Source organism: Haliotis rufescens, unplaced genomic scaffold, assembly GCF_023055435.1.
Source record: "Haliotis rufescens isolate VD_foot unplaced genomic scaffold, xgHalRufe1.0.p SCAF_13, whole genome shotgun sequence".
NCBI classification, from domain to species: domain Eukaryota; kingdom Metazoa; phylum Mollusca; class Gastropoda; order Lepetellida; family Haliotidae; genus Haliotis; species Haliotis rufescens.
The window spans coordinates 24,428,236-24,500,324 of record NW_025963813.1 but is presented as its reverse complement, the minus strand read 5'-3'; the positions used below and the strand labels follow the sequence as shown (position 1 = coordinate 24,500,324).

General features: G+C 40.7%; 2 protein-coding genes and 1 long non-coding RNA gene across 6 annotated transcripts; 2 read left to right on the top strand and 1 right to left on the bottom strand.

The window, feature by feature from the left end:
• Positions 1–25,586: 25,586 nt before the first annotated feature.
• Positions 25,587–54,783, top strand: LOC124117416. 4 transcript variants are annotated; one of them, XM_046479309.2, is made up of 9 exons: positions 25,587–25,729; positions 35,811–36,517; positions 36,890–37,187; positions 38,146–38,313; positions 40,387–40,560; positions 45,486–45,635; positions 46,166–46,271; positions 46,575–46,696; positions 54,391–54,783. In XM_046479309.2, exons 2-9 carry the CDS (start codon positions 35,916–35,918, stop codon positions 54,679–54,681), a joined length of 1,911 nt encoding a protein of 636 aa, XP_046335265.1. In that variant the 5' UTR covers positions 25,587–25,729; positions 35,811–35,915; the 3' UTR covers positions 54,682–54,783. The 4 variants fall into 4 exon arrangements, with proteins under 4 accessions (XP_046335265.1, XP_046335263.1, XP_046335266.1 ...); XM_046479307.2 differs by having other exon boundaries at positions 40,387–40,617; XM_046479308.2 differs by lacking the exon at positions 25,587–25,729 and adding an exon at positions 25,838–25,967 and having other exon boundaries at positions 40,387–40,617.
• On the bottom strand, positions 54,783–56,664 carry LOC125378618. Its single transcript, XR_007220396.1, has 2 exons — positions 56,577–56,664; positions 54,783–56,203 (listed from the first exon to the last, which is right to left on the bottom strand). It is a non-coding gene; the product is annotated as an uncharacterized LOC125378618 (long non-coding RNA).
• Positions 56,665–60,327: 3,663 nt separating this feature from the next.
• On the top strand, positions 60,328–64,598 carry LOC125378710. Its single transcript, XM_048394651.1, has 3 exons — positions 60,328–60,369; positions 61,685–61,972; positions 62,178–64,598. The coding sequence occupies exons 1-3, from the start codon at positions 60,328–60,330 to the stop codon at positions 64,596–64,598; spliced, it is 2,751 nt and encodes a 916-aa protein (XP_048250608.1).
• The last annotated feature ends 7,491 nt before the right edge of the window (positions 64,599–72,089 follow it).

Sequence of the window (72,089 nt, the reverse complement as noted above, 5' to 3'; positions counted from 1 at the left end):
GTGCCAAAATGGTTCCACACGTCTCTCCTGTCGCCGGACAGTCCTTCCTGCAGCAACTCCAATGTAGGGTGGTGTTTCTTCTGTTCTTAATTCGGAATCTGTGTCCGTTGAAAACTAAGTTCTGTCCACCTTGGGAGTTAGCAACAAATCGAACATTAACTTGAGCATTAGCCCTTTTGTTATGGCAGTATGCTTACTTAACTTACTTACTTTGGAGATTTAACGTGCGCTTTCCGACTGATGCGTATTTCGCACACGGGCCCGGCCAGGCCATTTAATGTGTTTCCAAAGGCGAAAAGTGGTCTGTGCAACCCAAGAGGGGGGTTTAGGGGTTGCTTATATAGAATTTGGGAATTTTGAGATTTGGAATAGATGCCGATGGGGTTGGGGAGGAGAACTAAGGGAGCTGGGTATGGTAGATGTTTGTTTGTTTATGTGATTTTGATTTGGTAGGTTATTGTGTTTTTAGATGCGTTTTATTAGTTCCGTTTTTATTAAGAATACGCCTGAGGCCTTGAAGTTTTCTAGTTTATTTTGTGGGTTTAGTATTGCTTCTAGAGTTAGAGCCTTGTTTAGATTGAGGGTGGTTTGTAATGCGGTTCGACGTGTTAGGTAGTGTGTGCAGTGGATGAGTGCGTGTTCTGGGGTTTCTGGTTGTTTGCAGTGTGGGCAGTTACCTGTAATGTGTTTTTAAAAAACATTTAGGTGATTATTTAGGTTGGTGTGTCCTGTTTGGAGTTTAGTGATTACTCTGTCGATTTTTTTGGATGGATGGAGAATTTTTGGTTTGGTTAGTGGTTTGCTGAGCACTTTTTTGATTTGGCTATTTGAGTTTAGATATAGGTTATGCCATTTTTTTGTGATTTTTTGCTTGTTTACACTTTTAATTTCTGATTTTGAGATGGGTAAGTTTAAGCTTATTTCTGGGATTTTGAGGGATAGTTTAGCTGCTTTATCGGCGTTTTCATTACCGTATATTCCTACGTGGGCGAGTATCCAGAAGAAGGTTATTTGTTTGCCTGCCTTAGTTAGGTCGTTGGGGCTTTTAAGTATTTGATTTATTAATTTAGGTCGGTTTTTGGTATTTTTGTTTTGGAGGGCTTGCAGTCCACTTAGGGAGTCGGAAAGTATTAGGATTGTTTTGTGTTTTTTGGATTCTTGATTATGGAGGGCTGAGGCAATGCCCATTAGTTCTGCCGTGAATATTGATTGGTTGTTTGGGAGTCGGAAGGATTGTGTGGTTTTAGTTGGTTGTGTGGTATGGACTCCGAAACCTGTGTGTTTGGAGGTCGGATCTGAGGATCCGTCCGTGTAAATGTGACACCAATTTGGCCAATTTTCGTGTATGTATGCTAGTGTGGTAGTTTTAGCTATGTTTGGGTCGGTTTGTTTATTTATTTGGCTAGCTAGTGTTGTGTCTATTTTGGGTATTTTAAGTTTAGGCGTGAAGATATTTGATTGTTTGCAGTTTTGTTTAAGATTTTTAATTTGGTGTTCATTTAGGTAGTTTGTTATTCTTTGGGATATTGGGGTAAGTAAGGGGTGTTTACGAGCTAGAGCTTGGTTTTTGGGGCTGATGTTTTGGTTTATTTAGTTTTGGATGAGAGGGTTTGATTGGGACGCGGCCCAGAAATTTAAGCTTAGCTGTTCCCTGCGTAGACTTAGTGGCATTTCTCCTGTTAAGGCCTGAAGTGAGGTGTAGGAGGTGCCATGTTGGGTGCGTGTAATTAGTTTGAGAGCCTGATATTGTATTGAGTCAAGTTTTTTAGATAGAGAGTTGTTTAGGTTGTTGTATATGGCGCAGCCGTAGTCTAGTTTTGATCTAATTAGTGATATGTAGAGAGAGAGGAGGGTATCTTTGGATGCTCCCCAGTTAGAGCCAGTTAGGCATTCTAGGGTGTTTAGGTCTTTACTGCATTTAGTTGTTAGGTTTTGGATGTGAGCATCCCAGGTGAGATGTTCATCGAAAATTAAGTCCTAAGAATTTGGTTTGTTTTTGAAATTTGATTGTTTGATTGTTTAGCTGGAGGATTGGGGAGGCGGGTTTCATGTTTTTATGTTTGAATACTATTCCTGTTGTTTTTTCTGAGTTAATGGAGAAGCCCCATTTGTCAGCCTATTGTTGTATTTTATTAAGAGATTTAAGAGTAAATTTTGGACCATGTTCATGCTTTTAGTGCGGATCCAGCTGGCTCCATCATCCGCGAATTTTGATGTGTTTACTTTAGGGGATATGCCCTCGAATAGATCGTTTATCATTATATTGAAGAGTGTGGGGCTGAGGATACTGCCCTGTGGAGTACCATTTTCTAGGGGACAATGGTCCGATAGAGTTTGGTCTATAGCCACGGTTATTTTACGATTGTTTAGGAAGTCCTGGATGTAGTTTATTATCTGACCTTTGAGTCCTATTTTTTTAAGTTTTTGTATTAGCCCATCGTGCCATATCATGTCGAAAGCTTTAGAGAAGTCTAAGAAGATGCCTGTGGTATATTGTTTATTTAGTTGTCCTGTCTTAATATCTTGTTCTAGTCGGGCGAGGTTATCTAGGGTTGAGCGGCCAGGAGTGAAACCGCTTTGATCTGGGTTTATGATGTTATTTTGGGTTAAGTAATGTTGTAATCTATTTTTAGCCATTGATTCCATTACTTTACATAAGTTTGAAGTTAGGGATATTGGTCTATATGAGTTAGCTTGATTAGCTGGTTTATTAGGTTTAGGGATTGGTATGACTAGGGCCTGTTTCCAGGGAGTAGGAACCTGTCCGTTTAGGTAGATGAGATTGTATAGTTTGAGTAGTGCCTGGAGTAGTTTTAGGGGGAGTTTTTTAATTTTTGGTAAGAAGCTAGGTCTAATCCTGGGGCTGTGCCCTTTTTCCTGTTTTGGATTACGTAGAGGAGCTTGTATGGCAGTATGACTTGCAAATGCCATTTTATACACCTCAAGATTGACATCAATCACTCATATATATTTTAATCATCCCTCTGCATTTAATCATGTACATGAGAAAACTGTTCACCTATTATCATCAAATAACAGTTAGACACTAACTGAACCGAGTTCACCCTCAGAATAGGGTTCACTTTAATGACACCAAGCGATTAAGTGATCTGTGTCTCTTAATCCCCTATAATCCACTATAACAACATTTGGGGTGAGGGCACAGTGAGGTTAAACCGTTGGCTGACAGTCAATATACAATGAAATGTTGGTGAGGATTAACAACGGGGATCAGCGCCTAATACGTAATGACAATTAAGTTATGGAAACATGCACGTCATGGCTACAGGGTAATTAGCCTTTGGAATCAAATGTGCTTCAGACAATGGTTGTCGTAAATCAGTCGCTATGACACAATCTTCAAGGTGCGGGACGTGATTAAACAATAAGAGGCACAGGTTGCATATCTACGGAGGGTGACGAACTATTAACGAACAAGTCGGGTAGTGCTGCTAAATTTGTAGAAACTTCAGCAAAACCTTCACTCTCACTAAATTATGTTCCCGAATTTCAAACATATCAGAAACAACAGGAGGAGAAACAGGTGAACTATACGTCTGATAATGGTAAAGATTAAAATAAAGTGTTTTCATTACATGGTCTCAATACTGCACGTGGACAGGCTCATGGTAATATTTGCTGTCAGCTCCTGAAACATTTGCCTGAATCATGTCTTGAGACAGTGAACTTCGGGATACTTTCCTCATTCCAGCCATAACGCCATTGTTCCTATACCGAAGCATGGACGGGATTATACTGATCCATCTAATTATCGATCTATCTCATTTACAAGCTATGTTTGTAAAAGCATGGAAGGCATGGTAAATAATAGGTTTGTTTGTTAATATAAACCAATAATCTAATCAGTAACATTCTGTAAAAAACTAATACCATTGATCATCTGGTACGTTTAGCATCTTTTGTTCAAACGCCATTGTAAGGAAACAACAGGCAATATCAACCTTTTTCGATTAGATAAAATAATAAGATATCACTTGGAAGCATGTTTTTTTAACAGATCTTCATATCTTCGGTTTAAAAGGCCGTTTGCCTCAGTTCATATCTTCATTTTTAACAGACAGAGAATTTCCACCTGTGTGATAACTATGATCAGGATCAGGGCGTCCCCCAAATCAATATCTTGTCCGTCAGTTACAGCTATGCCTAAATTAAATTCAGAATGGATCACTTGACTTTAGATTTTCTAAAGAAATTTTGTGTAGAAAATACAGATCTTATTGATTAAGCCAACCCTTAAAAATAGGCCTTTTTAAGGAATAACCCCTCCCCACAGTAGAACAAAGCACAACCACATTTTTCTTCACAATATGTCATTTATGTTTTCGAAAATGCAAGTTTTGGTGATTTCTATTGGTGGCAGACATTTTTTTTATGGTAATATGCACATTTGTGTGTCAAAAGGAAGTAAATCAAATAAATGGCTCTTAAGCAAATTTTCTTATTGCAATGCTCAATTTATAAATAAAATCAGTGTGGTGACTTGGGAAACATACAATAGAATTAAGAAACAATTAGCAAAATTGTTTAAGTCGAGTTATGGGCCAAAATGTGTAAAAAAACAAGAACATATCACTCAATTTGCATTTTCAAATTACTACAGAACTAAAGATAATATTACCTCCATATTGACGATCATGTCATGTGATATCTCAAAATCTGTCTGAATGCTTTATGAGCTTATAAAATGTTCCACAATTAATGTAGGTATAATGTAATGTATGAAAATTTAGTAAATGTGATCCCATCCCACATCCTGTTAAAAAGCAACAAATATATAATTATATATTTAAAATATTACAAAAACATTCTTGTACACCAAATTGTTTTATTTGAACACATGAATCGTTTAAGTATCTTACATGAGAAATTTGATATATCCAATATGTCGGATACAATGTCCTCCAAGATGGCCGCCAATACAGGAAAATGACAATATTTCGTCTTTACTTCAGAATGTACGAGAATTTTAAAAGTCAAAATTTAGATTTTGACCAGGAACTCCATCTACCGTGTCACTGTCACATAAAAGAAAAATATCGCCTATTAAGTACTATATGTTATGTACTATAAATGCTGATCATATTGACTTATAATGCTTATATACAATTGCTTCAATATTGTCAGTAAATCATTAACAAATCTCCGATACTGTAAGATACATTTAGTCACTGCCGCCACTGCTGCTGTCACTAAAGCCTTCAGATTCAACGTCATGTGCAGTGTTTTGGAAAACAGAGCAGGTGCAGTGTTCAGTACGTGGCAGTCCAGAAACCTGTGATTGTGGGTGCGGATCCTGGTTCGCCCCAATTATGTTTCTATATCAGCACCTTACCCGTGCTCGTGGGTTTCTCCGAAGTGGCAAACATCTGAGACCTGCATCACTTCGGGCTTTCCTTCCACATTAAGCTGACACGCCGTGATATAACTGGAATACTGTTTAAAGCGGCTTTAAACCCAACTCACTCACTCTACAGTTGGCCGGCACTCCAAAGTCATCATTTACACTGAACGACCATACGTCGACTTAAGGATTAACTGTGTATTTTGTTCGGTTCATTGAGGTATAATTTCATACTATAAAGTTTACACTTTTTTCATACTGATTGGCTGAAGGGGTAGTCACGTGATCTGATATTTGGAGTTTACACACCTGTGAACGGACAGTAATGTTCACACCATGTGAACATTTTTTGTGAAATTGATCGTCTGAACTTTTGCCGGAACAACTTTCCGGGATTTCCCCGAATTCTCGATCGGTGTTTATGATGAACTCGGTTTTCTATTTTCTTTTTAATCCCTGCATTTATCAGCAATATAATTAATTTAGCATGTTGGACTGGTCTTGTAACATTTCATCTGACTTATAAATAAATAAATGCTTTGGTCCTAGTGTTTGATGTCGTCTAGCTGCTACATGAAACAAAATGGATTGTCCTTACGGTTATTTGGATATGGAATGGCTATCGATCAATACAGTAAACTACGGTTATAACGAACTCAAATGGACCATTAACTTTAGTTCGTTATAACCGTAGTTCGTTATAAGCATATATACAACATCTATATAGCAAATGGCCGGGACCAAAAATAAAGTTCGTTATATCCGTCAGATCGTTATAAGCGTGTTCGTTATAAACGTATTTAACTGTACAAATAACGCAAGTGAAGAGAATGAATTCTGTAAAATTACTGTGGTGAACGAAATTGATTTATTGAGCTATATTGGCTTTCGTGCCTTGTTTTGGGAAATGACAGGAATCTAGCACCAAGACAATTGCGAATGAATGCGGGACACAACAGTGAAAGTTACTCGAAGGTCGCGCCATTTTAGACTCGCTCTTCCTGGTCGGTCGCGAGCCGGGTCGTTTTGGATTCAGTAGTCGGAGTTATGCTTAAATATTGAGAGATGTGGCCGCCGACACAGATCAAAGCGACTGCCCCTGATCACGGACCTATATAACCGTTATACAAGTCCGTGCCCTGATCAATCCCAAACTAAAACCCGATTGACTATCGTATCGGGAAAAAAAACCTCCAAGATTTTCAGAAACCAAGACACAGCCAATCTAAAATGAAAAACACTAAATTAATAGGCTCTGAAAATGTTCAATTGCAAGACACATATAATTAATCTAGCTTTTAAAATAATAAGAATGTTTTACCGATTGGTCATCGGGGACGAGAAAATACCCGTAGACGGAATGGGTGCAGGCTAAAACGGCACCTCAGCAAAACGTCACCGCATTTGGCGAAAACGGCACCTCTATATTTAATAATGATAAGAACGATTTTTGTAGTCATATATATGGTTTTTATTTACATGGTATTTGAAGTATTTACATTTTATTGGATGTATTTGATGTATTTACATGGTATTTCCTGTTTTCACAGATAAGTACATATGTTCATATATAGAGTTCTTCAGTTCTTCTAATCGTCGGCATGCCCATCGTCATCTTCATTATGTTCACAATATTGGCCCATGTACGATCGAACATTTAGAGAGTTCTTGGCTCAGGGAGAGGTCTCCATCTTTGTATCGTCGCCATATGTCAAAAATCTCCTCTTGACGAGATGTGGATGATTTGCGCACATACGCCCTGAGTCTGTAAATCCCCAGGGACTGCTGACCCACCTTGTTATTGATACGTCTGTGTCAACCTAAAACGTGAGAAAACAGAAATTTTAATGTATAATAAAAACATTTTTATTGTTTATTATAGTTTATTTTTATTGTGTATATTTGTATTTGAACTATTTGTATTATTATTACTTTCCACAAAGTTTTTCGTCCTGACAGCTATGTTGAACACAGACCAGGATCTGGGAGAGAAGGTGGGATGAGCGATCCACTGGGCTTGAAAGTAAATGATCAGATCACGCAGTTTGCCATTGGCCGGGACAAGCTCTATTATTCTCAAGACAATCCTCGTGATGTCGGCTGCTGGTAGGAAGGGGAGTGCCATGATTTTCCCTGTCTCAACCAAAGTGTAGACGTTTTCTGGTATTATTATTGTTGTTGTTGTTGTTGTTGCAAATACTTTGAAATAAAATAGTTACTTGTTACGGTCATCTTCGTCTTCTAAGAGTACACCTAAAGCCGTAATGTGGATTTCCGATAGGTTTGCGGCGGCACATGAGGAAGGACGGGGCACAGAAATGAAGCTGGCATCAGGTCATACAGTAGGTCATCTCAGGAGACAAGAAACACCAGCTAAGTAAAGTATTACAGCACACACGGCAAATCACAAACTCCAAATAGAACACACTCTGACACAAAACACACAAGTTTCAGAGCACTCCGTTCAATCCCCACCAGTCTATTCCACATCGTCCGAAATGGTTTGCGATTAACCAAACACAAGCAACACATTCATAAATCAGTGATATTCCCAATTTGCTAGTGCCATGGGAGGGTCCATGCGTCGTTGTATTTTCCATAACTGTTCCATGAACTTAATTTTCAACAGCAGTAAGTATAAATTTCATCCTCATGCTCCTGTTCGACTCGAAATGCACATCTTTACAAACTTATGTGAGGTCAGGAAGAGAATATATGGATGTCAACTTCTTTATTACGAGGAACACAACGTATATATGCTTACTCCTTCATCAGGTGAATGAATGCCATGAGGCAGAGAGCATATATATATGTACATGTAAGGACAACAACATGTATGTGACGTCATATATAAATCCACACTTGATGGTTGACCTCCAAACAATCATCGATAGGGGGACGAGTCTTCTTGCAGGTTACGGAAAGGGACGAGTGGTGACGAATGGGTTGACCTCGCCTTGGTGCCTCGAGTCATATGTTTATATTTTTGTTCACTTTCCTGTTACTTATTAATACCCAGGATGGTTACAGTTTAATGAAAAAGTATGCCAGCAGTAAAAGCGTTTTCGGATTGCGTCGATAATACGATTACTACTCCCTTGTTGTCATCCACGTTTTCTGGTACAACCCTACACTTGTGTATTTGTCGTCATTCTCTTGATGCTCAGTTAATGACTTACTTACTTACTTTGGAGATTTAACGTGCGCTTTCCGACTGATGCGTATTTCGCACACGGGCCCGGCCAGGCCATTTAATGTGTTTCCGAAAGGGGCGAAAGTGGTCTGTGCAACCCAAGAGGGGGGTTTTAGGGGTTGCTTATATAGAATTTGGGAATTTTGAGATTTGGAATAGATGCCGATGGGATTGGGGAGGAGAACAAAGGGAGCTGGGTATGGTGGATGGTTGTTTGTTTATGTGATTTTGATTTGGTAGGTTATTGTGTTTTTAGATGCGTTTTATTAGTTCCGTTTTTATTAAGAATACGCCTAAGGCCTTGAAGTTTTCTAGTTTATTTTGTGGGTTTAGTATTGCTTCTAGAGTTAGAGCCTTGTTTAGATTGAGGGTGGTTTGTAATGCGGTTCGATGTGTTAGGTAGTGTGTGCAGTGGATGAGTGCGTGTTCTGGGGTTTCTGGTTGTTTGCAGTGTGGGCAGTTACCTGTAGTGTGTTTTTTTTTTTTAAATTTAGGTGGTTATTTAGGTTGGTGTGTCCTGTTTGGAGTTTAGTGATTACTCTGTCGATTTTTTTGGATGGATGGAGAATTTTTGGTTTGGTTAGTGGTTTGCTGAGCACTTTTTTGATTTGGCTATTTGAGTTTAGATATAGGTTATACCATTTTTTGTGATTTTTTGCTTGTTTACACTTTTAATTTCTGATTTTGAAATGGGTAAGTTTAAGCTTATTTCTGGGATTTTGAGGGATAGTTTAGCTGCTTTATCGGCGTTTTCATTACCGTATATTCCTACGTGGGCGGGTATCCACAAGAAGGTTATTTGTTTGCCTGCCTTAGTAAGGTCGTTGGAGCTTTTTAGTATTTGATTTATTAATTTAGGTCGGTTTTTGGTATTTTTGTTTTGGAGGGCTTGCAGTCCACTTAGGGAGTCGGAAAGTATTAGGATTTTTTTGTGTTTTTTGGATTCTTGATTATGGAGGGCTGAGGCAATGCCCATTAGTTCTGCCGTGAATATTGATTGGTTGTTTGGGAGTCGGAAGGATTGTGTGGTTTTAGTTGGTTGTGTGGTATGGACTCCGAAACCTGTGTGTTTGGAGGTCGGATCTGAGGATCCGTCTGTGTAAATGTGACACCAATTTGGCCAATTTTCGTGTATGTATGCTAGTGTGGTAGTTTTAGCTGTGTTTGGGTCGGTTTGTTTATTTATTTGGCTAGCTAGTGTTGTGTCTATTTTGGGTATTTTAAGTTTAGGGGTGAAGATATTTGATTGTTTGCAGTTTTGTTTAAGATTTTTAATTTGGTGTTCATTTAGGTAGTTTGTTATTCTTTGGGATATTGGGGTAAGTAAGGGGTGTTTACGAGCTAGAGCTTGGTTTTTGGGGCTGATGTTTTGGTTTATTAAGTTTTGGATGAGAGGGTTTGATTGGGACGCGGCCCAGAAATTTAAGCTTAGCTGTTCCCTGCGTAGACTTAGTGGCATTTCTCCTGTTAAGGCCTGAAGTGAGGTGTAGGAGGTGCCATGTTGGGTGCGTGTAATTAGTTTGAGAGCCTGATATTGTATTGAGTCAAGTTTTTTAGATAGAGAGTTGTTTAGGGTGTTGTATATGGCGCAGCCGTAGTCTAGTTTTGATCTAATTAGTGATATGTAGAGAGAGAGGAGGGTATCTTTGGATGCTCCCCAGTTAGAGCCAGTTAGGCATCTTAGGGTGTTTAGGTCTTTACTGCATTTAGTTGTTAGGTTTTGGATGTGAGCATCCCAGGTGAGATGTTCATCGAAAATAAGTCCTAAGAATTTGGTTTGTTTTTGAAATTTGATTGTTTGATTGTTTAGCTGGAGGATTGGGGAGGCGGGTTTCATGTTTTTATGATTGAATACTATTCCTGTTGTTTTTTCTGAGTTAATGGAGAAGCCCCATTTGTCAGCCCATTGTTGTATTTTATTAAGAGATTTTGGAGTAAATTTTGGACCATGTTCATGCTTTTAGTGCGGATCCAGCTGGCTCCATCATCCGCGAATTTTGATGTGTTTACTTTAGGGGATAGGCCATCGAATAGATCGTTTATCATTATATTGAAGAGGGTGGGGCTGAGGATACTGCCCTGTGGAGTACCATTTTCTAGGGGAAATTGGTCCGATAGAGTTTGGTCTATAGCCACGGTTATTTTACGATTGTTTAGGAAGTCCTGGATGTAGTTTATTATCTGACCTTTGAGTCCTATTTTTTAAGTTTTTGTATTAGCCCATCGTGCCATACCATGTTGAAAGCTTTAGAGAAGTCTAAGAAGATGCCTGTGGTATATTGTTTATTTAGTTGTCCTGTCTTAATATCTTGTTCTAGTCGGGCGAGGTTATCTAGGGTTGAGCGGCCAGGAGTGAAACCGCTTTGATCTGGGTTTATGATGTTATTTTGGGTTAAGTAATGTTGTAATCTATTTTTAGCCATTGATTCCATTACTTTACATAAGTTTGAAGTTAGGGATATTGGTCTATATGAGTTAGCTTGATTAGCTGGTTTATTAGGTTTAGGGATTGGTATGACTAGGGTCTGTTTCCAGGGAGTAGGAACCTGTCCGTTTAGGTAGATGAGATTGTATAGTTTGAGTAGTGCCTGGAGTAGTTTTAGGGGGAGTTTTTTAATTATTTGGTAAGAAGTTAGGTCTAATCCTGGGGCTGTGCCCTTTTTCCTGTTTTGGATTACGTAGAGGAGCTCCTCCATTGTGTAGGGTTGATTTATTTCTAGATTGTTATTGTTTGGTTCTTTTGTGGGTTTGTTTTCTGTTTTAAGTTTATCTTGGAATTTTTTACTGAAGTTGGTGTTACTGCTAACGGCCGAAAAGTGGTTGGCGAGATTATTTCCTTTTTGGGCGGGGTTGGTTGAGTTGTCAATGTTAGGGTTTTTTTTATGTCGTTTTAAGCCTGGCATCTGTACGGTTATTTATACCTTCGCAGAATATTTTCCAGTCTCTACTTTTGGCTATTTGGACTAGTTTTTGAACCTGGTGGTTTAGTTCGTGGGCCATGTTTAAATATTTGTAGTCGCGTTTTGCTTTATTGAAGGCTGATTTACGTTTTCGTCTAGTCTGTTCTATTTCCTCATTCCACCATGGTACCGTCGGTTTGCCTGTCTTAGATGTTTTGAAGGGAATGGAGGTTTTGGCTGCGTTTATTATATAGACTGTTAGGTTTTTACAATAGGTTTCTGGATCATTATTTTCTATTTCGTTTAAGTTAGCTTCGTTGCAGATATCTTGGAATTGGTCCCAGTTAGCTTTATTGTAATGGAATTTTGGTTCTTGGTTTTCTGTTTGGATTGGTACGTTTGTATTTCCTATGGTTATGTTTATTGGGAAGTGGTCACTACCTAGCGGGACGTCGTGCACTTCCCATTGAGTACTTTGGGCTAGATCTGCGGTGCATATGGTTAGGTCGATAGCCGACATTTTTTGGTTTATCTTATCGTACCTCGTGGGTTGGTTGCTATTAAGGAGTACAAGGTCGTTTGTTTCTATCCATTCGGAGATTAATTTGCCATGATTATCTATTTTATCATCTATGCTCCATGTAGGATGGTGAGCGTTAAAGTCTCCTAGGAATATAGTAGATTTATCGCTTATTTGGAGTAGTTTGTTTAGATCCTCAGGTTGGACTTTTTGTTCCGCCCAGTGGTAAATATTTATGATGTTTATGTTTCGGTTATTTAATGTGATTTTAATGCCGTTGGCTTCTAGGTTTGGCGTGTCTATTTTTATTTCTTCGTAATTTATATCTTCCCTGATAAATATGATTAGTGCTCCTGCGGCTCTTCTTGTTTTCGGTTTAGCTCTGTCAGTTCTAACTGAGTTGTAGTTAGGTAGTGTGAATTTGGATTTTTTTTAGAATTTGGTTTCCTGTATACAAGCAATGTGAGGGCCTTTATTTAGTTTAAATTTAGTTTTTAGTTCATGGCCGTGGGAGGTGAGTCCGTTGGCGTTCCACTGAAAAATATTTAGTCCTTCGAATATTAGGTTCGGGTGATTGGTGATTTAGTTTTTAGTTTTTATTTTATTCGGTGAGTTCTTTTAGATGGAGGTTAAAGAGGAAGAAGGGAAGATCGGTTAATTTTAGATTGAAAGCTACTTTGTAGAAGACTTTCATGCTAGCTTTTGGTGAGTTTTGACTATGCATGTATGCTAGGAGTAAAGTGAGGTTATTTAAGTTTTGGGTGTTGGCTGGTTGGGGAGTTTGGTTTGTTTTAGTTGGAGTAGTGTCTATTGTTTCCTCAGTAGTGGAGAAATCTTCGTCATCGGTTAGATTAGGTTTAGCTGATTGAGTTTCCATGGGGGAGGCATGTGATGTGGAGGATTGTGAAGGTGTTTGTGGGATGGGAGTAGCTGATGATTTCTTAGTGTTTGTGTTTTGTTGTTGTGCTTGCTTGTGGGAGAGTGTTGTTACCATATGGGCTGTAGGGTGCTTGGATGAGGGTCGTGTTGTGGTGGTCATTTTGAGGTTTGTTTTGCATGCGGGGGTTGATGTTTTGGCTATGTGAGATGTGGGAGGGTTCGTGGTTGGTTGAGTGGCTGCTTGTGTGTGTGAGGTGGGTGCGGTTTCTCGGTAGGGGGCCCAGACAGAGCTGTCGGTTATGGGTGTGGTGTTTGTTTGTTGGATGGTGTAGGGAGGAGTGGTTTAGATGCAGGTGTAGCAAATTTTCGTGTTTGGAATTTAGCCGTGTCTATGTTTATGTGTTTGTTGGCCTGCTGGGTGAGTGTGTGTCTGTATGGGCATTGGTTTGAGAGTGAAGTGTGTTGGGTGGATTTGCAGTGGATGCACCAGGGTGTGCATGTGCCTGGGCAGCCTGTTTGTGCGCATTTTTTACATTTAGTTTTACGGTATGTGCATTGGGAGGCAGTGTGGTTGTATTTGAGGCACTTTGTACATTGCTTAACCTGCTTTATATAGGGTTTGACTTTTAAGTTGGTGTGGGCTCCGAAGGATATGTGTTTGGGGGCTTCAGGGAATTTAGCGGTCTTTTTGAAGTTGATTATGACAATGGAGGTTGGGACCGTTTTTCCGTTTCTAGTTGAGGTTATTCTACGCGTGCTGGTGATTAGGGGTTGAGGGTTTTGGTCTTGGTTTATGTTAGCTTCTAGAGAGTATAATTGTAAGTCCTCAGTTGTTTCCCTTGGGTTAACCCTAATTACGCCTCGTGTATATTGTTGCCAATAAGGTGTTTGTTTGATTACTGTGACGTGGAATATTTGAGTTATTTTATTTGCTGCGTTGTAAGATTCTCGGTTAGGGAAGATTATCTGGTATCCTTTGTTGGCTTTTTTAATATTGTTGTAATTTATTTTTTCTCTTTTAAACCAAAGTCCTATTTTATCTGCCGAAAGTTCTAGTGAGAGAGTGGTGCCTGAGCCTGCTGAGAAGAAGTAGAGGGCGAAGGTGGCGAGGAAGGCGGCCGGGGAGGGTGTGGGCGATGGAGGTGGAGTGGATGTGTCGAGTTTGCGTTTTTTTGGTGTTTTGAGGTGGCGAGTTAGCTGGTTTGGTGGGGGTGGTGTGTGTCGTGTTTTCGCCATACTCGGTCGGGACGATGTTTTCGAGTGACCTCCCGGAAGTGTTGTGCGCTTCCGCAGGCGTGGGTGAGTAAGGAGCTGGAATGTCTGCGAGTGTGGCGTTGCGGGTGTCAGTCATGTTGTTTGGGTGTTGTGTTGGAGAGTTGGAGAGCGTGTGTTGTGGTGAGCGGTGGTGGAGTGGGAGTGGTGTTTTTGGGAGGTGAGTTGGTTTGTTGTTTTTACTTGGTGAGTTATGTTTAGGAGGCGGGGGAGGTTGCGGTGGTTATTTGTTGATGGTTTTAGTAGGGGGGTTTGTGAAATGGATTAATTATTAAAGATTTATTTTGTTGCTGGAAGGCTGGGATTAGGTGAGACAAGTGGAAAGCGGGGATTAGGAGATATTTAGTCGAAGGAGTGGAGGTATGTGAGTGGTGGGCGTGGGTGGTGAGTAGGAAAGAGCGTGCGTTGTGTTAAGGAGAAGGGGGGATTAGGAGTTGGGTCAAGGGGTGTGTTTGAGTGGTGGGCGTGGGTAGTGAGTAGAAATGAGTGCGAGCTGTGTTAGGGAGATGGGGGAGGATAAGGTGTTGGTTATTTATAAGAGTTGAGTGTTGTTGTTTTTAAGGATTTAGGGGTTTTGTGATTAATTCGGTGAGTGATGTAGGTGAATAAGGATGAAAGGATAACGTGATAATTACCGATGATGGAGTTTCCTTGGCTGGCTATCAGGCAATGCTCTGTGCTGGCTTGGGAAGTGTTGCTCGCTTGGCCAAGACTCGATTATTTACAGACCGCTGTCCTATAGCTGGAATATTGCTAGGTTCGGCGTTAAACAACAAACAAACAAACGATGAGAGTGATTTTAAGAGTATGTGAATAAGGCTGAAAGGATAACGTGATAATTACCGATGATGGATTTCTCCTTGGCTGGCTATCAGGCAATGCTCTGTGCTGGCTTGGGAGGTGTTGCTCGCTTGGAGTACAATTTATTACAGGTATAAAAAGTGGTACTGCCACTCAGATTACCTGACAAACGTTCCCATTTGGCATTTATTGTGTCTGGGGTAATTAGTCGATCTAAATCCAGGTTTGAAGTGAGGTGAAATGTGTGTTATGTAATAGCAACAAGAGATCAATGATCAGTTGATTTACTGTTTTTGTAAATCAACGGATCGTTCCTAGTCATCAAAGGATTAACAGAAAATACGTTGATTGATTAATCACTGTTATCTTGCACAGTGGATATGTCAAAAGTGAGTGTTTACATGTCTAGGTTTACTAAAACAAAGGGAATACACTCATATCATGGCGTCAAGTGCCGATGTAAAAACAACATACTTTGTTCAAAGGGTTAACCGATAATACGTTGATTGATTGCTCATTGTTATCTTACTCAATGGATTTTTTTAGGAACTATGGACGTTATGAAAATAGTTGCCAGCGGGCTTTCTCAGCCGACTTTTGAGACTTGACACCTATGTGAAACACCTGAAACAATCTAAGTGATCAGTTGAGAAACGGACACGGGTTATAATATCCCGAAACGATGTATATATTTTAAAATATTTGATTGTTACAGACATCGAATAAGTTTCTTTGTAAAGCTTCAGACGTGTGGGATATTGTTTCTTTGTGTGGATATTCACGGATACATTCCTCGAACAAGAAAGCTGCCTAAAATTATACACATAAATTTGGTAGATCGGGGATAAAAACTAACAGTTTTAGTCCACTAGTCCTTATCATGTTAGCATATAGCAAAACCCTTAAAAATGGCAAATTTCTACTAGTCCTTATGGGCTGTTGGGCTGTTTGGCAAGGACCATAGGACTAGTGCCAATTTCTAACGCTGTAGGTTGTAATTATGATATTTGCATTTCGTTTTCCTTCATTTGCTGTAGCATTGAACAAATTCATTCTTGTTCCTCTACGTGTTGGTTGGAACATTCTTCGATGCGCGATAGACGTTGTTTTCACAAGTCTTTTCCTTTGTAAGCGTGTATATACCACAGTCAATTTGTAAAATTGAAGAGTTACCCGCCCCTGACTGCAAGACGTGGCAAGCAGAGCTCTCTCAGGCTTTGTTCAAATTTGAACAAATTTGTGCTGAAAATCACGCTACAATCCCAACTATATGAAGTGTAGGGATAAGAAAAGTACCCTGCGTTAACCCAGGAGATTTGAAAATACAAAATAAGGAGAAAACCACACAACCTTGCTTAACACGTGCCGAGGCGAGATGGACGAGACGACCGAAGCAATGGCGTACGTCAATTCGGTGATGACTGCACCTAAACCGACACGGGCGGAAGATTCGACCAACGCTACAAATTGTAGACCAACAGCAGCTAAAAAGCAGAAATTGAGTGAACAAGCGACACACTCTGCAGGAAACCGCATGGATGGACATTGCGCGGTGAGTTCACAAAGTACAAATTACCCCATACAAACTGATAATGTGCAGATGTGTCGAACGGAGAAATTTTATTTGCAATACGACAAATGCATGAAAGTTTTAGTAAACGTTTTGAGGATTTGGAAGAGAGGGTGACTCTTAAATTTGCAGATAACTTGAGACGTGAAAGCTCTGCAATCAAAGCTGAATTTGACACTAAAATCGAGTTGCTCAATGATGATATCCTGAGATTAAGACACGACCAGGTTGAAGCAGATCAGAGTGTGACAGCTAGACTTACGTAAAACATGTGATTTAATTAATAAAAGTATTTCTGAGTCAGAGAAGGACCTGCAGCTGGTGATGAAGAACCTCCCATACGACGATCACGAAAAAGACGACACACACTTCGTCACTGAGATAGTAAACAAGGTGATTCGAGATGGGATGAAATTGACAGGGATCCGTGAAGCACGTGCGACGCGGGCGAGACGACGGGCGGACAACAAACCAGGCATTGTGCTGTTCTCTGTGGAAAAATGTGAATATAAACAAACCCTTTTGGACAATAAGAGGTTATTACGTAGCTCAAGTGACTATAGTCGTGTTTATATCGAAAAACCCTTAACACAGTCGGAACTGATCAACAGTGAGTAACATGAACACTTTGATTAAGGAATTTGGTAAACAGAACCAAATCCGATTTCGCGGGCGTAAACTGGTTACAATGCATGAATAGGACAGGTTGCAGCTCGGGTTCTGGAATGCTGGTGGATGGCCCAAGGGTAATAACGCAAACAGTACATTCAAAACTTCTGTGATATCAAAATTTGATCTCGATGTAGTCGGTGTGTGTGAGACTTTCCTTAGGAATGATGAGAAGCTGACTGTAGACGGGTATACATGGATCGGCAGAAATAGGAAGAATTTGCACAGGAAAGCCAGGAGAGGTTCTGGTGGAGTGGGTGCCTTTTTTAGAAATGAACTTTTATCCAGATTTTATGTAAACGTTTTAGATGATGACGATGATGATATAATTTGGTTTAAACTAAGAACTAAATTTAGTGATTTTAATATCGTGATTTGTGTATGTTACTTACCTCCAGTCTGTTCCAGCAGAATTAACGATGGTGAACAATTCTTTACTTCCCTTAGTGAGAAGCTGTACATGTACCAGAACGAAGGTCTGATCTGTATATGCGGGGACTTTAACTCGCGATTAGGGGACGAGCAAGATCTGATTGCAGGTGTAGATGATGTACCAGAAAGGGAGATAATCGATTTTGTAAACAACAGTTATGGTGATCTATTCTTACACTTTCTTACTGGAAGTAATTTATGTGTACTCAATGGTCGCGTTGGCCACCAGGATTTTACATATGTGAAGAATGGTGCTTCAGTTGTTGATTATGTTGTTACCGCTCAAGAAAATCTTAGTAGCTATTTAGATTTTAACGTCGTTAGGATGTCAGATATGGCAGACGGTACAAACATGCCAGACACTATCCCTGATCATTCATTTTTGAAATGGGCAATTGCTCTCCCGCACTCTGGCGCCCCAGATAACGTTGCTCAAGGCCCTATCTTAAAAAGTGGTAAAACGTTTCGTCAAGATAAGATAGGATCAGATTTCTTAACTAACGATGACTCATTCAATAGGGTTAATGCAACTATTCATAAAATAGAGAATATGCTACAGACTGCTGAGAATATTGATGATGCTTATCAAGAGTTTGTGACACTCCTGCACGACGAAATGGAGAGGACAGTTGGATCATCGTCAGGACCACCGAGGAGACCAAAGAAATCACTGTACAAGCCCTACTGGAGTGAACAGTTGTGGGAAGTCTCTAACACTGCTGAGAAGAACTGGTCCAAATGTAAGTCCACTGTTCGTAAACGTGAACTTAGACATGTTTTCGTTAGTGCTAGGAAAACATTTGATCGAACTCTACGTAGGTACAAGAGACAATATCAATTAGCGAGTCAAAAGAAACTACTGGAAAAGTATGAACATACCAATAGTAAAGAGTTTTGGAAGGTCATAGGAAAGATTGAGAGGTCAAGTCAAATCCCATGGGAAGTGGTGAAGGGCAATGGCACAGTAACAGATAAGAGGCTAGTGCTTGAGACATGGCAGGAATCTTTTGAAGATATATATGCTGCAAATGGAAACTTTGATGATCAACATATTCAACACATACGTCAACAGCTGTACAATGGTAATATCGAACCTGATTATAACGTTGACATAACAAGCTTGAATTGCCCAATTACTCTAGCTGAAGTCGAGCAAGCAGTTACCAGAGCAAAGCATGGCAAATCGGTAGGAGTAGATTTGATCCCAGCTGAAGCACTCAAAAATGCATCCTGTATAGACATCTTGTTTAGAATGTTTACACATTGCTTTGAGAATAAAATCTGTCCAGAGACATGGAAGAGAGCAATCATTCACCCATTGAAGAAAGCCAACGCTGACCCAAAAGATCCATATGGTTACCGAGGAATATCACTACTTTCTATTCCATGCAAGATATATGCTGATATATTGAATACCAGGTTCAGTAACTGGTTAGAAAGCAATAACGTTTTAGTAGAGGAACAGAACGGTTTCAGAAAACATAGGAGCACACAAGAACACATATACACCTTATTCTCGTTAATTCATGGTAGAAACCAGAGTAAACAATCAACTTTTGTTTGTTTCATAGATGCGATGAAGGCATTTGATAGGGTGAACAGAAGCTGTCTGTGGTACAAATTACAGAAGCTTGGAGTGTCTGGAAAATTCTACGACGCTGTGGTATCCATGTATGAGAATACAACGAGTCAAGTTAGAGTAAATGGTTTCCTGACTGACCCGTTTGATGTGTCCAATGGAGTCCGTCAAGGCTGTATCTTATCACCGTCTATGTTCTCCGTTTTTGTAAACGATTTAGCAATTGAAATCAATAATCTGCAGTGTGGAATCAAGGTCAATGACAGTATGTTGAGTATACTCTTATATGCAGATGATATTGCACTTATTGCTCCAGATGAAAGAAGTTTACAGCGTATGTTGGACACAGTCAGCGCCTGGTGTTCAAGTAAACATCAACAAGACTAATGTTGTCCATTTCAGATGCAAAGGGAAAGACAAATCTGACTTTAGTTTCTCAATCTCGGGACAGGATGTGCACTATACAAAGGCATACAAGTACCTTGGTCTGTGGTTCGAAGAAAACTTGGACATGAATTTCGCTATGAAAGAACTAGCTAAGTCAGCTAACAGAGCTCTATCAGTTATAATCAGTAAATTCAAACAAACTGGTGGCATGGCGTTTGATGTTTATAATACACTCTACAACAATTTAGTTGTACCGATCCTAACGTATGGAGCTGGAGTGTGGGGAACAAGGGAGTTTAGATGCATAAATAATGTTCACTACCGCGCTTGCAGATTTTTCCTTGGAGTTGGCGCGAAAACCCCTAACCTAGCTGTGAGAGGCGAACTGGGATGGTACTCATGCCTCACCCTACAACAGATTGAAGTAATCAGACTTTGGAAAAGGATCAATCGTCTTGACCCAAATAGAACGCCTAGAGTACTAGTAGTCCTAGCTTGGTCTCTTCGATACAGGAAAGGATGGGCAAACACAGTGATTACTCTGCTTCAAAGACTGAACTTGAATATTCAGGATATACACAACATGAACGAATTTGAATTCAACTGTGTCAAATCAAAGCTGTTAGAACTTGACAAAGAAAAGTGGCTTACAAGTCTCCACGATGATAGTGGACAGAGTAATGGAAACAAGTTACGGACGTATAGGATTTTCAAGACATACCTGACAACAGAAACCTATGTAAACAAGATAATGCCAAGATCACACAGAAGTATCCTAGCTAAGTTTCGCTGTGGAACTCTCCCTCTAGAAATAGAGACCGGTAGAATATGTAGGCCATCTGTACCGCTGCAAAATAGAGTCTGTAAATTCTGTCACCATTCATGTGTCGAGGACGAAATGCACTTCCTTTTAAAATGCCCCTTTTATTCTGATTTTAGAACCTTACTGCTCAAAAAAGCAAATCTGGCCAACGCGACCGTACATGATGTAGATAAACTTAAGCTCTTGATGAATAACCCACATATACAAAGTGTTTTAGCTACAACAATTGTAAAAATGTCTCGCAGGAGGACGCAGACTAAAGACGAGCTTGTCTGAGATGTAAAGTCACTTTCCCTGAAAAGTAACGGTCTTCATATTATTAGATACCTACACATCGACAACAGTCTAAAACTATGTCTTTTGAAATTAACATCTGGTATTCTTATTAGAAGATATTCCTTAACATTTAAAACTTGCATGTAGGTGCTAATTAAATGGTTTAATCATACTGGTGTTAACATACACATAAATAGGTGTTTTGATGGTTATTTTTCCTATTATTTTGTACTAAAAATAGTCAGCCATTTGGTAACTTACGATCTTAATAAGCACATAGAACGTTAAAATATGGTGTCCAACAAAATTGACAGTTCCTTGGCTGCTGGGATAAGAAAGGATGATGTTACAATGCTTTACTTAGATACTTTTATACATGTTTTAATGTACATACGATGTCTCATAAGCCTGTAAAGGCTAGATGCAATAATGTTGATAATTGTTTAAACTGTATATGTTATTTGCACGTGACATCTTAATGAAATATTTTCTCTCTCTCTCTCTCTCTGTAAAATGTGATTGTCTCAGGCAATTTATAAAATGTGTAAATATTTAAGTAATTTTGACTGAAAAATCTGTCCATTTCTTTAACAGATTGATTAAAATTGATTAAGACGATCAAAAGGGCCTAAAAACACCACAATAGATTATTATGTAGGATTCTACCATGAAACTGACGAATGCTTGATTCTGATAGGTTAAAAAGGTTTCCTTTTTGCTTAATATATTAAGCCTTTTCACAAAAAAACGTGCGTATGAATACAATTGGTTGATTGCATGGTTTGTTGTTAACGCCGCACTCAGCAATATTCCAGCTATATAACGGCGGTCTGTAAATAATCGAGTCTGGACCAGACAATCCAGTGATTAATATCATGAGCATCGATCCACGCAATTGGGATCGACGACATGCATCAACCAAGTCAGCGAGCCTGACCACCCGATCCCGTTAGTCGCCTTTTACGACAAGCATAGTCGCCTTTTACGGCAAGCATGGGTTGCTGAAGACCTATTCCACCCCGAATCTTCACGGGTCGTATGAATACAAAGATAGCCTACATATCGAGAAAATGGCTGCCGATCGATCACCCCATATGAACTGTAAAACGTATCTATATTTCCTCTAATACACGCTGGGCTCTCGCGAATTTAACAGACGGCATAGCGTCAAATTAGAGGAAATACGGTAGTTCGATATCGGATGTTTTCAGCGTTGTCTAGGCCGCAACCCTGACTGCTTCGATGATGTCATTAAAAGATTTAACGAAGGCATATCTTTTGCATACAGATGAAATGTTTAAGAAACTGTTAGGGAAATGTTCTATGGTGACCAGAATCGGAACAATTTAAGCAATTTCCACATTGAAACAACCGACAATGAAAGTAAAATATAACATTATAAAAATTGTTTGATAAAAATTTATTAATCACAACCTGTTGTTTACAAACCTTTTTGTGATCGATATTCGTCGCTATCTCCGCCAACCACCATCGTAAGGATTTGGCAGAAGAGGATTTGAAATTCCATCACTCAGAAAACACTTGTCCATTCGAAAATCCACGAAAACAATGTCCCTACATCATTGAAGTCAAACTTGATGAAATTCAATTCAGAACACGCACAATTAAGAAAATCATACACGACCCACTATGTCTGGGCCACGAATGTCTCATTCCATTCACATTAATTAATGTTGAACCACATCATAGATCGGTGTTGTCATCTTGCTTACGGAGCAACGGAGAATGTAAACACTAGATTGTCAGCCATTGACAGCTGCGAGGTGTGAGTAACCATGATGTAGGTCAAGTTCTGCCACATCCAAGTTCGGGGTGGAGGCATTTATTTTGATGTTATTAATGTTTACTGGGGGTAATTGCTAACGTACTAATAACACTTACACATGTTAAATGTACAATAGAATGTTAATTCAAAAAGTTTGTTGTAGAAATAGATACGTTTAGCATTTTAAAACCTTTTTCTACAATCTGTCACTCCTACAATAGAAAGGATGGCATGTTCGATTTCCAAGAAATGACCTCTCTCGCAACTTCCAAGAATGAGTGTGTACAGTGTACAACAAGTTGGTAGAAATTAAAATAAGTTTGGAGTGTTATTTGTCAACTTCTTTTGAAAAACTATGTGTTTTGAACACTTATTTTGAACTACTCATGACTATGGTGTTGTTAATCTTGAACTTTAGTGATAATTGTTGCATATATAACTATACCTGTGACCACTTTTCGGAATGTTCTAAGATTGTGGACCTATGTGCCTGTGTTGTTATGTACGAAAGCCTATTAGGGCCAAATTCTTTGATCGTACTAATAGGCTTTCGTAGTTACGCGTTGCAAGAGAGCGCCGTTTTCTAAGCGTTGTTGCGTCATGGTAGAATGGAGATAAACCTACTGTGTTTTGAAATTTGATGTAGTCCCACTGTAGAATAGATACCTCTTTATTTTAATTTTGAACCGAGCGCTAAAATAAAAAGGTATCTATATAGTGGGACTACGTCAAATTTCAAAACACGGTAGGTATCTCCTAATTAGAAGACAAACAATATAGAAATGTACTTTTCATCATAACATTTTCAGTCTCTTGGTGATGATATTAAACATAAAATGTTTGGAATTCGTTGTCATAATAATACAGATGGACATATTTTTCACTCAGTTTGTAAAATAACTGATTATTTAGGCGTTCCCAAGTGAAAATTTGGCACATTTTGACCGTAAAAATGTAATCAAGATAAAATATGCAATGCTCAGGAGAAATATTTACTTTGTGATGCGAGTAAATGTAGTGTAAACGAAAATCGCACAATTACCATGCAAGTGACTTATCTAAACATCGTCACCATTACCGATGCTACCCACAAAGATACCTACATTCCCTTATCATTTCCTGTAGGGGCGGTCGGGTAGCCTAGTGGTTAAAGCGTTCGCTCGTCACGCCAAAGACCCGGGTTCGATTCCTGACATGGTGTCCCCCGACGTGATATTGCTGGAATATTGCTAAAAGAGACGTAAAACCATACTCACTCACTCCAAAACTGTATTTCATTTTGTTGATCAGTGTGACCATACGCCCTTACACTATCAATAAACGTGACAAATGCGCTTACGAATTGCGCAGCACAGGTCGCGAACTAGTCTAGATTTCTGTTATATCATCCTGGTACTCACGGGAAAAAACAATAACAAAGGCAACAACCAGTCCCGGGGTCAAATATACTGAACCAAATTAAAAACTTCACAATCCTACAATTTTAACATTTTGACCAGTTATCATTGTGGGCCCTTATTATGTATTTAAACAGTAATGGCCACGTATTGTCTTCAGATAACATCCGTTTTTGTGCAGGTGAATCGATCAAAATCATGTGCACAGCACTATAGTGGCAAAAGTGTTTTTTCACGTGCAACTGGTCACGTGGCCATAATACCGCGCGTGTTTTCAGCCATACTTGTTAGCAGTCATTAACAAAAAAAGAAAAACACAAGAAAACAAAAGTCTTTACGGCTATTTGTCATGCCACGCCTTTCAAATGTGCAACGTGAACGTGCCATTGGCATGTTGCAGACGGGAACGTCCGAAGCTGAAGTCGCAAGGACGATGGGTTGTAGTCGACTGTTTATGATTTACAGACGCGTCTACAGCAAACGGGTACCACCGCTGATCGCCCTCGGCCAGGTCGACCACGTGTGACGTCACATGCAGAGGATCGTCAGATTGTCTTACGTCACCTCCGTAACCGATTTTTGACGGCTACATCAACCAGAAATGAACTGTTTAGGGGTAGAGTGAGTGCGCAAACTGTTCGAAACCGTCTGAGAACTGCTCACCTTCAAGCACGACGGCCATACTGCGGGCCGATTCTGACTCAATTACACAGACGTCAACGTCAATTGTGGGCACAGCGACACTGACGATGGACTCAGAGGAATTGGAATCAAGTCGTCTTCAGTGATGAATCCCGATTTAATCATCGATTTGCTGATGGTAGGGCGAGGGTGTGAAGGCGCCTTCATGAACGTTACGCCCAGTGTTGTGTACAGCTAGGAGGTTGACAGATTTCGAGGCGGAATTAAGTGTCATGTCGTGGGGTGCTTTCTGTGGCAATGCACGTTCCAGGCTTCTTGTCATCCGTGGCAACCTCAACGCTGCTGCTTACCGCGACCAGGTACTGGCACCAGAACTTCTGCCTTTTATGGCAGCACATGGACCCATTGACAGCGGGAGTCAATGCATGGACTGGCCGTCAAGGTCTCCCGACCTCAATCCCATCGAACACGTCTGGGGTGCTCTTGGCAGAAGTCTTCGCACTCTCCAGAACCAACCACAGAATTTGCAAGATCTTGGCACCATTTTGCAGCAACAATGGCGTCGTCTTCCAAATCATGTGTTCACAAGCATCAAAAGGTCCATGCGGAGGCGTTGTGTGGAAGTTGTCAACGCACATGGTGGCCATACACGCTACTGAACTTGTGTGCCATCAGATTCTCGTGCTTGGGACTTATGATTTAAACTGTTGATGTTATTACCGAATACCGTAGGTGCTTGGAACAAATTATGGTTACCATCGTTAATTAAAATCCTTCTTTGGACATTAATGATTAAAAATTACCTTCTCTGATACATTTGTCCGTTGTTTATCATATATGGGATTACTTTTAAAAATGAGAAGTTTTTAATTTGAATTAGTATACATTAAATGGCCTGGCGGGCCCGTGTGCGACATACGCTTGCAGTCGGAAAGCGCACGTAAAATCCCCAACCTCAGTCAGTCAAGTCAGTCCCGGGGTATTGCTTTAGATCAGTGCCCCTTTAAAAGCGCTGGTTAAACTTTCGTGTGAACCTCCTCACACAGTTTTAACTAGGGCATTTAAATCATCTATGTTGGGTATAATATTAAAGTTGGATTTTCCCGGTTTTCTGATCCGGCTTTTGTTTTGGTCCCGGTTGGTAAAATGATCATGAATTTGTTGTCACTGGACTCAAGTCGACTTGAGTAAGTTCAGTGCGGCGATAAAGCTTGTAGGGGCGCAATGGGCCAAGCAAATTTGTGAGTATTGTGTTATAATGGATATTTTCATTGATGTGGGTTCATTTATGGTTATTAACCATGGACGTTAAGCTTCCACGTTTTCATCGCCTGTTTGGAGTATCGGTTGTGGCCGTTTTGACATTTTTCTGTGGCCGTTTTGACTTTATATTAGGGGCCTAACCGTTGAGGCCGTGTTGACCTGCTCCTGGTTCGTGTACCATGTTTTCGTGGTATTTAGAGTAAATTTGAAACTAATGTAAGTGAGCAACCAAGATATTCATTAAGTATTTATAGGTCTTCACTTGGATCTAAATTTACTGTATATTTTATAAAACAGCTTGAACCGTGGCAAGAAGTAGGGCTGGGACGGGGTACTCGGGTCCTGAGTAGGACCCTGGTACAACTGGCATGCGTTCAATTGGCCGAGGCGTTGCATGCCACAGATATAATTCTCTACGGTGTTTATCCCAGTTCTGTTCGCTACAGGCGCTTTCTGAGCGTTTACTTAGCTCTCTTCGCGGACGTTCGGATGCAATCGAACGATGTGTTAACTGCCGCCGGCAGAGGGCGCGGTTTTCAAAATGGCGTCAAAGACTGATTTTAGCAATATTTTTTAACATTGTGTATGTGAAGATTTATTGTTTAGAATAAAGATACAATAATCTTACCGTTAGTTAGACGGTCACCGATTAGACAACACAACTTTATTTTATGGCATTATCGTCATATACGTCGGACCGAACTCATGTAATCCTACCGACTTATACATATGAAAATCAAAATATAGACTGTGATTGCGTTGATTCGCCGCTGATTGCATTCAGCCAATTGTCAGTGACACTTGACACCGAGTGAGATTTCTCAGTTCGCTGTACAAGTCACTAATTAGTGGCAGATAGGCTTTTCAAGATATCAGTTCGCTATATCCGTTAGTTCGCTGTACAGAGTTCGTTATGTACGTAAATGTTATATGATAAAATAGAGGAGATAAACAGTTCGTTGTATCCGTTTGAATGCATGTTGTTAGATTCAAATAAATGAATCGGTGACTTGGTGGACAGTGTTTCATTGTACCCCATTCGTGACCACATGCCCCTTTCCGTAACCTGCTTGTCCCGGAAGAACACGAGTTGGTCACGAATGCGCCGACGGCATGGGACGTTGTCCAAATCAACCACTGGTAAAGTTGTCAGGGACAAATTCGATTATTTACAGCCCGCTCTGATATTGCTGGAATATTGTAGACTGCAGTAAAAAGGAACAAATCGCAATTTTTTAGATTTATTTTAGAGACGACAGACACCTATGAAAATATCTTAATTTACGTTTTCTTTGAGTTTCAACAAGTAAAGGTTTATATCGCATAATAATATATGTCAATTGTTTACAAAAAGAAATCATATGAGTGTTATTGGGACAAAACTGCAACTTCATACCAAATTTTATTATACATGTATCTTGTTCTCAAACAGACGCATGAAAATGATTTTTCTGTACTGAAATTAGCATGGGTTGCAAGGAAAAATGCTCTGTGCTGCGAGGGGCTTCAAAATGCAGCTAAAACAATTGGGTTTTCCTGGTTTAAGCAAGTGACAAGTCTTCCAATAAATGTAATCAAGTGGTATCAAACTTCACCACTGAGTGCGTGTATGTCTAACAAGTTGTTCGATGTTGAAAATGTAATGTTCACAGGCCCGCATTTGTCCATCTTTGTCCCTCGGCGTGCCTCCTCCTCAGTATGCGCAGAGGCGCTAGAAAGTGCTCTCAGCGTGCCTTTCGTTCATTAGGAAATATTCGGAGGAGCTCGCTGGTGCCTCAGCACCAAACGGCTTATTGAATGCACCTCAGGACTGCCTCGTACCCGTGGTTAGTCATGTGATATATTGTTTAGTGATAAAAACTCACTGTAGCTCAGTGGTTACACTACATGTAGCTAATGTTCGCATTTCTTTCTGAAGATGCACACATTCCTTTGATGTGCATATGTTTTAGTAAAGAAAAAAACTTCAGTCAACTTCCGTGTGTATGCATGATCTGATCGTTTGATACATGCATCTAAATAGTTTTGGCCAGGGCTTCGGTAAAACGATTCCCAATCAGACATTTTGTTCCCAACTCTTGAGATCTGCTGTCAGTACCTGGGTAGGGTCGGGTAATAGTGGGTCGGATACCCAGGTAGTAAATTTGGACTAGCAAGTAGTGTTAAACTCAATCAAATCCACTGCAGCATTTTCTGAAGTCACAAGTTCTGTGAATGGACCTGCGTGGCCAGTACAGTATAGAAATAATATAACGAGTTCAAGATAAAGCCCAGCTTATGTTTTGTATTATTATGATTTAGCATTATTTAGCTAAATCGGTTTATGGTCAGCTCCGCATAACCAATACTAGTAACTATTCCCATTTATCATTTTCCACCATTTGTTTACAAACATTCTCCTCTCACAAGACCCGCAAAAATACTCCCCATGGCAACATACGTCATTTCTCCCATGACGTCACTACACGTGGTCTCGTGACGTCACTACTTTTACTCCCCAACTGTCAAGTCATTCTAACAACACAACACAACGCGTCCGGCGGTTTGCATTTCACCTCTTACGGTTTCACCTCTAAAGCTTTTTCACCTCACCTCATTACCTCGTTTGGTGTATGTGGGATGCCTCCTAAAAGGAAAGCGGCGCTGACCCACCGACTGGTGAAGGGTCCGAAAGCCAGTAGGACGGGGGTTAGCAGAAATGTGGATGGAATAGACTTGGAGGCGCCAATTGGCTCACGACTGATCAGCGGAGTACCACAAAACACAGCAGGTACGTTGGATAGTGATTTTGTTTGTATTAATTCGAGCAATATTTTGCATAATGCAAACTCGGCTACCACAGTGCTTCCTACAAATACGGCAATGCTTGCAAACAGCACGCTCACAAACGGGGACACGCAGATGCCGACTGGGGATAGGTCTTCAAACAATGAAGGGCACATAAACATTAGTACATTAGCACGCGAAAACGCACATAACACGCATCCGTCCCAACAACAAACACAAACACTCAATCCTTTCGCAACTATGAATTTAAACGATCCAACCATGTTTGGCATACCCGCGACGAATACACCCTGTCTACAGTTAAACGTCAGAGCGGAACACATCGGATCACATGTTTCCCAACAACTACGGGAAAAAATACACAACGGCGAATTCATTGAGCTAAAACAACTAATAGCGGCCCAAAATCAGACACCCCAAGAGATGTCGGCATTTACATTGGCGCTCGACGCCACAGGTCAGATTATTTTTAAACCCAAACAACAACAAACGCGTCCATTAGGCATTGGCGCATGGACATCGGCGTTTAACGTCTACATGAGCGTATACATAGAAAAACACCCGGATAAGATACAGGATCTGCTTACCTACATCGAAACAATCAGGGGAGCTGCTATTAGGTTCGGCGGAGATTCATGGTTGCAATATGACCGTAGTTTCAGACAAAGGATGCAACGCGACCCGTCTCGCTCCTGGTGGGCAATAGATGGCCATTTATGGTTACAACATATGCTTCCAAATCAACAAGCGGCACACGCGCGCGTCACAAACAACACCACTACCACCAACCGCAGCAATCTCAACGCGGGTAGCGAAAATACCGGTAGCATCCCAAAGTTTTGCTGGGATTTTAACAAATTCGGATGTACAAGGTCTTTCTGCCGATATGCACACAAATGCATCACATGTGACAGCACTGCACACGGCGCACACACATGCTTTCGTCAAAAAGGGGGCGTTACAACCCCCCGTACTCAAACAAAACCCAACGCAAACAATACCAACTCAAGGCCTAGCACCAACACCCATTAGTATGCGTGTATTGTCACATTGGCTCAGTATTTACACCCCCTTCTACGCATCAGATGCTATGTTTTTATCGGAAGGTTTTTCTCAAGGTTTTCCACTACAGTACACGGGTCCACCGGGTCCTAGAATGGCTTACAATTTAAAATCCGCCCAACAACATCCAAACATGGTGGCAACAATGCTACAAAAAGAAGTTGATCTAGGTAGAATTGCAGGTCCATTTACAGCACCACCATTTCAAGATATGATAGTTTCTCCAATCGGTCTCGTTCCGAAGAAGTCAAATCACAATAATCAACAAGTTCAGCAAACGTTCAGACTTATTCACCATCTGTCATACCCTGAGGGAGAGTCTGTAAACGACTACATATCTCACGAGGTGTCAACAGTCAAGTACACTAGCTTTGACCAGGTGCTATCCGCGATACAAGGATTAGGCAAGGGTGCATACATGGCAAAATTTGATATTAAGTCTGCATTTCGCCTCATACCTATACGACCAGATGACTTTAAATTTCTGGGAATACAATTCAAACATAATTTCTACTTTGACAAATGTCTTCCATTTGGCTGTTCCATATCATGTGCAACATTTGAAAAATTTAGCACATTTTTGCAGTGGGTACTCAGGAAATACACCAAAAATGATAACATACAACATTATTTGGATGATTTTGCATTGGCAGCACTAGCCTCTAATAAGTGTCAACAAACTCTCGAGTCCTCCCTGGAGTTATTACAAAACATGGGCGTTCCCGTCGCAAAGGACAAAACGGTTATACCTACAACAAACATGACGTTCCTGGGTATCACAATAGACACAGTCAAAGCGCAAATTAGCATACCGATGGATAAGGTAGTGCCGCTTACTCAGGAAATAGATACTCTTTTATCACCTTTTAAGAAGAAAACAACATTACACTACTTGCAGTCCTTGGTGGGGAAACTTAACTTTGTATGTAGGGCAATTCCGATTGGTCGCGCCTTTTAAAGACGCCTCATTGACGCACAGCGCGGAGGGTCAAAACCTCACCACAGAATAAGGATAACACAAGGCATACGCGAGGACCTCAATTTATGGCGGCAATTTCTTCAAAACCACAATGGCACTACTGCATTTATAGATTCAGAGTGGATCAATTCATCGGATACACATTTGTTTACCGACGCGTCAGGTAACCATGGTTTCGGAGCCTTTTTCATGGGTAGATGGGCCAATGGCAGATGGCCTAACGAGTGGGTGCAGAATGGATGGACTAAGGACATCACTATGCTAGAGCTTTTTCCAATTGTATTGGCAGTAAGACTGTGGGGTAGACATCTACGAAACAAGCGAGTGTTGTTTGTTTGTGACAACCAAGCAGTGGTAGCAATTATCAATAAACAAACAGCAAAACCACCACGAGTTATGTCGTTGCTTAGGCGCCTGATACTCCTCTGTTTACAACATAATATCTTGTTCAAAGCATCGTATATTCCTACGCATGCAAACGTTATAGCTGATGCACTTTCGAGATTTCAGTGGTCCAGGTTCAAAGAAGCAGCACCGCGGGCAGACGAGATACCAGCACACATACCACTGGACATATGGCAGATCTGACGACAGAGGTGCAACGTCTAGTGCAGTCTTCTCTAGCACTCAACACATGGAACCTGTATGAGTCTGCACAAAAGGCATTTAATGTTTTCCGCATCTCTTTCAGCCTGCCACACATTTGGCCCGCCCCGGTTGATCACCTTATGCATTTTATCGCTCATCTCTCCTTAACAGGAAAATCTCCTCGCACGGCAAAGTCGTATATATCAGCATTAACAACATGGCAAAAGTTACATGGTATGCATGACCTAACATCCCATTTTCTTATTCAGAAAGCCTTGATTGGATTTGTCAGACAGAAACAGAAGGCTGACACTCGACTCCCAATTACAGTTGACTTATTGTCTGTTATTGTGACAGCATTACCGGTAGTTTGTGCTTCAACTTACGAAACGTCTCTTTTCACAGCTGCATACCTGCTTGCATTTTTTGGATTTTTTAGAATCAGTGAGCTGGTGGCAGGGTCAGCCAAGGATTTCTCGCATAGGGCGTGTCTTTTGTCTGATATTCATGTGGCAGCAGATATAAGTCACATAACGATATGTTTACGCTCATCCAAAACGGATCAGGGCGGCAGAGGTGTGCAAATAAAAATAACAGCTATCCCTCACTCTAGACTGTGTCCTGTCAGAGCAATGCAACAGTTTCTATTCATCAGACCACCAGTGCACGGTCATATGTTCGTCCATTTTGATGGACGTCCTTTAACTAGATTCCAATTTCAGTCAATGTTAAGAAAGGCCCTGTCATTTTCCTTACCACACCTCAATCTTCATTTGTTTTCGTCACACTCTTTTCGCATTGGAGCGGCTACCACAGCAGCAATTAATGGGGTTAGTTCCAAGCAGATTCAGGAATATGGGCGTTGGAAATCAAACTGTTACAGCAAATATATCCGCATTACTCAACTCACCACTTAACAGTATACCTAGCAGAAACAAACACAGACTCACCACCCGTTCCTGCCTGTTGCGTTTCCACGGGGGTAACGGGATAATACGTACTTTTTCACTAACTCTAATAATATAAATAAATAAATGAATAAATGAATGAATGAATGAATGAATGAATAAATAAAATAAATACCATCAATAAATTAATTAATTAATTAAGCAGATGTTATTATAACAAAGATGCTGCTAGTGTGTTTTAAGTTTCAGATGTATGGTGTATCGGGTCCAGTTATATGGTCCGATTCCACGACCATCTGGCCACTACATCGGACTCCCTACTGACGGGTATCCGCTGGCATGCAAAGGGCGGAATGAAGTGGGGGGAATTCCGCAAGGCAGTGGATACACTTGTTGCCCCCCATCCCCAGCCGAAGTTTCTGGTTATCCACCTTGGATCAAACAATCTGTGTACAAAGGGGACAAAGGAACTTTACGACAACATGTATCTGGACATAACATACGCTCAGCTTAAACTCCCGAATACCAAATTGGTATGGTCTGACATGTTGCCTCGACAAACCTGGCGAGGGGCCAGCCATGTTAAAAGGATTGAACTGAAAAGAAAATCGCTTAATAGGCGGATTGCGGGAGTGATCAGGGAAGAGGGGGGGTCTAAGGTGTACCCACCCTCAGATCAAACATGATGCTCCATTTTATACTCCTCGGGGAGTTCATTTAAACCGGTCGGGCATGGCCCATTTTAAATCAAATGTACGCAGGACATTGTTTAGTGATGAGTAAAGGTACCGTTCGGGTAAGTATGTATAACTTCACTTTGGGGGGAGGCGCATCATTTTCTTTTCCTTCCCAGTCCCTTATCCACTCCCCATCTCCCTTCCACATCATAATTTAATCCAAATTTAATATAATGTGTGGATGTCAGCGGTGTGCATAGTGTATTTATACATTTTGCACCCCGCTGTTTGGCATGGTGCAGTCGGGGGATTTGGTTTAACACCATGCTGGTGGGTGTATGATACTCTGGCTGCCTGCTAATTACAGCGGGAGCCCAAATTCTTCTGCCCGCTGTTTCCGCGGGGGGAGTGACAGTATCTTTGCTGTGGGTCCTGTCTGCCAAGCACGGTGGAGGGACAACTTGACCCGCGATAGGGTCTGTATGCGATTTCTAGTCCGCGGTAGGACCTTGCTTATCGCCCCCGACTGCATCATCCACACTCTGCCCATTATATCCCACAAAACATCATTGTTTGTTAATCTTTTCATCTGAGGTAGTCTGAACATAATATGATTTAGCATTATTTAGCTAAATCGGTTTATGGTCAGCTCCGCATAACCAATACTAGTAACTATTCCCATTTATCATTTTCCACCATTTGTTTACAAACATTCTCCTCTCACAAGACCCGCAAAAATACTCCCCATGGCAACATACGTCAATTCTCCCATGACGTCACTACACGTGGTCTCGTGACGTCACTACTTTTACTCCCCAACTGTCAAGTCATTCTAACAACACAACACAACGCGTCCGGCGGTTTGCATTTCACCTCTTTCCCCACCCTCCACCCCCAAACCACCCCAATTGTCAGGTTGCGCCTTCTTTCCACAGTGAACAACATTGTACAAAGTCTTATCAAGTTTATAAATGTATCGTTCTTATTGTTGTTATTCTATTTCAATAAATTTGGTACAGTGGGCATGGTGCAGTCGGGGGATTTGGTTTAACACCATGCTGGTGGGTGTATGATACTCTGGCTGCCTGCTAATTACAGCGGGAGCCCAAATTCTTCTGCCCGCTGTTTCCGCGGGGGGAGTGACAGTATCTTTGCTGTGGGTCCTGTCTGCCAAGCACGGTGGAGGGACAACTTGACCCGCGATAGGGTCTGTATGCGATTTCTAGTCCGCGGTAGGACCTTACTTATCGCCCCCGACTGCATCATCCACACTCTGCCCATTATATCCCACAAAACATCATTGTTTGTTAATCTTTTCATCTGAGGTAGTCTGAACATAAACAATCTACACTGGACGATCATACATCGACACACAGTTTGATATAAACACCAACATATACTCAACAACAAAAGTTCCTGTGACACCAATATTTTAGTGTATTTTTCAAACAAGTAAAATTTGATTTTCAATCTTGTAGTACATGTATGGAATCAAGTCACAAAAACACAACTGCTACAGAAAAGCAAGCATTCCATGCAAAAGTTGACTTTTATGCAAGCCCCATGCATTTCACTACCCAAGAATGGGTATAAAAACGTGCGTTAACGGGATTCCATATGCATTGTTTAGCATCGTGCTGACAACAACCACTCAGAAAAACAACAAAATTACACAATTAATCAACATTACGAAATGCCACGCCTGTCTGAAAATGAATGTCTGCGAGCCATTGGTATGCTTGAAGCAGGATTGAGTCAACATGATGTTGCAAGACAATTTACCATCCACAGAAACACCATATCGTGTTTATGGCAACGTTGGCAACAGACGAATGCAGTCAGAGCTAGCATCCTCGGAGTGGCAGGCCACGCGTAACCAATAATCGAACGGACAACTGGATTCGAACAACACACCTACGAAATCGATTCCAAACAGCAACAGTGACTGCAAAGAAGCATCCCTAGCCTTTGACGAATATCTTCACAAACCGTACGTCGTCGCCTCAGATGTGGAGGGATTGTCGCCAGAAGACCCGCCAGACGTCCCATTTTGACAGGAAACCACCATCAAGCACGTCTACAGTGGTGAAGACAGCGTCTACACTGGACGGCCATGCAGTGGGGACAAGTTCTATTTACTGACGAATTTCGTTTTCACCTCAGCCACAGCGATGGACGGATTTGAGTGTACCGACGTCGAGGTGAACCATTGTGTCATGGAAGAAGATCGGTTCGGGGGTGGCAGCTTTATGGTATGGGGTTGGATTACAGCAAGACAGAGGACCCATTTGATAGTGGTAGAGGGAAATTTCAATGGACAGGGCTACCATGACGAGATCATTGGCCCTGTTGTTCTAACGTTTTTGCGTTGTCATGGCCCAGGTATTACCTTTCAACATGACAACGCCCGGCCTCATATTGCCCGACTTGTTCAGGATTCTCTTCAACAAAACAACGTGAATGTCATCCCCTGGCCGGCTCACTCCCCTGATCTCTCACCAATCGAGCACATGTGGGATGAGATAGATCGGTGCCTTCGATGTCAACCACGTGTTCCACAGACACTCCAGCAGATATGTGTGACGCCTGGTCCATTCCATGAGATGAAATGTGTTGCTTTCATCGCAACCAGAGGTGGACACACACGCTATTGATTTGTAAATTGACATTTTGGCATGTTGCTTTTTATGAAATCATGCATTTTCTGAAGTCAGTATGGCAAATTAAACCATTTGAACACTTACAGGAGTCTTTTATCTGTTGCAAACCGAAATTGTTTCAGATTTTGTAAAAAACATAACTTTGAATTAAGTTTTTTTCAATGTCACAGGAACTTTTGTTGTTCAGTATATGTACTGGGCAATCATGTCGGCGTTATTTTTGTCTTGTATACATACAACTCTAAACACAGAGAAATCAGATCTTATAAATACATAACCCTGCAACAAAACAACTTTTGGGAAGATTTGTATGACACTCTTTGAAATCTTCGTAGGAAAGAGCATGCCTGATTGTACCTTAGATATGATAAATCATGTGACCTATCTTGTTTTTCCAGATATGTGACAGCTGATATACAGCTAATCTAAGATCAGCCAGTACAGTTTTGTTATCAGTAACAAATGTGACAAACTACAGGTGCCAGTATATTCTATGCTTCAATATGGCCAGGTGCAGTGCGTTTACGCTTGTGCTTCTTGTCTTATTGCACTTATACGACAGGAGCACTTCAGCGAACAGTCTTGAGGATATGGCAGGCATAACCACTCAACTGCTAAAACTTGTGGAAAAGCTGCAAGTGAAAACCTCAACAAGATTTATACCGTTTGTAGAAATGCAGAAAGACAAAGGATTGTATGGGAGTGATGTCAAACTGAACTTTCATGGACCCCCTGATCTCGCCATGGTCAGGCAAGACATGAAACTTTTTGACAACAATATGTTTGTCACCTCGTGGGTGACCATGTGTTTGTTAGAGGCTTTTAAATATGGCAGAACCCATGCACCATCTTCTCAACAGCTACAAATGGCGCTCTCAGCTATAAATGAATACAGAAATAAAAACATTCCCTATACAAACTCTCTCATGGTATTTTGGCCGCAAGTGTATAATGACAGTGTGCAAACATATCAAAGTACTCCTCGAAACCTGATCAGTATGTACAAGCTGATGGAACATCTCCCGTTGGGTGGATTAGAGAAACTGCTGAAATGGCTTGGACTTGCAAATCTGGAACATATCGTAGAAGACATAATGAACATGGAGTAAGTATCACTGTGTACAGGCTTCCTTCTTTGGAGTACAGCAGGCTTGTTTGGATATGACTAAACTCAAAGTAGATATTCCTGCACTAAGGCAGTACCTAGACTTGTCAGCACAGGATATTCCATCGTTGCCTTGTAACCACAAAAAAATCACAAGATGGCTGCACCCATGGCTTGTGTCATGGGATGGTCTCGCCCACATTTTAAAGTTCACTTTGGGAGGTACATGTATGTATGATTTAAGGCTTTGGTCAGGAATTTCAAAGTAGATCATTTGTAGTGGCAAATTGATATTTCAACCATGTTTCTATTACTAGGAGATGGGTGATAAATTTCTGTACTTATTTATGTAAATTTGCTTTTTTATTTCAGAGGGGTTTTTCTTAACGCCTTCAGGATACCCCCAGATTTTGATGACACATTTGTAAACCTTGGTTTGGGATCTCTTTTAACAGACCTTAAGTCCGTATTTCCAAATGAGCAAGCTCAATGGTCACATGATAATACCAACCTCTCCTCAATCTTTGATGCGCTAAAGCACTATGCTTATAGGCCATTTTCCAATGAGAGTAGAGTGAATACCATTGATCCGAGAACATATTTCTATCTGAGAAAATTCTTGGAAAAAGCCAGCTCATCTGGGCAGGATGTCGCCCTTGTGCCAACTTGGGTAAGTGTTATCTACTGCAATTGTGTATGAAAAATAGAACTGACAAAATTGACGCTTACAATGTTTTCTCAAAAACTAGTAATAATTTACTCTGTGCCGATGTAAATGATTTATCTGTGTTTCATACAAGATAACCTTGTTCAAATGACAAATGTTTCATATATGTCTCTCTGGCCTCTGGGGACATGGCTTATATTCTTCCCCAGCAATGTTGCTTGTAGTAAGTGACGAGTACGTTGGGATCAAGTGGTTTGGCTCGAAGACTTGATTGACTGTCATCGTACCCACCGCCATGGGATGTTGCTCATTCCTTCAGTCACAGGTTTGCCATAACCTGACACAAGTATTTACTGCAGGCAGTAGCTGGAATATTGCTGACTGTGGCATAAAATAAAAGCAGTTACACAAACGTATTGGGTCTCTTTTAAAGCTGTATAACATGTTCTGTACTATTATGATTAAATAGTTACTGTTATCATGGTTATACAGAACCGAATTAGGGGCAGGGGTGTCCCAGTCATCTAAAGTGCTGCAATTCTCTGTGCAGAGTTGCATCCCTTGGGCACACCAGAAACCTATGATTGTGGGTCTGAATCCCAGTTCGCCCTGATTATGTTTCTAGGTTTGTGAACACCATACACGTGCTTGTGGGTTTCACCAAATTGGTAAAAGTCTCAGACCTGCATCACTTCGGGCTTTCCTCCCACATTAAGCTGACACACCATGATGTAACTGGAATACTGTTTAAAGTGGCACTAACTCACTCACTACCTAGAACCAAATTTGTAAATAATTGTTTATTCTGTTCATTGTGTTGAACTTCATTGTTTGCAACACTTCTATGATATGTATTATAGGCCTTGAAAAAAGATTGATTGATATTTAGATAGTGGATTTATATGGCTGAAGTATACATGTGTTAATGTTTGTCATTGTTATCACTTTTTGTTTGACACAGATACAAGATATAGATGAGACACGATACATGTACGCACGTGGTGACGTCATGCCATTTAACATCAACAACGTCGACGTAACTGTGTCAGCGAATACAATATATGGAATTACATCAGCAATCTTGACTGGACTGCTTCATCCCCAGATCCTAGATGACCAGGATGTGCAGGTAGAGAACGATTGTATTGTCCTGCCTTATTAGATGTACATGAGTATGTGTTCATGGATATATAGTCCTGCCTTGTATGTTGTCCATGAGTATGTGTTCATGCATATACAGTCCTGCATTGTCAGTTGTCCATGAGTATGTGTTCATGGATATACAGTCCTGCATTGTCAGTTGTCCATGAGTATGTGTTCATGGATATATAGTCCTGCCTTGTATGTTGTCCATGAGTATGTGTTCATGGATATACAGTCCTGCATTGTCAGTTGTCCATGAGTATGTATTCATGGATATACAGTCCTGCATTGTCAGTTGTCCATGAGTATGTGTTCATGGATATATAGTCCTGCATTGTCAGTTGTCCATGAGTATGTGTTCATGGATATACAGTCCTGCATTGTCAGTTGTCCATGAGTATGTGTTCATGGATATATCGTCCTGCCTTGTATGTTGTCCATGAGTATGTGTTCATGGATATACAGTCCTGCATTGTCAGTTGTCCATGAGTATGTGTTCATGGATATATAGTCCTGCATTGTCAGTTGTCCATGAGTATATGTTCATGGATATACAGTCCTGCATTGTCAGTTGTCCATGAGTATGTGTTCATGGATATATCGTCCTGCCTTGTATGTTGTCCATGAGTATGTGTTCATGGATATATAGTCCTGCATTGTCAGTTGTCCATGAGTATGTGTTCATAGATATATTGTCCTGCCTTATTAGTTTTCCATGAGTATGTGTTCATGGATACATAGTCCTGCCTTATTAGTTGTCCAAGACTATGTGTTCATGGATATATAATCCTGCATTGTCAGTTGTCCATGAGTATGTGTTCATGGATATATAGTCCTGCCTTGTATGTTGTCCATGAGTATGTGTTCATGGATATAAAGTCCTGCATTGTCAGTTGTCCATGAGTATGTGTTCATGGATATATAGTCCTGCCTTATTAGTTGTCCATGAGTATGTGTTCATCGATATATAGTTCTGCATTGTCAGTTGTCCATGAGTATGTGTTCATGGATATACAGTCCTGCATTGTCAGTTGTCCATGAGTATGTGTTCATGGATATATCGTCCTGCCTTGTCAGTTGTCCATGAGTATGTGTTCATGGATATATGGTCCTGCCTTATTAGTTGTCCATGAGTATGTGTTCATCGATATATAGTTCTGCATTGTCAGTTGTCCATGAGTATGTGTTCATGGATATATAGTCCTGCATTGTCAGTTGTCCATGAGTATGTGTTCATGGATATATAGTCCTGCATTGTCAGTTGTCCAAGACTATGTGTTCATGGATATATAGTCCTGCATTGTCAGTTGTCAAAGACTATGTGTTCATGGATATATAGTCCTGCATTGTCAGTTGTCCATGAGTATGTGTTCATGGATATATAGTCCTGCATTGTCAGCTGTCCAAGACCATGTGTTCATGAATAAATAGTCCTGCATTGTCAGTTGTCCAAGACTATGTGTTCATGGATATATAGTCTTGCATTGTCAGTTGTCCAAGACTATGTGTTCAGGAATATATAGTCCTGCATTGTCAGTTGTCCAAGAGTATGTGTTCATGGATATATAGTCCTGCATTGTCAGTTGTCCTAGACTATGTGTTCATGAATATATAGTCCTGCATTATCAGTTGTCAAAGACTATGTGTTCATGAATATATAGTCCTGCATTGTCAGTTGTCCAAGACTATGTGTTCATGGATATATAGTCCTGCATTGTCATTTGTCCATGAGTATGTGGTCATGGATATATAGTCCTGCATTGTCAGTTGTCCAAGAGTATGTGTTCATGGATATATTGTCCTGCATTGTCAGTTGTCCAAGACTATGTGTTCATGGATATATAGTCCTGCATTGTCAGTTGTCCATGAGTATGTGGTCATGGTTATATGGTCCTGCCTTATAAGGTGTCCATGAGTATGTGTTCATGGATATATGGTCCTGCCTTATAAGGTGTCCATGAGTATGTGTTCATGGATATATAGTCCTGCATTGTCAGTTGTCCATGAGTATGTGGTCATGGACATTTACATGTCTGTTTGCTTTATTTTCTAATTGTAGAAGATATATCTGAACACAACTTCAATGTTGATCCATGAGATCAACACCAACATGACAGACAGACGGGATCTGGCACTCACATACTATCCGTCCTTATTTGAGTTCTACTGGTTCGTAGCACGGACTGTATGCTTGATCAACACAAAGACACGCACAGGGCCACTGCCACATGAGGTTACACCAAGTCTATCTACATACTTTGGGATCAACCCTTTCATGTTCTCGTTAGTGGTGTGGGAAATTGTCTGGGATTTTCTTTTTTAAAAAAAAAAAGCAACTGAAAGAAGTAATTGACACTGGAAAATATAGATGTTAATGTGCACAACTAATATTTGAACTGTTACTGGTCCAGGCCGCTCTGGACATACAAGTAAGAAACTATTTTTTAACTTACCTCTCCACAACAGTATGCAATATTCCTTCTTGCTTTGATCATATAATAGTGTAGAACATTGTGAAAACAATCCACCAGAACACACCCTCCGACCCCCTCGCTCCCAGCATGCTTGTTCACTACTGATCACTTTTTCCATGATCGCCCGTAGTGAACGGATGTGTTTACGGTTGGATTTGTTTGTCATTTTGGTTTGAGGTGTATATATCTCCCTATATACACTTATGTACAGGTTCCAAGCCGTTCCTTATCAATAAATATCAAATAAACGGCTACTTTCCTCTCGCACACGTTTCTTTCCCCGTGATTACTAACATGACTTTTGACACATAAATGCTTCGTTTTGGTTTCCCTTCTTGTATTTTTTCTACCTCCCTTCGTTTGTTTAATGTTCATCCATATTATACTCTCTTTTTCTGTTGTAGATTCAAAGATATTATGGATGATGTGATCATTTTGGAGATGTTGTTGGGGGTTGACGACGACCTTCGCCATCTTCGAAAGTGCATGGACTGCCATGGCAAGAAATTGACAGCCATGAATGATTCTGACAGTCTTTGCCCTGACTGGACCAGCCATGCTCTGAATCCCTGTACCCACTTATCCTCCGACCTTTTCAACGCTTACCTGGCTAAATTTTGGTAAAGGGATCACCAATAACTACAGTGCCAGTCTTTGAACCCCCCTCGTAAGGCTGCGACTGTCACCTCCACCGCCTCTGGCCTCACCATCAGCTGATTCTGTCCTTGAGGCTACCTCGCCTGGTACATCGCCTCTTTCACTGTTGTCCCCCATTGTATCTGTTTGCTCAGGAGCTTGTCCCACAGGTACTTTGATAGCTCATGCTATTACTACTATTGCCTCTTCGGCTGTAACATCAACCTGCCTTCTTTCATCTGCCACTGATGCATATTGGCAAGCCCTGCCTTGCATTCCCATCATGTCAGTTGATGTGGAGCCTTCAGGTGCCTCATCAGACTCACGCACCTCATCAAGGGCAACACCACTTCAAGTGCAGGCACCCCCTCGGACGTATCTCCAGGCTCCTGGCGCATCCTCATGTGGAGCAGGTGCAATTGTTTCTCCATGTGCCTCACCAGACAATGTATTCTCAGGCAAAGCTACTGGGTTATCAGCCTTGGATGTTGGGTTGTCACCCTTCTTGTCCACAGCCCTTCCAGATGCCTTCCACCTGGCCTGCCCCGTTTTACTCACGGCAAGCGCAGGCTCCTCCGCCACCATTGCCTCCTCAGGCGCCGCCTGTTCACATGTCTTCTCAGGTGCATCTGCTTCGGGTCAGTTCGCTACTGGTAACCTCTCCTCAGACTCATATTGACAGTTCGGCAGTTCGGTACTACCATCCTTGTCTCCTTGGTATTTCCCCCCCCCCCCTTCATTCGTCACCTGTTCAGGCTTCTCAGGCTGCTTGTGCTTCAGGCTCTCCTCCTCGGCAATCCAGATCCCATTCGTTGTCTCCTGACAGGGTTTCCATGTGTGTGCGTTTTTTGGCAAGGGCCTCCTCTTGCTTTTCGACGCCTAGTGTTGCTACCTCTTAAGACTGAGGAGCAGCCGCTCTACACCTTAAATGATTGGATCCTGTGGATCATGGATGTCCTTAAACCAGAGGAACCTCTTCCTCTGCCTTCTGCGTAATGCTCCTTCGATCCAAAGATTACTGCACCATCCTGCACTCATCATTTGGTCAACAGTATACCTGCGCTGTTGCAGCAGGCTTTGGGTAAGGTAGCCCTTAAGAGTTCACTTCCTAAACCTGCAATTACATTGTTCCGCTTTAAATTGCATGGGATTTCCTTTCCAACTTTGTCACCTCCCCTTGATGTAGAAGATGCTAAAACTTTGGGTCGTTCCACATCTTCGCACCTCAAGATAGGTGATAGATCCCTTATATCTGCTGATTCTTTTGATTCTGTTGATATTCTTTTGTCCCTCCTTCCATTGTCACTTATTACTACCTTTGTTCAGGCTTTGGTTATGCGGATTGGCCTGACAAAAACAGATTTTTTGAGAGAATTGCTCTCAGCGCTGGATGAAATCGCTTGTCTCTTAGAGTACTTGGCACAACTCCTTATCCCCGCCACGGGCTCCCTCCTCCTTATGCTTATATGAAGGCTCTTTCCACTGCTCAGGCCGAAGCCACTGTTCAGGCACTACAGATGTGTATTACCCGCCTGGGGGCCTACCTTTAGAATCAGAATACAGTAGCACAAACTTTTCAAACACGTGACTGTACCCTATGAAGTAATTTGTAGTATTTTGTTGCCAGTCACACCGGCGAAACAATGCCCTGTGACGTCAGGGGTCATCGAGTGTGCATAAGCTCCTTCCAGTGATCTATCATCTATCTCTACACGCTATGTCACTGAATATGCCCAGCAATGTTGAGAATTTTGAATATTTGTCTACTAAATATAGCCTGCGGCGGTGATTTTTATAGCAAGCACTAGTTTATAAAAGCACATTTTTTATACATTTTTTAATTTTCGTTTGTGGCTAAAATGATGATAAATGGGAACTAAAAATACACATATTACTTTTTCTATTCATTAATTTTCATTATTATGCACAGGAATGCAGTTTTATTAGATATGTTATATTGATGCTGAACACATCCAAATGTCACAGGTGTTAGGGTAGGTTACTCCAAACTCTATCCTTTGCCCTTGGATCACCTTTACAACCAATCTCCCCTTTACAATCATTAGGGTTAGTTTCCCGTTTAGTGGCTATTATTGATTCTTTAGCTGCTTCTAATATTCTTCTCACAAAAAACATTGAGAAAAAATTGATAAAATGGTTTAGTATCAAATATTGTGGCTATTGGAAACTGTCCTGGAACATTCACACAAGCCACTTTCATCTGCTACATTTTTTCAGTACTGATTCAAAAGCTAACTCACCCTTGTGTTGTCACTAGCCATTCTTATGCCTCCCTCGTTCCTTACAATTTTCAACATTACCCTTTTAGTGTTCCCTACCACACTTTTCTGTCACAAAAATCACCCGACATATTATTAAATCCCATGTCGGTATCTTGTAGATAACAGAATGGGTCGAGTGTGCCAAATGGCATCAGGATAACTCATAAGTGTACGTAGACTAAAGTCACGAGACACCCGTAACCTTCGTAAGTGTCCGTCACCTATTGACCCTTTTCGTTCAGTTCCGTAACCGCGTAGGCATGACTAGTTAAATTTGCACTTAGTTTCACAGTGTGGACGTAGCTCAGTCAGTTAGCTGTCGGGCTAACAATATTCTCACAATATTCTAGACAGATTCTCACAAAAACTGGTTGCCTGTCTTTGAAACATGTGACCTACGGCAGAGATCGTCCTCATGAGAAGTTGTGGTATTCTAAAGGGGCTCCCGCCCGGGTACCCAGTACACCCTTACCACCCCATATCAACCAAAGGCTAAACTGGGTACAATGTGTGAAGCCCATTTCTGGTGTCCCCCGCCGTGATGTTGCTGGAATATTGCTAAAAGCGGCGTAAAACCATACTCACTCACTCACTCAAAGGCTAAACACCTCATTCATGCTCAACCTTACTCTAAGCCTGCGTCATAGGCCGCATTTTGCCAGTCATCTAAGGCCAGGTCCACAAGGGGTTACAGTCAGCCTGCTTCCTCGGGAGCTGGGTATGAGGGTGCTTCCCATGTTGGTCATCCCTCCTCACAGCTCTCCTGTCGGCGATTTTGGGATCAGCTCTTCTTGGACCGCTGGGTTAATCAGACTCTTCATTATGCCCGCCTCTCACTGTCTTGCCCCTTCAAATACCTTACCGGAACATCCAGATTCTTTTGGTAGCACCTTATTGGCCCAGTCTACTCGCTGGAGAGCCAGTCTTAAAACTACACATATTTCCTAGTCTGCTCAGAAACACACACAATCGTCAACCACACCCACAATTTAATCGTGGTGCGTATCATGAGGGCAACTACAGTTCGTGATCTTTTTAGCAGCTCCAGTTGCAACGTAATTTCAGACCCAGCCTTACCTGTAACCAGACATGGTCGATGTATTACGGGACTAATGAAGTTGAACACACCTATTGGTTGAAGAGAAAGTGGCAGCCTAGTCGTGTAGTCCATGCTCTGGCCACACCACTCAATTGCAAATGGGGATATGCAGTTGATCCTACTGTGGGAAAATTGCACACTGTTGTGGAGGGATAACTTAAACAATATAGGGAATCAGAGTATTCTCTGTACCTATATACTTATCCTGACCCAACAGGTCCTGACCGCCCACTGTCCATCCCCTGAATAGTGGCTCCACTTCAAGTGATGAGTAGCGCAGGATCATGCTGGGTCGGAGGGGGTCGGAGGGTGAGGATTGTTTTCATGATGTTCTACACTGTTATGTGATCGAAGCAAGAAGGAATATTGCATACTGTTGTGTCAGGATGAGTGTATAAATACAGGGAATACTATGATTCCCTATGATTATGTAACGTAAATGAAGTTACAAATAGACATGAGCTCGAAACAGGCACAATGTTGGAAATCAGTTATGAAATAACTACTTTAACCCAGTTATAAAAAACATCATTCTTGAGTCACACTTAATATACGGTATAAGGATGTAGATTGAAGTAATGTGTCGTGGTTAAACCTACAGATACATTGTCGATCCGGGCCCCACATCTTTAACGTACAATATGACCATCTATTTAACTATTTTCAGCTGCTGTACACTGTCGGAGCTCACCTGACTAGCTCCCTCCGTGGGGCCATGACACAGGCCATCTTGTTGGCAGGGAAGTCACAGGGAAACACCACCTATTTTGATGACTTTCTTGGAGACAGAGACATGACAAAAGATAACAAGACTCAAGTAAGCATCATATGTAAGCACCCTTGGGGCCTGGGGTAGAATGGCAGCCTATTGTCGCAAGAGGTGCCTAAGATGGATCGGTGTGATCAGGGTTTGTGACTTGGTTGATTGCGTGTCATCAGCTTATGGCTTTGCTCATAATAATAACCTCTAGTTTGTCTGTGGTTTGATTATGAACCGGTTATTGTGAAACAGCTGGGAAATGATGACTGCAGAGTAACGCTTCTATTATGTGTACTTTTGTAATTAATCCTGACTGGAGGAGTCAAGGCAGCTTGGAAGCAATGTGATTGGGACATCATAACAATTCTCCACATGAGCATGTGGCCATCACATGGCCAAATAATCATATTAATATGGTATGTATTGTGGACGTAAGTATTTTATAATGGATAGATAATATATTCTTCGTGTTGTAAAAAAATGACCAAAACAAATATAACAGAGATATGGTTCAGTAATACAACTGAAGCATACGATCACAGTGTATAGGATGGTGTGAAGTGTAACTGTACATTCTTGTGTGAAAGATCAATGGTGAGGACCGCATATTTACAACGGCAATGGCAACCAATGCTCTCATCCAAACGTGGGCGGTTTTCGACGAGACACAGGGGAAGCTATTCTGGATAAAAGGTAAACACGACTGGCAGAAACGTCAGGGTGCGCGCAACTGCAGCGACCATTTATTGTTCTTGACCAGCATTCCTTGTTCACTTCCTCTAGCCTACACATCTATATATGAATTATCTTGTTTAAAGCAGACCGACTATCTTTAGCACCCCGGACTGAAATATGGGTGCAAACTTTCCTTATTATAATTGGTACCTTGGTATTTTCACAGATCATCTCAGATCTCGCTTTTTTTTTAGATGCAAAGTCATCAAGAAACGGTACGATATATTACCCACCGACTACTATATATTTTGTATATTACAGAAACACCGACATCTGTTAGGGAGACTGTGGGGAAATCTGTTCAATGGCTGATCAACAATGTACTAACAGGACAGTACAAGCCTTGGAACGCCTTCTTCTCGGGGTCATCGAAAGGTCACGAGGTACACATCGACCTAACTTCTAGAATGTGATCTATGTTGTTTTCAATACTTAAGCTATGTTATCTGTATTTACAGTCTTGATAGTATACCTAAAACCCATATCACTACATTGATGTAGCTATGTATGCATCTAAAGTTTGTTTTCATTAATTGTTGTAGAAAGTAGTTATCATTCTTTGTTTTTAAAAAGTATCGAGAAATTCTTTTGAAAAACTTATCAATGAACATAATTTGAACGGTTTCCTATCATGTTCAGCGAGTTTAGATTCTGTATTTTGTCTGTTGTGTTCAAGTAATATTGGGTTTGTTTTTTCCAGTGTTGTGTTCACATAGTATTGGGTCAGTGTTACATCTGTTGTGTTCACATAGTATAGGGTAAATGTTACATCTGTTGTGTTCACATAGTATAGGGTCAGTGTTACATCTGTTGTGTTCACACGGTATTGGGCCAGTGTTACATCTGTTGTGGTCACATAGTACAGGGTCAGTTTTACATCTGTTGTGTTCACATAGTACAGGGTAAGTGTTACATCTGTTGTGTTCACACAGTATAGGGTAAGTGTTACATCTGTTGTGTTCACATAGTATAGGGTAAATGTTACATCTGTTGTGTTCACACGGTATAGGGTAAATGTTACATCTGTTATGTTCACACAGTAAAGGGTAAATGTAACATCTGTTTTGTTAACATACTATAGGGCCAGTGTTACATCTGTTGTGTTCACATAGTACAGGGTAAGTGTTACATCTGTTGTGTTCACACAGTATAGGGTAAGTGTTACATCTGTTGTGTTCACATAGTATAGGGTAAATGTTACATCTGTTGTGTTCACACAGTATAGGGTAAATGTTACATCTGTTGTGTTCACATAGTATAGGGTAAATGTAACATCTGTTTTGTTAACATACTATAGGGCCAGTGTTACATCTGTTGTGTTCACATAGTACAGGGTAAGTGTTACATCTGTTGTGTTCACATGGTATTGGGTAAGTGTTACATCTGTTGTGTTCACATAGTACAGGATCAGTGTTTCATCTGTTGTGTTCACATAGTATAGGGTAAGTGTTACATCTGTTGTGTTCACATAGTATAGAGTAAGTGTTACATCTGTTGTGTTCACATACTGTAGGGTAAATGTTACATATGTTGCGTTCACATAGTATAGGGTCAGTGCTACATCTGTTGTGTTCACATAGTACAGGGTCAGTGTTACATCTGTTGTGTTCACATAGTATAGGGTAAGTGTAACATCTGTTGTGTTCACATAGTATAGGGTAAATGTAACATCTGTTTTGTTAACATACTATAGGGCCAGTGTTACATCTGTTGTGTTCACATAGTACAGGGTAAGTGTTACATCTGTTGTGTTCACATGGTATTGGGTAAGTGTTACATATGTTGTGTTCACATAGTACAGGATCAGTGTTTCATCTGTTGTGTTCACATAGTATAGGGTAAGTGTTACATCTGTTGTGTTCACATAGTATAGAGTAAGTGTTACATCTGTTGTGTTCACATACTGTAGGGTAAATGTTACATATGTTGCGTTCACATAGTATAGGGTCAGTGCTACATCTGTTGTGTTCACATAGTACAGGGTCAGTGTTACAACTGTTGTGTTCACATAGTATAGGGTAAGTGTAACATCTGTTGTGTTCACATAGTATAGGATCTATGTCATCTATGTCTAGAGTAATTATTACGTCCATTGTGGTCACCGCGTGTAACCTCTGTATTGTGTTACATCTATTGTCTATTATTACGTCCATTGTGGTCACCAAGTATGGGTTCTGTATAATGTCCTTTGTGGTCACCAAGTATAGGTTCTGTATTACGTCCATTGTGGTCACCAAGTATAGGTTCTGTATTACGTTTATTGTAGTCACCAAGTGTAGGTTCTGTATAATGTCCTTTGTGGTCACCAAGTATAGGTTCTGTATTACGTCCATTGTGGTCACCAAGTATCGGTTCTGTATAATGTCCTTTGTGGTCACCAGGTATAGGTTCTGTATTACATCCATTGTGGTCACCAAGTATAGGTTCTGTATTACGTTTATTGTGGTCACCAAGTATAGGTTCTGTATTACGTCCATTGTGGTCACCAAGTATAGGTTCTGTATAATGTCCTTTGTGGTCACCAAGTATAGATTCTGTATTACGTCCATTGTGGGCACCAAGTATGGGTTCTGTATAATGTCCTTTGTAGTCACCAAGTATACGTTCTGTATAATATCCTTTGTGGTCACCAAGTATAGGTTCTGTATTACGTCCATTGTGGTCACCAAGTATGGGTTCTGTCTAATGTCCTTTGTGGTCACCAAGTATGGGTCCTGTATTACGTTATTTGTGGTCACCAAGTATAGGTTCTGTATTTTGTCCATTGTGGTCAACGAGTATAGGTTCTGTATTACGTCCATTGTGGTCACCAAGTATAGGTTCTGTATTATGTCCATTGTGGTCACCGAGTATAGGTTCTGTATTACGTTAATTGTGGTCACCAAGTATAGGTTCTGTATTACGTTCATTGTGTTCACCAAGTATAGGTTCTGTATTACGTCCATTGTGGTCACCAAGTATAGGTTCTGTATTACGTCCATTGTGTTCACCAAGTATAGGTTCTGTATTACGTCCATTGTGTTCAACAAGTATAGGTTCTGTATTACGTCCATTGTGGTCACCAAGTATTATAGGTTCTCTATTACGTCCATTGTGTTCAACAAGTATAGGTTCTGTATTACGTTTATTGTGGTCACCAAGTATAGGTTCTGTATTACGTTTATTGTGGTCACCAAGTATAGGTTCTGTATTACGTTTATTGTGGTCACCAAGTAGAGGTTCTGTATTACGTCCATTGTGGTCACCAAGTAGAGGTTCTGTATTACGTTTATTGTGGTCAACGAGTATAGATTCTGTATTACGTTTATTGTGGTCACCAAGTATAGGTTCTGTATTACGTTTATTGTTGTCACCAAGTATAGGTACTGTATTACGTCCATTGTGGTCAACGAGTATAGATTCTGTATTACGTTTATTGTGGGCACCAAGTATAGATTCTGTATTACGTTTATTGTGGTCACCAAGTATAGATTCTGTATTACGTCCATTGTGGTCAACGAGTATAGATTCTGTATTAGGTCCATTGTGGTCAACGAGTATAGATTCTGTATTACGTTTATTGTGGGCACCAAGTATAGATTCTGTATTACGTTTATTGTGGTCACCAAGTATAGATTCTGTATTACGTCCATTGTGGTCAACGAGTATAGATTCTGTATTTACGTTTATTGTGGGCACCAAGTATAGATTCTGTATTACGTCCATTGTGGTCAACGAGTATAGATTCTGTATTACGTTTATTGTGGTCATCAAGTATAGATTCTGTATTACGTTTATTGTGTTCACCAAGTATAGATTCTGTATTACGTCCATTGTGGTCAACGAGTATAGATTCTGTATTACGTTTATTGTGGTCACCATGTATGGGTTCTGTATTACGTTTATTGTGGTCACCAAGTATAGATTCTGTATTACGTTTATTGTGGTCAACGAGTATAGTTTCTGTATTACGTTTATTGTGGGCACCAAGTATAGATTCTGTATTACGTCTATTGTGTTCAACAAGTATAGATTCTGTTTTACGTTTATTGTGGTCACCAAGTATAGATTCTGTATTACGTTTTTTGTGGTCACCAAGTATAGATTCTGTATTACGTCCATTGTGGTCAACGAGTATAGATTCTGTATCACGTTTATTGTGGGCACCAAGTATAGATTCTGTATAACGTTTATTGTGGTCACCAAGTATAGATTCTGTATTACGTTTATTGTGGTCACCAAGTATAGGTTCTGTATTACGTTTATTGTGGTCACCAAGTATAGATTCTGTATAACGTTTATTGTGGTCACCAAGTATAGATTCTGTATTACGTTTATTGTGGGCACCAAGTATAGATTCTGTATTACGTTTATTGTGGTCACCAAGTATAGATTCTGTATTACGTCCATTGTGGTCAACGAGTATAGATCCTGTATTACGTTTATTGTGGTCACCAAGTATAGATTCTGTATTACGTCCATTGTGTCAGGAGTATAGATTCTGTATTACGTTTATTGTGGGCACCAAGTATAGATTCTGTATTACGTTTATTGTGGTCACCAAGTATAGATTCTGTATTACGTTTATTGTGGTCATCAAGTATAGGTTCTGTATTACGTTTATTGTGGTCACCAAGTATAGATTCTGTATTACGTCCATTGTGGTCAACGAGTATAGATTCTGTATTATGTTTATTGTGGGCACCGAGTATAGGTTCTGTATTACGTCCATTGTGGTCAACGAGTATAGATTCTGTATTACGTCCATTGTGGTCAACGAGTATAGATTCTGTATTACGTTTATTGTGGGCACCAAGTATAGGTTCTGTATTACGTTTATTGTGGTCACAAAGTATAGGTTCTGTATTACGTCCATTGTGGTCAACGAGTATAGATTCTGTATTACGTTTATTGTTGGCACCAAGTATAGATTCTGTATTACGTCCATTGTGGTCAACAAGTATAGATTCTGTATTACGTTTATTGTGGTCACCAAGTATAGGTTCTGTATTACGTCCATCGTGGTCACCAAGTATAGGTTCTGTATTACGTCCATTGTGGTCAACGAGTATAGATTCTGTATTACGTTTATTGTGGTCACCAAGTATAGATTCTGTATTACGTCCATTGTGGTCAACGAGTATAGATTCTGTATTTACGTTTATTGTGGGCACCAAGTATAGATTCTGTATTACGTCCATTGTGGTCAACGAGTATAGATTCTGTATTACGTTTATTGTGGTCATCAAGTATAGATTCTGTATTACGTTTATTGTGTTCACCAAGTATAGATTCTGTATTACGTCCATTGTGGTCAACGAGTATAGATTCTGTATTACGTTTATTGTGGTCACCATGTATGGGTTCTGTATTACGTTTATTGTGGTCACCAAGTATAGATTCTGTATTACGTTTATTGTGGTCAACGAGTATAGTTTCTGTATTACGTTTATTGTGGGCACCAAGTATAGATTCTGTATTACGTCTATTGTGTTCAACAAGTATAGATTCTGTATTACGTTTATTGTGGTCACCAAGTATAGATTCTGTATTACGTTTATTGTGGTCACCAAGTATAGATTCTGTATTATGTCCATTGTGGTCAACGAGTATAGATTCTGTATCACGTTTATTGTGGGCACCAAGTATAGATTCTGTATAACGTTTATTGTGGTCACCAAGTATAGATTCTGTATTACGTTTATTGTGGTCACCAAGTATAGGTTCTGTATTACGTTTATTGTGGTCACCAAGTATAGATTCTGTATAACGTTTATTGTGGTCACCAAGTATAGATTCTGTATTACGTTTATTGTGGGCACCAAGTATAGATTCTGTATTACGTTTATTGTGGTCACCAAGTATAGATTCTGTATTACGTCCATTGTGGTCAACGAGTATAGATCCTGTATTACGTTTATTGTGGTCACCAAGTATAGATTCTGTATTACGTCCATTGTGTCAGGAGTATAGATTCTGTATTACGTTTATTGTGGGCACCAAGTATAGATTCTGTATTACGTTTATTGTGGTCACCAAGTATAGATTCTGTATTACGTTTATTGTGGTCATCAAGTATAGGTTCTGTATTACGTTTATTGTGGTCACCAAGTATAGATTCTGTATTACGTCCATTGTGGTCAACGAGTATAGATTCTGTATTATGTTTATTGTGGGCACCGAGTATAGGTTCTGTATTACGTCCATTGTGGTCAATGAGTATAGATTCTGTATTACGTCCATTGTGGTCAACGAGTATAGATTCTGTATTACGTTTATTGTGGGCACCAAGTATAGATTCTGTATTACGTTTATTGTGGTCACAAAGTATAGGTTCTGTATTACGTCCATTGTGGTCAACGAGTATAGATTCTGTATTACGTTTATTGTTGGCACCAAGTATAGATTCTGTATTACGTCCATTGTGGTCAACGAGTATAGATTCTGTATTATGTTTATTGTGGTCACCAAGTATAGGTTCTGTATTACGTCCATCGTGGTCACCAAGTATAGGTTCTGTATTACGTCCATTGTGGTCAACGAGTATAGATTCTGTATTACGTTTATTGTGGTCACCAAGTATAGATTCTGTATTACGTCCATTGTGGTCAACGAGTATAGATTCTGTATTACGTTTATTGTGGGCACCAAGTATAGATTCTGTATAACGTTTATTGTGGTCACCAAGTATAGATTCTGTATTACGTTTATTGTGGTCACCAAGTATAGGTTCTGTATTACGTTTATTGTGGTCACCAAGTATAGATTCTGTATTACGTTTATTGTGGTCACCAAGTATAGATTCTGTATTACGTTTATTGTGGGCACCAAGTATAGATTCTGTATTACGTTTATTGTGGTCACCAAGTATAGATTCTGTATTACGTCCATTGTGGTCAACGAGTATAGATCCTTTATTACGTTTATTGTGGTCACCAAGTATAGATTCTGTATTACGTCCATTGTGTCAGGAGTATAGATTCTGTATTACGTTTATTGTGGGCACCAAGTATAGATTCTGTATTACGTTTATTGTGGTCACCAAGTATAGATTCTGTATTACGTTTATTGTGGTCATCAAGTATAGGTTCTGTATTACGTTTATTGTGGTCACCAAGTATAGATTCTGTATTACGTCCATTGTGGTCAACGAGTATAGATTCTGTATTACGTTTATTGTGGGCACCGAGTATAGGTTCTGTATTACGTCCATTGTGGTCAACGAGTATAGATTCTGTATTACGTCCATTGTGGTCAACGAGTATAGATTCTGTATTACGTTTATTGTGGGCACCAAGTATAGGTTCTGTATTACGTCCATTGTGGTCACAAAGTATAGGTTCTGTATTACGTCCATTGTGGTCAACGAGTATAGATTCTGTATTACGTTTATTGTTGGCACCAAGTATAGATTCTGTATTACGTCCATTGTGGTCAACGAGTATAGATTCTGTATTACGTTTATTGTGGTCACCAAGTATAGGTTCTGTATTACGTCCATTGTGGTCACCAAGTATAGGTTCTGTATTACGTCCATTGTGGTCAACGAGTATAGATTCTGTATTACGTTTATTGTGGTCACCAAGTATAGATTCTGTATTACATCCATTGTGGTCAACGAGTATAGATTCTGTATTACGTTTATTGTGGGCACCGAGTATAGGTTCTGTATTACTTCCATTGTGGTCAACGAGTATAGATTCTGTATTACGTTTATTGTGGGCACCGAGTATAGGTTCTGTATTATGTTTATTGTGGTCACCAAGTATAGGTTCTGTATTACGTTTATTGTGGTCACCAAGTATAGGTTCTGTATTACGTTCATTGTGTTCACATTGTACAGGGTTTGTTTTACGTTTTTGATGTTCAACCAGTATACGGCCTGTTAACCTGGTATAGAATCTATTTTACCATTCCTGTGTTTACATTGAATAGGACCTGCAGTGTTTCTGGTGTTCACCTGGTATAGAATTTATTTTACCATTTCTGTGTTTACATGGAATAGGACCTACACTTTCTGAAGTGTTCACATGTTAGTCTGTTACGTCTATTGTGTTCTGTGTGTGTTTGTATAACAACACACTTAATCTCCCCACAGAGCATGCCCTTCTGGTATCCTGTCAACCGGATGGAGTACCTGAATGGCACTAAGATTCCAAATGACCAACACTTCCCGTCTTCCCCCTGGATAGCCGGCTTCAAGGGAGTAGTTTCAGAGGACAGGTACCTGGAAATGTGTCGCCAATACCATTTTGGTCAGAAGACCCCAATGACTTTTTCCGGCTATAATGTTGGAAGTGGGTACTTCCCCTTCTGGACGTCGGATGCATATACCTATGCGTCGACTACGCTGGCCATCTCCCAATACAGCAACATACATGTGGAATAAGTTTCATCCAGAAATATCCATGTACTTCCCTCTTAATGTATTATGGACAAGTGAAGTGTTGTTATTTATAAAATGTTTCAATAAAAACAACTTTCCAAACACTGAGGAAAAAATTCATTCGGCAATAAAGCAATTGTATGTAAACAAACTCAGATATACTTTCCATGGCTTTGTGTGAGCAACATCCTGTGATAAAAACTGCCGTTCAGTTTTCAAAACTAGCACTCCATCCATTCCTGAGACTGAAATAACAGAAACCTACATACAGACTACAACATGAGTTCTGGTTGCTGTTTGATACTGTTTTTGATAGGAGTATACATACACTTAAAAACATATCATACAAGCACATTTTCTTACTAAAACAGACGTCAATGTCAGTATGTTGTGCCGCAATCGCTAACATCATTAATGGAGACTGCCATGCAGCTTCAAAAAACAATTTCACATTATCCGAAAAACAATTGAAATGTAAAACAAAAGTCACAAACCATCAGCATTCAAATGCTACATTATTGGTAACCTAGGTTTTCCCTAAAATCTATTGGGTGGTCTGGCTCAGTGACTTGATTTAATGCATGTCATGATACCCCGATGGGGCATTACTCACGACATGGACATGGATGGTTTTATCAGCAACTGTGATATAGCTGAAATATAGCAACAACAAAATTATGTAGCTCTGCCCTGACTCTATGAGCTACTTGATGTCACTGGCGCCAGCAGCTGGATGTGAATGATTTTACATTTTAAATTAAATTTTGCACATTACACTGCAGGTAACTTGTCACATATGAACACCAAATACAGAGAAGCACACATAATGTTCCATCTTGATGGCTCTTGACTTGAGTTCTACAGTAGCTTTACTACACAAATTCTCTTTTGGTTAAAAGAAATGAGTAATACAGTTTGAGTTTGGTGTAAACGTATTGAGACGTAAAAAGTGTTGTAGGGTGTATCGGGAACGGCTATTCCGGACGGGAACAATGCTCGCGGTGTGAAGTTTGCAAGGTGCCAGGAACATCTTCCAAGACTGGTGGAAGTTAGTCCTGTCAGCACGTGGCATCAGAGACCATATAATAGATTATTATTATATGGTCTCTGGTGGCATCGACGAATCAAGAGTACAGATACTAATAACAAAGGACGCTATGTTATTATAGAGACATATATACGAGGCAGTTCAGGCGCAATTTAAGCTTACGACACTCGGGCAGATGGGCAGCAACTACCAGCTAACAGAGGAACTAGACTAGTGTATTCATCAGCATAGGTGACTTGACTCGACGCACTCATCACACGCCAAGAGCAGCCACAGCAGCAGTGGGGGACTTGTTGTGGTGTTCCTCCAGAATAGAGATGTGCACGGGGCGGTGATACCTCCTGCGAAGGTAGCCATTGTGACGGGTCTGTGCGACCGGGGGCTGATGATGGCTGTTGTGCCAGGTACGGATCCGCCTGTAACGACTGACGCGGTGAACGTGTTGTGTTCTTGCAATGTATAGTATGAGCATCCACACTGAAAAGACACAAAGTAGTTCACGTGAGTAGTAAGCGATGCATATCAACAGACATAAAGCAGATAAGCCAGCATTAAATCGTATGTCCCAGTTCATCCAAACCATCTCTACGTATTATTGGAATAATAACCATAGATCAAGTATCAGCCCTGCAATAATTATGTTCGTGAATGTTCACCAATGTTAATTATTATGAATATTGTACGTGTCACTATATACATGTATTTAACAGTACATCAGTGTTTTATAACTAGCATCGAAAACACCCCCTAAGTATGTTTTGGACTGAAGGTATCAACATGTATCTGGAGTCTTATGTAAAGTTCTTCACGACACAATGAGATCTGTGCATTGTTACATCTATATGCTTACCAAACAAAAGTATGTTTCCTGTCAAACCCATATCAGATTGTCTGGACAGCAGTTCGTTGGCAGGGAATAAGTATCAAACATCAATCACGTGTCGCGTGAAACAAATGAGGGTTTGTATGACTTTTCGCACTTTCACAATGATACTTTCTTTCATGTGGTTAACTGCAAAATAAGCTCTTCCGGATGAATAATTAATAAAAGATAAGACAGACAGTTCCGTAAAAATCAAATTCTGAAATTGCAGTTTCTTCAAAGTAAAGGTATGTGTCCGCCAACGGCGCCCAGTATTGGTCTGGACTCCATGTGGCGGGCGCTACAGACTATCACGGCAGGTAGCCCAAGCGAGGCACGTTGTTCGTGTTTGATATTATTTATACTCATTAGCATTAGTAGTATTGCGACTGTGTTACAATTTTATAAATTTACAAATTATATATTTATTTTATGCATTTGAAACGATAACAGAGGAATAATGATTAACGCATTCTAAAATTTAGCAGCACTGGATAATGTATTTTAAAAAGTGTATTAAAGGGATAAACTTAAAAAGCATCAATGAAGGGCTTATGCGTTGGTCCCATTTAGGCAGTCAAAGAAAAGGGGTGATGTGGAGTTTGCTCGAGAATAGGAAAGTTTGTTTTGTCGTTTATCGAAGGATCTTGGCCATGATCTCGACAAATCGAGGCAGCTGATTTTGTTAGATTTCAAGAAGTGTGTAATTGCAGAGACTAATACTTATTTGTTTGAAGCAACCTTTGTCAGGTCAATCAGGTGATTCAGGTCGGGAAAGGTCACCAACGTCTGTTTGAATCTCAGAAAGTCGGGTAGTACATTCCTATAAATTCAGATACCCTACTTGGTTCGGAACAGTCTTCAGGATGCCGTTAGGTGTTAGATGAACATATTGTTTCAAGTCCGATCATTTTGATATCCAAAACTCAAGGCCAGAAATCCGACACAAAGCTCACACCATGCTGTTGTGAATGACAAGCCCCAGCCTATTTCTGGTATCATGTACAGGGGAGGAGTATGTATGTGGTATTTAGCTAAGAATGAGTTAGTGAGTTTGGTTTAATGCCGTTATCAACAGTTTTCCAGTTATATCACGGCGAGTCAGCTTAATTTGGGAGGAAAGCCACTCTGCATAGCAAATTGTGGCGCCTTAGAGTACTGGTCCACCCATGCCCCATACTATTCTGAGGAACAGATATTCCCGTATCAGCTGTGAGTTGGGGTCCTGCCATTTTCGGAAGTCTCTCCAGTTAGCGCGGATTTTTTATTAGAGGGTATTGGTTGAGTTACTGGTGCAGTTGTTACAACCCTTACCAATTACTCTTAATGTAAAAAAAAATACATTAAGTGTTACGTGTTTACTCTTAACGTAAAAAATATACATTAAGACCCGCTACCCTTAAAGTAAAGATTTTCTTTTTACATTAAGGGTTAATATCGTACATATCGCCCTTTATTGTAAAAGATTCTTATGAACAAAGTTTGACTGGAAATATAGTGTACTTTTTGCTATTTTTACATTTTGCATTGTGTTTGCTCGGTGTCATAACTATTCGTAATAGAATATATTCTTCCTTCAATTTTGCCCGTTTTCCCTGGAACAACATATATAGTAGAGCCATGGAACATGTGTAAATGCACTGCACCTTTCATATTCCAACAACCTCTCGACAACAACCTGGTTTCTTTTAGTGGTTTTTACTGACATGGTAGGTACAAAGGTGTATCTAGGGACACTATACAATATGACTTTATTTGCGTTACTACTTTGCTTCTGTGGAAACGAAAAGCGGCATCTGCAGAACTGATTGATCGATATTCAAGGATTTTGTACAAATTTGGTATTTAGGTGCGATGTATTTCAGGGCTCAACCGAATACGTTTTCTTACCATCATGGGAAAGTTACCGAGGCATCTGATTGGTCGAAATTTAGTTGTTCGATTTCGTTAAATGATGTTTAGATATATCTGTACATACAAAGCACATTTTATAACAATAGCATCGGAAGAGCCCTCTGATTGGTCGAAATTTAGATAGTTAACCGCATTTAAGACTATTTTCCCATACTAATAAGTGCTCTTTATGAAACAAGGTGTGGATGATCAGCACAACATACAGTCATATAACCTGATTCAGAAATCCAAGATGGTCTCACAGTCGCGATTTTGTATTTTACAGGTCTCAAACATCTAAATGAGTAAATATATTTATGAAGTCCTTTTAAAAACCCTCGTGAATATCATTTTATTTGATTATTAGTTCATTGTACCCCCGCAACGAGGTTGAGGGGTATAATGGAATCAGCGTGTCTGTCGGTCTGTCCGCAGAAAATAACTTTCCGGACACTTCCTTCTAAACTAATTGACTGATTTCAATTAAAATTTGTACACGTGGACACGTCAACATGTTGCATGGCACATTGCAATTTTTGTTTTCCATTTCGGCGGAGTTATTGCCTTTTATTAGTTCGTCATTTCTATTTGGACAACGTCTAAACTACTACATCGATTTCTTTCAGGTATGTACGTAGGTGTAGCTACGGACACTGTTCGACATGCCTTCATTTCCATTACCAATATGGTACCATGGCAACGGAGCGGAGGCCTCTGATTGGTCGAAATTTAGAAATCCGATTTCGTTCAAATTTTGTATATTGACGACATGTGATGGGACTCCGAACTTGACCACACAGGTTTCAACCGTGTCAGTGGAAAGTAGGCCTCTGATTGCTTCTTAAAATATATTGAACCGCAAAAAAACGACACCCAAGCAACATTGCATAAAAAGTTGTCATTTAAATATCTTGGTAGTTTTTTGGCAAAGTGTCTAAAATTTAACATTACCTTGTCCGGAAAAATGAAATTTGATGATAAAAAAACCCAAAAGCAGATGACAATAAAACCGATCGCCCAAACGCATCACTGCAACGGCCATGGTAACCCGATGCACGTGAGTTCCGTGCAAATTGAAATGCACATGCTGTCCCCCATGTCTTGCCCTATAAAAATCAACCCAGATCGGATAACATTCATTCGTTATTGAATTGCTACCACATGCCGAGATTGACAAGAAATCAGCAACACCAAGCCCTTGGACGATTGCACGGCAAGTAGCCAATGTATTTCAAGTCCACGTAAGGACCAAATACAGGCTCCAGCAACGGTACCAGACCACCAACACTACAGATGACCGACCACGTAGTGGAAGACCAAGGGTCACCACGCGACGTCAGGATCGTCCGATTGTGCGACAGCATCTTCAAGATCGCTTTAATTCTTGTGAATACCTCACCTCTATCACATCAGTGCCATAAATTCCTGTTTATGCTGAGTACCACACTAAAATTTTTTATAAATTTTCAACAGACGTCCACTACACTGCCAACATATCCATAGTTGTGAGGGAAACGCTATCCCTTGCCAGAGGCGCCACTGCGCATGCGCAAGGCGGGAATCTAGTCACTTCTTTCCTGTGTGTCCTGATGACAACAGGGAAAATTTGTTGTTGCACATCCGAACACGTGATTGCGTTCCACACTACAAGCATTAGATCGTCTCAAGCTTCATAGATTACAAGCAAAGAGCAGTTCTACAAGCAGAACGGGGGTATAGAAGATCGGAGTCTCTAGTAAGTAATTAGTTAAGAAAAGTGTTGTGGGATGAGATCTTCATCTCATAAGCAGACACCTGTCTGTTCGGGCTGTGGACAACACCAAGCTCCGGGGGATCCTCACCCTAGATGTCTCGCATGCAAGAAAAGCAGCTGTACACAGAAGTCAAGGTGCAGTTATTGCGAGCATCTGTCAAAAGAAAAATTTGACAAGCTCTCAAAGGCATGGATCAAAAATCCCGATTATAAGAAAGTCACTAGAGCATCTACATCAAGAAAACAAGTGATTAAGCCCGAGGCGGCAAAAATTAATCACGTGGGTGACAAGCGAGTGTCGCGCGAGGGCGCCATCTCACCTTATGAGGAGAAGAGATCACGTCGCTCATCCCACTCTCCCTATAATGTTGAGGAGCAGATGCATGTTACCGGTCAATCAGAAAGTACCTCTAACTTGCATCCGGCAACGTCTGGTACGGTCGATCGTCGAGTTTGGACAGAAACTAACGACTTTCACCCTCTGCCGCCTTCCCCCTTTAACGTAAATGAGTTCACGGAAAGAATAACAAATTCTATGTCTGTTATGATTGACACACGCATGCAATCTATGTCTCGAGAAATCTCAGATCTAAAAGAATCAGTTAATCAAACTCGGCTTGGCTAATCAGGGATCGATCACGAGAATAAACAGAGATCTAAGGCTGAATATGGCAGTACACCCTCATACAGCAGACATGTAAAGAAAGGTTACGATGAATCAGATTATGAGGACAGTAGGAGAATTATACTAAGAGACCGAGAATCTCATAGATCTTCTCCCTACGACGCATACCATAGGGATCATCGTGAATCACGATCTTCACACCGAAGTATGCATAGAAATACGCACCAATCACCGTCAAGCCACTATGATAGACGCACTGACAAAGCTCGTGCATATCAGGATAGTAATCCTAAGCGTGCACCCTCTCATACTGCCACACAGTCCTGTTATACGGGCGAAGAAAGCGAGGGAAATATGACATCACCATACAGTTATAGACCACGTGATTCTCGCACAGCTTGTAGTAAATCAGACGACCGGGATTACGATACCCTCAGCCATACGACCCACTCCCAGCACAGCCAGAGTAGGGGGTGCCGATCTACACAGGAGTATTCAGGCTATGGGGACACTGCTATAGAGGAGGATTATAGATCAAACAATTACTCCCTTAGAGACATCTTAGCAGAACTTTATGAACTAATGCCCACATTAAAACCAGATCAGGACAGTACACCCGTTAAACCCTTGATTGAACGTGCAGGATATGAGGGACCCGATAAAGGGACCGAACCATATCATACGCTTCCCCCTCCGTCATATTTGGATGACGTCATCAAGAAAACTGAAAATCAATTGAATTGTTCAGCGGGACCTAGTGCGAAACTGAGGCCTGTATTTATCAAATCTGCTTACAAAACACATGATGATCCGTTCTCACTACAGCCTAGCATTGATGAAGATTACTTCGATCTGGTTAAGAAACCTAACCCCAATATGCGCATTGATATGTCCAAGATCAAGAGCTTAGATAGGGTCAATAGACAAATGATGAATACCAGTTCTTACATCAACTGGTTAGCAGCTGGTATTCGCCATGTCATACCACCGTGCAACCAGAGCGAAGATCTTACCTTAGACACTTCCATGGAGATGACTAGTCAGAAGACGGGATTTATCCACAGCTCGTTAGACCACATACTGAAGATGCAGGAAGACCTCCTATCAACTCAAGTATGGATGTCATCGCAGTTTTTGCTCATGCAAAGAAGACACTTACTTCAGCAAGTTCATCATGTGATGCCAGACCCCTTAAAGAGATCCATGATGTCACAGCCCATTACGTCATCGCAGATTTTCAACGGTAGACTGAAGTCGGTGAAGGAAGCTATTATCTCTTCAACTAACCAGAGATTTCAGGAATCCACCATCTCATTAGCATCCAAGTTACAGAGACAACCGGCGGCTACTCGACCCCAGCGACGGAGTACTGGACCCCGACGTGAACAGCCCAACCGGGATTCTTTTCGAGCCTCTACACAGAGAAACAGATCGTATCAACCTAGGTACAAGAGCTCCAAAGTTGATTTTCCCACTTCACAGAAAGGACTTGGCAGAGGAAGAGGCAGTTCCCGTAGGGGCCCCCTCCGGAGATGACTTCACCATAAATCTACAGACCCATCCAGATCCTACCGACTTCGCCTGCCCTACGGACAACGATTTAGCATTACGGAAGACCAAGGACAAGTCTATTCCAAATCCAGTCGAACTAGCCAACCTTACAAACATCGACTCAAGACTTCCCAAGTTCAAATCTCATCCTATTCCAGGGCCTGTCGGGGGCCGTCTTACGCAGTACGCAGACAACTGGGAGACCATCACAGACGACTCATGGTTAATCGAAGTAATAAGAAGAGGCTACAAACTTCACTTCTTAAAACGACCAAAACTAGTCATTCATCCTACCGGACCCCGATTCCAGCTATCAGGACCCAAGCTCATCGCAGCAGAAGTGGCCATACAAGAATTACTCACAAAAGGAGCTATCAGCACCCTAGAGGAGTCAGACACCACCCTCGGATTCTACTCCCCAGTTTTTCTGGTACCGAAGAAGAATTCTTCAGAGATGAGATTAATAATAGACCTAAAAACTCTGAACAAAAATTACCTGGAAAAACCACCCACATTTCAGATGGAATCTATAAAGAAGTTAAAGAATTCCCTAAGACAAGCAGATTGGATGATAAGCATAGATCTCCAAGACGCATATCTTCACGTCCCCATCCATCCAAGCCATCGTCGATACCTACGATTCGCTGTCAACGGTCAGAGATACCAGTTCAGAGTACTACCATTCGGCATTTCCATCGCCCCATGGTTATTCACCAGGATCACCAATCCCGTCATTGGGTTCGCCCATATGAAGCTCATAAGGCTGCACGGATATATAGACGATTTCCTATCGGTCGATCAGGACAAATCACAACTCAGTCTAAACACAGTGTGTCTCATCCAACTTCTCACACATTTAGGTTTCCTGGTTCACTCTCAAAAATCAGAGCTAGTACCCACACAAACCATCACCTACATCGGCGCAAGATTTATTCTCGACAAAGGCATAGTCGCACCCCCAGAGGACAGATATGCAAGGGTACAGCACATGATTACGAGCGCACTCGATCAGCCCGTCAAGTCGAGAAGGTGGTGGATGTCTTGCCTAGGCACGCTCACATCTATCCAAGACCTAACCTACAGAGGCAGGCTACAATTGCGGTCCTTGCAGATTTGGATGAACACCACCAAGAACCTAGAGCTGGAAGCACTAATCCAACCCCCAGAAGTTCGAATCTCAGAACTCCTTTGGTGGCTAGATCGTCAAAATGTCATGCCAGGTATTCCACTAAACTACCCCACCCCCCTACATCAACTCTACACAGATGCATCAGGAGAGGGTTGGGGTGCCCATATGGACGATGCCACCATTCAAGGGAAATGGTCCTCCCAAGAGAAAGAGTTGCACATCAACTGTCTAGAAATGAGAGCAATATATCTAGCATTAACAGCTTGGCTAGATCGTCTACACCACTCGTCAGTGAAGATAGCTACAGACCACTCAACCGTGGTCGCTTACATACAGCACCAAGGAGGCACAAGATCTCAGCCTTTACTGAAGGAGGTTACACGTTTATATGCCTTGGTAGACTCAGTGAGTTGCAAGATCGAAGTAAGACACATTCCGGGCAAGCTAAATATACTAGCAGATTACCTATCCCGGAAGAACAAGATAGTACCCACAGAATGGTCACTACATCCCGAGGTGTTCAAGTGGATAACCCAGGTATGGGACAGTCCAAACATAGATCTATTCGCCACATGTCTCAACAACAAACTACCAGTCTATGTCAGCCCGGTACCAGACCCACTAGCACTCCAAGTCGATGCGCTCTCCATGGAATGGAAGGGAATGTTTGCTTACGCATTTCCCCCATGGGCTCTCCTAGACAGAGTACTGAGGAAAATAGAGGAAACGGACTGTGTCATAATCCTCATAGCCCCGGCATGGCCAAAAAGGGCTTGGTTTCCGAGACTCCTACAACTCCTGATAGAAGTACCTCTGAAACTCCCAGTACGTCCCGACCTATTGAGACAACCAAAGACGGACATATTTTACGGCCGCCTCGACAACCTCCATCTTCACGCTTGGAAGTTATCTCGCATAAGATGCAAGCAGCCGGTTACTCTGAATCAGCTGCACGAAGAGTGGCTAGCTCATGGAGACCAACCTCATCTGCATTATACAATAACAGATGGGACAAGTTCGTCGAATGGAGAAGAGGAAAACAGTTACATGGAGATATAACGATACCTATAGTAGCCGATTTCTTGCTCCATCTCAGAAATGACAAGAAATTACGACACGGCACTATCGAAGGATATAGATCAGCCCTGTCATCAGTATTACAACACGATGACCTATCTATAGGTACCCATCCAGTACTAAATCGACTTATGAAGTCTTTTGCCCTGGAAGATATAAAAGTACCACGTACTTTTCCTAAATGGGATCTATCTATAGTATTGTCGGCATTGATGAAAGCACCGTATGAACCCATGAGTAGTGCGACATTACTATCAGTCTCCAAGAAAACTGCTTTTCTCTTAGCCATGGCTACGGCGGCTCGCGTGTCAGAACTACACGCTGTTGACATCTCCACTGTAACCCATACCAAAGAATGGAAATCAGTGTCGTTCAGATCGCTCCCTGAATTTATTGCCAAAAACCAGTCGTCAACCTTCGGCCCACTCGGACATCGGCAATACACAATTCCAGCCTTAAGTAAAAGTGTGGACTTCCCGGATAGATTGCTTTGCCCCATAAGAGCCTTGAGATATTTTATCACAGCGACTCAACCCCACAGAAAGCAGAGAAAACGCCTATTTATCTCTTGCAAGCCCTCGTCAGAAAAGGACATCGCAAAGGGCACTGTAGCGGGATGGCTAAAAACAGCTATCACAGATAGCTATAAAACGGCACAAATCTCCACTCCGATTTGGGGTAGCTGCAGACCCCACGAAATCAGAGCACTGGCAACAAGCCTAGCCACATGGAATACTGCATCCATCGAACAAATCGTGGCCAGCTGCCAGTGGAAGTCCCACAACACTTTTTCAAACTTTTACTTACGAGACATACAGACCGATCTAAATGGACTATACACTCTGGGGCCTTTGGTGGCCGCCCAGGTGATAGTTACCAAATAAAGTAACCTGTTCCCTCCCTCTTCCAGGAAAGGGAAAAAAGAGGGGGGGTGGGGTGAAGATTTCAGAAGTACCTCAGGAACTCAGGGTAAGTTGTACTTTGTTACTGGACTGCGCTATTGAGTTAGTAAAACAGGGCAAATGTCAACACTGAAATCAGAGATCGAAGGATTAAGTGATATACGGTAATCTACATGATAGAAAGGTTAATGTATTACCACCGGAAGTGACGTCATAGGAGTCATCACACCGGAGAAACGTTAAGATACGTTAAATATCACTATCCAAAAAGGGCATAACGGTAAACCACGTCATAAGTGATACGGGAGAATAGTGACACCGGAAGTGACGTCACAGATGACGTCATCACCGGAAGTGACGTCACAGATGACGTCATCACAGGAAGCGACGTCACAAAAAGTCTAAGTATCACAAGGGAATATACATATACCCTTCACATGACGCCTTGAAAATTATATACGTCTAAGTCTTGTAAGTAGACTATTAGACACATCCGTTTAAGACCTTTTTTGGCATATAATCCTTGGTTTTACCACTTCACTAGCCAAATATCTATGGGATGCTAGATACCAGAACCCGCCGGTCCCTCTGGTGTATACTGGCACTGATGTGATAGAGGTGAGGTATTCACAAGAATTATCAAACAATAGTTATCATTGTGAATAATTCTAAGAATACCACCTCTATCACATCAGGAATAAATCCCTCCCACCTCCCCAAATATCTGCATCTAGTTGATGAGAGTATGGGTTGAAAGAAGTGACTAGATTCCCGCCTTGCGCATGCGCAGTGGCGACTCTGGCAAGGGATAGGGTTTCCCTCACAACTATGGATATGTTGGCAGTGTAGTGGACGTCTGTTGAAAATTTATAAAAATTTATAGTGTGGTACTCAGCATAAACAGGAATTTATGGCACTGATGTGATAGAGGTGGTATTCTTAGAATTATTCACAATGATAACTATTGTTTGATGTTTCTGCCCCAGAAACTGCTCGACAGACCATGGGGACACACCAGAGACACATTAGTTCGGACACCGTGCGTCGACAATTGACGAGCAGACAACCTCCACTGTCACAGGCCACACCGAGGACCCATTGTGACATCACGTCATCGCCGGGACCGTTTTCAGTGGGCAACACAGCACCAACATTGGCGCCACCAGTAGTGGTGAAGAATCCTCTCCTTAGACGAGAGCCGTTACTGTATCTCAACAGCAGATGGCAGAGAGGGAGAGAGTCTGGCGACGCCGTGGGGAACGTTATTCGGATGCTTGTGTTGTTGAGAGAGACTCGTGGGGTGGTCCGAGCATCATGGTGTGGGGTGGAATTGGTCTTGCACAGAGGGTCGGCCCTGTGGTCTTCCAGAACATCGGTCCAGAGATAGGTAATGGTGTCACAGCAGCTCGGTACGTTGATCAAGTCTTGAGACCACACGACACACCTCATTTGGCACGTCGCCGCAACCACGAGTTTCAGCATGATAATGCCCGTGCCCACACTGCGAGAGCAACAAGAGACTTCCTCCAGCAGAATGGCATCAAAACCATCAGTGGCCTGCCCTCATTCCCGATTTAAATCCCATTGAGCACCTGTGGGACGAGATTCAAAGACGGCTGAATGACATCCGACCAAGGCCGACAACTGCAGCTGAACTGCGTCAGGCGTTCCTCAGAGTGTAGGCTCAAGTGCCTATGGCCTTCGTCAACCGCCTCATCCATTCCATGTAGCGACGTTGCACGGAAGTCATCAATGCACATGGAGGACACATGGGATACTGACTTGTGATGCCATTTTCTCAGAGACTAGTGTTGTGTTTCACTTTAAGAACATTTGACACTTTATTTTCAACCTTGATGATTAGTTTTGCCTAGTTTCATCTTTTTTATATGTCTCAAAGTATGTTAACAGTGTTTGGACAAATAAGGTTTCTCATATATCTATCCATGGTGACGTTTCTTTTGCGGTTCAGTATAGTCTACCCTAATTAGTATAATCTTAAAACAAACAAACAGAGGTTGTGATTATGTCGTCCAATATGATTGCAGAGGGACGCTTGGATACTCATGATAACATTATCATACGTCTGCGGGAGGTATATAATTTTGAGCCATACATGCAAGATGGCCGAAACGCTTATGTGACGTATTGCCATCCGTCTTAGTACGACGTGCGTCATCCGTCATGCGAAATCTATTCACAATCCAATATGTTTTATTCATAAAATATGTCGAAAGATAACATTTGGTACGAAGTTCCACGCCGAGCATATGTCAGCTCCCCCAGAAGATCGAATGGTCGGTCCCTAACTGACATAAAATACTCTACAGGTCGTATGCCTAATGTTCTTTTTTCGCTGTTTTCAATCAACAATTTAATGGTCTTACTACAGGATATGCTAAACAGCTGTAGAAAAGGTATTGACTTCATATCCAAAACATATATAACTTTTCATGGCTATTTTTGACTCAACACGGAACTTGTGAAACCGACCCGTGAAGATCCGGGGTAGAATAGGTCTTCAGCAACCCATGCTTGCCCTAAAAGGCAACTCTGCCTGTCGTAAGTGGCGACTAACGGGATCGGGTGGTCAAGATCGCTGACTTGGTTGATGCATGTCGTAGATAGATGCTCATGATGTCAATCACGGGATTGTCTGGTTCGGACACAATTATTTACAGACCGGCGTCATATAGTAGGAATATTACTGACAAACATGTGAAACCGACGGGGTGTTTTTTAAAAAAGAAATACATCATTGCATTGGCATTCCGGGCGTTCGTAACATCATATGGTTCTGGTGTATGTTCAACTGTCATATGCGCAATACTGCTTCAAAATATCTATTATTTTATGCCTAAAACAAAATGGACCATTCTAACAACCCACCTTCATCTACGACATGGTCTGGTCTGCTTGGTCTGAGTCCTTCTTTCCCTCACTGTGGTATTAGGATAGTAACGGAAATGAGGTTACCTTGTAGATTATCCAAAGATCATCTTTGTACAACAATAAGTTTGATAGAAATCTGTTAAAAGGGTCAGGGGTCATAAACCCGTTTATGAAACCTGCACATTGCAGCCAGGTGGTCGTTGCAGACGGGGAATCCAAACATGATTAGGCATTTGCACATCTAGACAAAGTAACGATCACTTAAATCTGCGAAGTGTCATGAATGTTCGATAAGTATTATTTCATAGTGATAACCCTAAATGTAAAAAAATATATCTGTCACTTCAACTCTTAATGTTAACAATTTTTACATTAAGAGTATATTTTACATTAAGAGTTAACCCGAACCCTTAATGTAATTTATTTTTACAATAAGAGTCATTTTTACATTAAGGGTTGTAACAGTGCACTTCTTTATTTTGTTGATTTGTAATCAGAATTGGTGTCAGGTTATGTGCCACGATACTCATATGGCAGGTCATGTGGGTGTTAAACAAACCTTGTGATAAGATCTTAGCCTACAGCTAACACTTTGAGGACTGTTGGCTTACTATAATCCCATTGGCTCAGCGCTTAAGGGAAATCTGCGACCCTGACATCACGTCCTTACAGGACATGAAAACCCCTACCCTTGTGGTTTTTCCAACATTTGAATTGTGACATTAGCAATGTATTTTCATGTCACATATGTATAGTTGCTATTCATTTCAGAAAGCATTTAGTATTGCAGCCTGTTAAAATCACAAATGATTTTCAATGAAAAAAAATCCACTTCCGGTAGTTTTCACAGTGTTTTTCAGTGCTGTTTCCTTCTAACATAAGGTGTTCAGGGTATCAACCTTGCGTTTAATTGGATATCGGGATATGGCTGAAAGTAGCCATATGCTTGGTTTACAAATCTGGTCCATTTTCGAGTGAGAACTTCGCAATTTGCCACATATGTCAACATTTTAGCATATTATCAAGATTAGATATGACCTGATGAGTTATTTTTGACACTGGGTCATGCTGAGACATTTTGTTTCAATAAAACTAACGATTATAGTAATGGGGAATGATATGTGAATGGAGTGATATTTGGAGGTATGAATGGAGGTCCGGCAGGTGAGTCCCACCATCGTTACACCTTAGTAAGCATATACCTTTCACAAAAGTATTCTACAGACCATAACGATTGAAGACAGGATCGTTTATGTTATCTGAACATCCTGCTTGGTGTATTTTTTGTTGTTGTAAAAGTGAAGAAAAATATTGCCTAAATTTTCACAAGATGAGGTCACGCGACTGAGACCTTGAAACTAATTGGCTGTAACTAGGTGTGTTTCTTCCAAGAAAATTTAGAACTGTGATACACTTTTGATATAACATCGGGACACAGCAAACAGTAGCCCTGATGCGGTTTTACCAGTATTTAAGGAGTAAGTGAGTTTCTTAAATTAACAAAGTAGAAGTGCTACCAATATTTCAAAGGAGTAATGATTGCTTTCACATATTCAAGAGGATTGTGAATTTAGTAACATTTAGGACTGAGATAAAACTAGCAAATCCAGACTAGTACTTTTCCAGTTGTTTTGTTATTTCGTATTTACATCTACGTAATGCTTTGTGTCGATTATTAAATCCAGCAAAACAGGTTTTTTTCATTTCCATGAGTACTTTAGTATATCATTTGACATACGTTAATGACATAACGTATTACTTTCACAGAGACAACAGATAAAACTGTCATTTTGATTTTGTAAAGTTATTCATATGAAAAGAACTGTAATTCTACCATTATTATTTAAGAGGCACAGAACTGTATTATATCCAATGTATGCCCGGATGGCATCTCTATGTCCCTGGTGCCTGTCTGTCAGAACTACACAGACCTTAAAGACACTTAAAGGCACTGGGTGGCGGGTTGGGAGTAACACTAAACATCTGCTTGACAATGATCGTGTTGAGTACTGGCCACGTTTCCTCTTTACTCTGACTCTGGACAAGACTTCTGTCAAATTGAACCAGTTTGCAATATGTGGTCAGAACCGTCAAACGACTGCGCAGGGCTCTCTATTGATAGAATGTAGTGGGAGTGAGTGAGTTAAAATTTAACGTCACATCGACAATATCTCAGCCATTATCACAGATTCGATGTAAAACTAGTTGAGAACATTATAAAAGAATAAATTAATAATCAACAACACAACATAAAAACGGGCTCCAGATCGCCAGCAACTGAAGGTAGATCACCATACTGGGGACCATGGAATGTATTAGGAAACACCCATCTATCAACCTGACGTCTGTAGAGGACCAATTTGACTAGCCGGACCAATTTTTTCTAATCAATATTAAAAAATCTCGCAACGTTTTCATAAATATTATTTTATTATATATAATGATAAACAGCGACTAAAATACGCTATCTGAGAGTCGCTGATTTAAACAAGCCGACAGCATGCAGAAAGTGAAGTGACCAATCCATAATGGCGGATATCGTAGCCCGAACATTAAAATGTTGCATTGGTAAACGGAAACGAAATTGACATTGAATAAATCATGCAAGTGCCTTTTCTGTACAGGCAGTTACAAATCCTGTGTTTGCTTTCAGATTCGAAGTTTGAAAGTAAACATATGAGGTCATTCTTCCAGGAACATTCATGTCAAGTTTGTGTGTCTTTTTATAAAATTTGTTTCCAAACAAAGTAGATTGTATTTAATGAAGATATGTCAAACTTTCTTCTTTTTCTCTTATGCTATTTGTTGCTTCTAATATGATATTTATTGCCATTTTTTAAACATATATTTTGTAAGAAAAATAATAATAATGTCATGAGATATTTTAGCACAAGTGTAAAGTGGGAATGGGACTACTGCATCGAAAGCGAATTATTCCTATATGAGTAAACACTATTTGTATTGTAACAATCATTATATTTTCGCGATTTTCGAAAATCCACGTAGGTGAAAGAGTTGTTATATGTGTAACTTCTGCCGTAAGTCTAAAAAGTAAAATGTTTCTGGGGCATCAACGCGTAAGTCCTTAATTCTTATCGACGTCTTAAACAAAATAACTTAATTGTCTTTTTATACTGTCGCCCAAATCCAGTTAAATGATGAAAATATATTTGAAAAAATCATAAGAAAAACACCGCAAGTCTGTCCAGTTGAGGGCAGTGGATATATATCTTCTGTGTTGTTTCAACATATTTATATTTAAATTGGGCACAACTTATTTCAACTTGGGTATATAACTTTCATTAACAATATTTACACGAAATATAAATACACTGTTAGGAAATGTTCAGAAATTAAGGAGTGTAAACACAAGGACGGGGAAGTACAAATGGAGATTATTGATAGATATTTTTGGAAATTCAATCTCTTTTGAAAATATATTTGTATAGGTGTTACCTACACAGACATTTATTATTAGTTCAAATCTATGTACAATTTGTGTTACTGACGCAAACAATGACCTCGTCGTCCAGTGGACATTCCTTTTGAAGTTATCTCATGACAGACCTCGCAGACAATTTTTGTTTTGATTTTATTATATATTGTATGTTCTTATTTCACGTGGTTTGTTTGTTTATTACTCTTCAGTTTAGTGAGAGGGCGGGAAAACATCTCTTGG

What these genes read in the sequence shown, in the direction of transcription:
- LOC124117416 (XM_046479307.2), top strand. Translation starts at nt 35,916, where the DNA reads ATGGCCAGGTGCAGTGCGTTTACGCTTGTGCTTCTTGTCTTATTGCAC. An exon ending in TCGCCCTTGTGCCAACTTGG is followed by an intron (nt 37,188 to 38,145) that starts GTAAGTGTTATC and finishes TGTTTGACACAG; the next exon opens with ATACAAGATATAGATGAGAC. An exon ending in TAGATGACCAGGATGTGCAG is followed by an intron (nt 38,314 to 40,386) that starts GTAGAGAACGAT and finishes TTCTAATTGTAG; the next exon opens with AAGATATATCTGAACACAAC.
- LOC125378710 (XM_048394651.1), top strand. Translation starts at nt 60,328, where the DNA reads ATGTCTCGCATGCAAGAAAAGCAGCTGTACACAGAAGTCAAG. An exon ending in AGCTGTACACAGAAGTCAAG is followed by an intron (nt 60,370 to 61,684) that starts GTGCAGTTATTG and finishes TTCTCACTACAG; the next exon opens with CCTAGCATTGATGAAGATTA. An exon ending in AAGACCTCCTATCAACTCAA is followed by an intron (nt 61,973 to 62,177) that starts GTATGGATGTCA and finishes CCATCTCATTAG; the next exon opens with CATCCAAGTTACAGAGACAA.